We start from the raw sequence: 72089 nt of genomic DNA, 5'->3' as shown, positions 1-72089 counted from the left end.
AGATGGGCTTGGGACATTTTTGAGGTTGTTAAGCAGTAGTGCATGGAATGAAATCTAAATGTATTTGCTTTTTCATTTGGTTCACAGTCTAACTTTTTCGAGTGTACTTATCAAGATGAGTCGTTAATGTTTGAAAAGACTTTTCATAAAAATGTGTTTTATTCTCTCTAGTGTTCTCTGCATGTTCGTGTAGTCTATGTGCTTGTTCATTTAGTCACGTGTATATGCTTGCTGGTGGGCACATTTGTGAGGAGGCCAGAAGGATATCTTCCTGTATTGCTGTCCATCTTATTATTTGGGGGAGGGAGTATATTTTTTACTCTTCTAGAGTTTACAACTGGTCTAGACTGGCTGGCCAATAATGAGCTTTAGAGATCTGCCTATCTCTGCCTCATCTTGAATTCAAAAAGAACATGTACAAATGGATAAGAAAAATGGCCAACTGTGTATATTTGGAAAGCAGTTTGGCAATGTACACTAAGATGAACACACACATTTTGATGCTGAAATTGTTTTTCTCATTATTTATTATATAAACTTGAAAGCACTGGGGTGCTGGAGAGATGGATCAGTGGTAAAGAGAACTGGCTGCTCTTCCAGAGGACCTGGGTTCATTTTCCAGCACTCCCTTGGCAGCACATAAACTGTCTGTGACTCTAGTTCCAGAGGCTCCGACACCCTTACACAGCTATACATGCAGGGAAAACTCCAATGCATATGAAATTAAAATAAAATGAAGATACTGATACACAAAGAAGGTGATGCTTGTACAGGGATGTTTGTTGCAGTCAAGTAAGAGTGGTAAACAAATGGTGACAACTGGCATGTCCATCATAGACAGTACAGCATAAATAGTTCTTCATTCTACCCTTCGACTTTACACTATGGACTGTTATATAATATTAAGTGAGGGATACAAGGTGCTGTTGGAGACAGAGACATTTCAAATATGTAGAATTTCAGAAAACAATACTAAATTCGATGTATGTACCTGTAAATCTGTGAAAGTGTTGAATAACATGAGAGCAGTTTAGAAAGAAGTCTGCCATTTTGTTACAACATAAATGGTGGAGACAGGTAAACTGGAAATGGATTATTTAAATTATGTAAGGACATTTCTACACATTTACTTATTCTAAGTATATGGTCCTTTGCAATGATTAAAAACCAAGAGAATTCAAAGAAAATATTTTACTTTATAGCAGAAAATATTAACTTACCTTTTGTCTTGTTAGGGTTTTACTGCTGTAAACAGATACCACGACCAAAGCAACTCTTAAAAAGAACATTTAATTGGGGCTGGCTTACAGGTTCAGAGGTTCATCTTGGTCATGATGTTTGTGCAGGAATAGAAACCCTGACTAAGACAAATTGGTACCAGCGTAGTGGGGTATTCCTGTGACAACCTGACCATGTTTTCAGGAGGACTGTGGAAGGACTTTGGAACTTTGAGCTAGAAAAGCCATTAGAATACTAAGAGCTTGGTGGAAAGTTCTGTAGGAGCTTGGAAGACAATGTTAAGAACAGTGAAAAGATGGAGGCCTGGCTTGTGAAATTTCAGAGGGAAGATTAAAGACTCTTACAGTGGCCATGTTTTGATTGTGAAGATTCTGTGGTTTTGGTCAGCTGGGGCTGAAGAATCAGCTGTGAGTAACGAGATACCAGAACCACTAAAGCAAACCTTGGTGTTACTGGGACTATTGATGCTGGTTAGCTGGAGCTAAGAAATTAGTGATGATTAAGAAGAGACCAACATCTCTGAGATGAAATCTTCTTGGAAGTGTTTTCTGAGAGCACAGAGAGTGTATTCCAGAGATAGCCACAGTTGTATTTTGTGCTGTGGCTAGACTTGGTACTGTGTAAGAGTCACCCAGATGGTACTGGTTTTGAAGGCATGAAGGGGTCATGAAGAGTAGCTGAGGCTCTTGGCACAGTGAGAGGCCATGGAAGGCCATTGGTGAAGGTACAGCCTCAGTTGCAATTGATGGCTCAGGACTTGAAGGGGCCATGCATAGGAGCAGAGGCTTGTCACCATGAAGAGAGCCTATGAGAGGCTATTGGTGAAGCCTAATTACAGTAGAAGTCAGCAGTGTTTTGGAGATGCCAGTGCCATGAGATGATCACCAAGAACAGCAGCAGCAGTAGAGTACAGGCAGCTGGAGCCTAGAAGACAAGGTGTGTGCTACAAAGGGCAGAGCTGGAGAAGTGACCCAAGCCCTTGGAGGAAGCTGGAAGATCATGAGTTGGATCCCAGACATTGAACCATAGGAGTTTGAGTTTTGCTTTTGGTTGTGACTGTGCCCTGATATGTTTCCCTCTTGAAGGAAGAAAGTATTTTAGTGGAGCCCACAGTTGAAAGACTTTGAATTTTTAAAAGACTTTGAATTTTAAAGATATTGGACATTTTGAAGTGCTTGAACTTTTAATGTGTAAAGACTGTGGGACTTTTAAAGTAATTTAGATCTTGGGGATGAATAAGAAAGTAAGGGTTGAGGCTTAATAGTGATGTGTTTGTGCGTCAAGTTGACAAGGGGTCAATTGTACTGTCTGGATTTGTGTGTCAACTTGACACAGGCTGGAGTTATCACAGAGAAGGGAGCTTCAGTTGGGGAAGTGCCTCCATGAGATCCAGCTGTGGGGCATTTTCTCAATTGGTGATCAAGTGGGGAGGGCCCCTAGTGGGTGGTACCACCTTTGGGCTGGTGTTCTTGGGTTCTATAAGAGAGCAGGCTGAGCAAGCCAGGGGAAGCAAGCCAGTAAGAAACATCCCTCCATGGCCTCTGCATCAGCTCCTGCTTCCTGACCTGCATCCAGTCCTGACTTCCTTTAGTGCTGAACTGCAACGTGGAAGTGTAAGCTCAATAAACCCTTTCCTCCCCAACTTGCTTTTTGGTCATGATGTTTGTGCAGGAATAGAACCCTGACTAAGACATCCAATGAGATGGCCTAGTGAATAAAAGCACTTGCAACAGAAGATTGATGTCTGAAAGTGGTCCTCTTATAATCACGCACATGCTGTAAGCATACAGCAGACACATATCCCATAGTAATGATGATAATAATAAAAAAGAAACAAATTAAAGTCATATATGAAATTGTTGAAGGGTTAATTTAAATGAAGTTGTAAAAACAAAGCAAAAAGTAGGAATTATCTTCTTGATGGAGGTCTTATACAGAAGAAATGAAATCTGACGCCAATTTTAAAGTTCTTCCAGCATCCCCCAACATCTGTATTTATGTTTCTGCTTATATTGATTTAAGATACTCATTATAGTTCTCCCATTTCTCATTCCTGCTTCACTTATTGAAGTTGGATAAGCAGCTGGGCAGAAGATACAGTTGAATTTAGAGACTCCTGAATTTTTTTTGAGACAGGGCTTCTTTGGGTATCCCTGGCTGTCCTAGAACCCTCTCTGTAAACCAAGGTTAGCCCCAAACTCAGAGATCTGCCTGCCTCTACCTCCCAAGTGCAGGGATTAAAGGTTTGGACTAACACTGCCCAGCTGAATTCCATTTTTGATTCATTTTGCCCATTACCTCCAGAGCAGTGCACAGGGAAACACCCTAGTGTTCAGCCTCAACAGCCTTGCAAGTTGTCTTATTTCTCCCATTTTTGGTCAACTTTGACTTAGGTATTACTGTCACCTTAAATTTTCTTAAGGATCCTCATTTCCTAACTCATGTTTTTTTCTTAAGAGTTACAATCTTGCATAAAAACCTTTAAAAAATTCCTAAAATTTACTATGTATCTTGGGTTACATATAAATAAGTATTCTGGACTTGATCAGGAATAGGAATGAATCTATAACAGAGCTTAGGAAACCTCATGTATCCATCCAACTACCAATCTGTCCATCCATCTAGTCAGCTGGCTCATCTATCAATTTATACACCCATCCATTTAGTCCTTTTATCTCTCTGTTCACCCACCCACCTAATACTTACTGGGCATGTATCATTTCATGTTAGGCTCTAGAATGGATGATGAGACTTACAAGGTGGATAAATATGGCCTTTTTGTCTTATGGATTTTCTAGTGAAGAAGAGAGACAAGAACTGGTTGGCATTAAACACATAATTTATCTTTAATGGTAAATACTAAAAAGAAAAATCAGAAAGAATCTGAAAACCAAGAAAGTTGTCTTGAAGCCAAGAAGCAAGAATTTTTGAACATGGTGGTTAAATTAGAGGTCTAGAAAACAGGAAACCAGGCAGATTAGAAGGGGTTATTGGATCTCAGGTGACTGCAGGTAATACAGAAACTGGACAGATGGGGAGGAAGATTACCTTCAATCCCTCTTTCAGGCTCTATCAAGGAAGGAATTTCTTTCAGGTTTCTGGCCAACGGGTCAGTGAGGCTTTATTGGACTGTGCAAAGACAATAGAGCAGCAGGAGGAAGGGTTTTCATTCTAAACAGCACGGAGTTTGCTACACATTGGCAGCTTCTTGTGATTTCCTTAATTTCAAAGAAAGTTATGGATCAAAGAGGAGGTTGGCTTGTTGCACAAAACGAAAACTAATTCTTCCTCAGGGAGTGTCACAGTGATGCCCCTTAAAAACTCCACTGGAGTTACAGGCCTCAGCACAATGCTCAGGCATATGGCTGAACGACAGCAACAAATTAGAGGCAATTAAATGTTTTCTCCTCTTCTGCACAGCCGAAACCAAAGCTGTGAAAAAAGGGCGTAGCTCAAGCAATTAATTGCCAAGAAATATTTAATAACCTTGCCTCTGCTACATTAAACACGAGGCATGAGATCTTCGTTCCAACTTAATCATGAAGTTCCCTGAAGCCACGGGCAAGTCCCAGCAGCACACTAAAGGAAAAACTCCAAACGCAGAGCTTATTTAATTTGCAACTCTTGCCACTTCGCCTCACACCTGAATTCTCTATCCTTTGGGCACACACAATGTAACCACGATGAACTGTAGTAACATCTTTATAGACAGAACTTTCATCTACCCACAGTTTCCTCTCCTTTGTAAAAACCATTTGGCTGACTGTCTCAGAATGACAGTAACCGTCTTCTCTCTTTGTAGCCTTTGTAGTCAAGGACCATGCCGAATTCAGGAAAGAGGTTATTTTATGCCATCATTTTGCTTTAATAACAGAGCAGAAACACCTTTAATGTTAATATTCTCTAGCAAAGGACACTGTTTTAAAAGTATAGATGATAGTTAACTGAGTATGGATTTATGTCCTAATGAACTCATCCTAAGTTGGAAATAGATGTATGCATTTCATACATTGGGAATTGCTTAGCTTAGCTTTTTTTTTTTTTTTTTTTAAATTTCCTTTGCCAATGCTGAGGTTGAACTTAGGGCTTCACAAATGCTATACCTAGTCTCTGTCCCTAAGCTGGATTGCGTCCCCAGCCCAAGACTAGTTTACTTTCAGTGTTCTTGAACAGTTACACTAGCTTACAGATGGGCACAGTCATTCAACACAAAGTCAACCTTACAATAAAAATTTGAATATTTCCTACAACTTCTGGGTCCATTTCATCTATAGAACATTTTTACAACAGATGGCATTAAGTCAGAATTCTAAAAAAAAAAAAATAAAATTTAAAATGTAACAGATAGGATGGAGGATACATATCTAATAATGTGTCAGGACAAAGGATACATGTCATTTACTGTTGTCAAAATTTGCAAATGTTGATCTCATTGACTTGGAATTGTACATTCTGGATGATAAAGGCAATGAGTCTGATATTTGCATTTAAAGAAGTGTTTATCAGAACATTGGGTTGGGCTATTGGTTCTGCTGGTCTAACTCTTGACCCAAAGGAGGCTGATGTAGACTTCTAAGGTTGGAGAAAATGTTGAAGACTCAGTATGGTCATTCTGCTTATAGCAGAGTATTTCGCACTGGGGAGTTAGCATGTGGCATCCAGAGCAAAAGACAGTCAGCATTTAAGTTACTGCAGTATCTAGGAAAGATGCAGGGAGAGGCAATTTGAACTAGTTTTGAACTCATGCTTTTCCAGAGAACCCGCATGTGCACAGGGGTAGAAGGATGAACTCCCTGGAGACTTGAATGGTTCTCAGCATGTACAGTGTGGAATTCGAAGTCGATGTTGTAAAGATCAGCTAGCATCGTGCTGGGTTAAATTCTTGCTTGAGCTCACCCCTTTGAGGTTGCTAACTCCAAAATCCTGAATGGTTTATTAATTGCCTGGGAATTTCTTTAATATCAAAAGTTCCTTACTCTGCTTTCAGAAATATTGATGGATGTAGGTGGTTTGGAATAAGGTACGACAATATTGTACAAACAAAAATGAAACCAAAGCCAAAGAGTATGTCCCCTACCCCCAGGTGACTGTAACACTTTTGTACTGTCAGGTTGCTGAGCTTGTCACAGTTGTCCCAGTAACCAGCTTATTTTGGTGCTGATCCCTGACCTTGGCCTCATTAAGTGCCACACACTGGATACTGCGGCTAACTGGTACCGTTTGGGAATATATAACCTTGTCTCTGATCTAGCTAGAGGGCACTCATGTGAGAAAATAACCCCTAACACTATTTGGAATCATAGCTTGATGTGTGATTTTAATATAGTCCTTTAGTTCCCCCTATACAATTTCAAAAAGTGCTATAATCTTCAAGAGAATATCTACATTTGAGTAAAGAATAAAGCAAAACCATGTGGTGTGTGTGTGTGTGTGTGTGTGTGTATTCAGTCCTCTAATCATCTCCCTAAATCTTTCTCCCAGTAAGAATAGTTTCACACCTTTTAATAACCTTTTTAAAAATATGAATTTAAATAAATTTTTTTCTAAACAGGTATTATACACCTTTTCATGGACTAGCATAACTGCTAGAAAGAAATATAATTTTTAGTTTTAATTGTTTCCAAGCTTTATGTGAGGGCTAATAGGTCCTAAACAAAGGCTCTGTATGTGTATGTGTGTGAAAATGAGGTTACTGAACACTCTTCCCCTCCTCTCCTCTCCCCTCCCCCCTTTCCCCACTACCTCTCCCTTCCCCTCCCCTCCCCTTCCTACAAGGCCGATCTCACCAAGTGGGAGATACCTCATTGGTGCATCATTTTGTGCATCAGGATTCCTGTAGTGTCTCTCATGAATATTTTAAGTGGAGAAAAAAATGAATAGCAAAAATAAGTTTGTATCAACATAATGCTGGAGAAAAAGCATGGTGGGGGGGGGGGGCTGGTCAAGAATAAAGAATAAAACAAGCATGAAAAACAAAGCCTAAAAGTCTGTTTCTTAAAGAGGACAGAAGATATTAAAGGGCCAGATGACTTGTCTAGGTCTGCTGGGAACCCATTAACCAAATGCCATATTGAGTAATGTCTCCAGGAGGACTGCAGGAAGATACTGAAAAGAATGCGCATTTCAGGAAAGCCTTCTGCTTTGTGACCTCAGAACAGCCCCAAGCTGTAGATGGAAGCAATGCATGCTGATTAACTTTGGCTCCGGAGAGATAAGCAAACGTTCTTAGGTTTGTGCTGCTCGAGGCGCCACTGGTTCATGGGTACAGTATGCTCAGAACCCCCATAACAATGTTAAAATGCAGGTTCCTGGATGTCATCTATAGGATCCCAGTTCACTGGACCTAAAAAAGCAAAGCAAACAAGGAGTTTTATTGTCCAATCTTGTGCTTTTGATTCCATCTGAGCTATTCTAGATGATAGACTTGATAAAAATGAACTCAGATTTCAAGAGCAAATTCCTCCCTCATTTATGCAAGGAGTGATGTAGGACATATGGAAACTCCAGAAAATTAGAAAGGAAAACAAATTCTGTTCAGGTGTCATTAATTCAAGCAATCTTTGGCATCTACTAGAATCTCTCTTCTTATATTCCAGTGGATTTCCTTCTGTGAGTCTCCGATGGCCAAAAGAGAATGTTGCATCCCTTGGGACTAGAGGTACAGATGGTTGTGAGCTATTTTGTGGGTGCAGAGAACCAAACTCAGATCTTTTTTTTTTCTGTCCTTACATTTCCATTTGTAACCAGGTGCTTTGAATTTTCAAATTCCTAAGGGATCCTTTGCAGCTGTCTCTGACAGGAGATACTTTTGTGGGCTGCACCAACTTTGAAATGTTCAGTCCCATTTGACTCTACTCTGAATTCTCTTACTATATACTCACCACCACCTTGGTCTACTCTCCTGGGACTTCCATAACAACGCAAGTCAGGAGTTTGCAGTGGTCTCTGGTTTAAGAGCTTACAGTAAATCCCTTGCATAGTTAGTTCTTCCTCTGAATGGGCAGACTCCATGCTGCCCTCCTGCCTATGACATCACAAATATGACTCACGTTTCTCAAGTCTAGCCTAAACTGGAATAATCACTCATCAGTGGCACATCTGCCTTCCTGGGATTTTTTTTTTTATCATATCCCTTGCTTCCAAACATTATTAATGTACTAGAGAAATGTTGAATTGAGCTAGGTAAATCCAGTTCAATACACTATCAAGAGTCTACTCTGATAAATGCCAACCACTTAGAGCACTAAAAAATTACAAAGTAAACAAGATAGAAAATGGGAAGACTGACACGAACATCAACCAGCATCAGAACAGATACAATGAAACCTGAAAAACAAAAGGCACAGATTAATATTATATACTTTGATATGTATTATATTTGATATTAATATATGTAGGACATATGGAAACTCCTATTGTGAGTTAGCATGGAGGAGAAGGACATTTTAGTGTGACAATTTCTTCCAACCTTCTTTTCTGTGTCCCTAGATCTTATATGTGACTAATCAGATTTAAAGGTTAGCTCCATAATTTGATCCATATCTTCTCTATGGAAATTAATATGGTTGTGAGTAGCATGGAGGAGAAGGACATTTTAGTGTGACAATTTCTTGTGAGTAGCATGGAGGAGAAGGACATTTTAGTGTGACAATTTCTTCCAACCTTCTTTTCTGTGTCCCTAGATCTTATATGTGACTAATCAGATTTAAAGGTTAGCTCCATAATTTGATCCATATCTTCTCTATGGAAATTAATATGGTTTCAATAAGCAATTAAATTTCTTAGATGAAAGGGAAATTAATTTTTTTCTTGATTTATAAACCTTGTTGGTTGTAGCAGAGACATTGTTGTAGAACTGTATTATTAAAGCAAACTATAGGGCATTCTGCATTGAAAAAGATGAGTCATTTTGCATTTTGTTATATAATTTTTTAAAAAAATCCCCAATCGAGAAGAGGCCCTTGGTCCAGGGAATGTGAGGGCAAGGAGGTGGGAGTGGGTGGGTGGGTGGGTGGAGGAACACCATCATAGAAGCAGGGGGAGGGGGGATGGAATAGGAGATTTCTAGGGTAGGGGAGGAACCAGGAAAGGGGATACCATTTGAAATGTAAATAAAGAAAATATCCAATAAAAAAATTCCCAATCACCTCACAAAAAGAAAACACCATTTATGTTTAAATGTATTTTTGTTTCATTTTTATGAATACTTTTATAAGAATGAAATTATGAAAACATGACTTTATAGCTTATTAAACATAGTATGATAAAAACACTCCTGCCACTCAAATTAATTTGTGTAGACCTTATTGCCATTCTAACAGCCTTTCAACTACGTCAAATTCCTGCGTCACTCATCATTTTTGAACACTTATATTTTAGAATTTTTAACATTATCATAAAGAGTGCTGTATTATCTATTCTAAATATTACACAAAATGTATTTCTTACATTATTAGTATAATTCCCAGCCCAGGAAAAAAGTTTATGAGGATTTTAAATGCTTTCTTTCTTAATATAATCAACTTTCTTTCCAAAAAAGTATTTTAAGTCAATTTTTATTTTGATCAATAAAATAAGAAAACAACCATTTTAGCACATTTTCTTCACATCCATGCTGCTTTTTATTTTATTATAATTTTAGTATACAAGAATTATATCCTAATTTTCCTTTGTTTAGTATTTGAACTGCATATAGCCTTTTCTTTTTAGGGGCTCTTTTGGAGTTATTGTGTGGGCAATGAAGTCCTAGTGCTTCTATCTTGAATCAAGTCAAGATTGAAAATGAGTGCCAGTGAAAGCTTGGGTACCTCAGACTTCTGAGAACTAAGCTGTTTGCTTTTATTCAGTGCTAGTTGTTTGCTGTTGCTCAAACTGCAATGGCTTAATGTGGCTTCCCCTTAGGAAAAAATTAATATGTTATTGATATGTATGTCACGAAGGCAAGATGAGGTAATTAATTCAGACATGCTTTTGAGAACAGAAATGACATAAAAATACAGGCTTTGCCTCACTATAACCAGCCTTACTATAAGAATTACCATAAGCTAATTTTGCATATCATTTGACTACCATTTTAATTCTGCTTTTAACTGCATTTATTGATACTAACTATGGGTTAGTGACACAGAAAGTCTACACTTTCTGTGAAAGTGTAGAGGTGAAGAAGGCATAGATATCATTACAAAAGTCTTTGTACACCCTTTGATGAAATTGTACCTAATCAAAATCTGCAGTAATGATTAATACTTCAAATATTCTTTACTTACAGGCAGATGTTGATCAAGACATAGGCACCCCTTTTACAATGTAATTAGTTTTATTTTATTTTATTTTTTTTCTTTTCAAGTCAGAGAATCAAGAAGAGAACACTTTTAGTCATGGTTTCTGCTGAAGGTCAGGAAGCAATTACTGATGATCATTGGTTCAACTGTCTTTTGAACATGCATACATCAGGTGTCAGGTCAGTGCAAGGACCTGAATCAGGCATTGCAGACAGAGTGAAACGCCCACATCTTCTTAGAGATTACATCCCAGAGGAAGAGATAATGGTTAGAGAAGGAAACAAGCCAGTATGAAAGGGCCTGGAAAGTAATAGTAAGCTTCATGGAAAAAATAGAAATAAATGGAATCTCTAGTCTTCCATATAAATTTCTACTGCCTGTGTAGAATTCTTAGTTCTGGCAATTTAGTTCTACACTAAACAGTTAAGGTCTGTGTGCTCACAGAGCTTGAATTCTCTGCAGAGAATGAAAATCAAGAGAGCTAAAGAGGAAATGAATTTAGATTGGCTCAAATTCTGATAATATTTAGATCTGAAGACTTAGTAAGATGATGATGTCATGATATTTTGCCTTCTTTAATGCCATTAGTAGTTTTAAAAAGAGACCTTGGAGAAATTCCAGGGTCCATTTGCCCTGGGAGGACATATTGAGGAGACATCGTCATTAAAACAAGAACTGAGTCTTTACCAGATCCCAAACTTGCTGGTGCCTTGATTTTGAACATCTTACTCTTCAAAACTGTGAGCAAATATTCCTTGTTGTTTATAAGCTTCCTGGCTTATGGTAATTTTGTGATATCATCCAAGGATGCCTAAGGAGTGTGATGAAGAAAGGCAATTCTAAAAGAATTAAGATTGCTTAAAACCAAGAGTTAAAAAAAAATGCAAAGAACCCGGGAAAGAGCATTCTGAGAGGGCGTGAGGGTGTGACTTTGCCTATTACAGGAGCAGAAAGGAAATAAGGATGGGTGTCTTGTGTAGAGGAACGGGCAAGGGAAGTTTTATGGAGACGATGCAAAAGGATGCTAGAAAGTCCCTTCAACTGTGCAAAAACTGGACTAGGAGAGAAGTAGAACCAAGGAGAAAACAGAGTGGACCACTGCTGCCATCTGAGAGAAGTTAGATTGGTGTAGATCCAGTGATGGTACTATAGAAGGATGGATGGAAGAATTGGATTTGAGAGGTTCTTTGGTGTTATAATTGTTTGGTTTATTGGAGAAACCAAACAAACCAGCCAGTGTATTTCAGCTTACAAGTCCAGATCAAGTCTATTATCGAGGGAAGTCAACATAGAAACCTAAAGGCCCACCTGCTCGCTATTCCATATCTCATTTACTTCTGACCAAGGGATTCACTTCACAGCCAAGGAAGTGTGGCAGCAACCATGGAGCAGGATGCTTCTTTAACTCTCCCCAATCCCAGGTAATTTTTGTATACATTTCAGGTCCACCTGCCTAGGGGATAGTACTGGCTACAGTAGGCTGAATTGTATTTCCAGTATCAATTAACAACCTACACAACCCCCAACCCCCATAGTCATACCCAGAGGCCAATCTGATCTAGGCAGTTCCTCAATTGAGACTCTCCTCTCTTTCAGATGACTCTAGGCTGTGTCAAGTTAACAGTTAAAGCTAACCAGGACAAAAGAAGACAAGTGTGTTTCCTATCTCATGCATCTAACTAGATACCAAAGGGAAACTACGTTTGGTCAGGGAAAACAGAAGCACCTTTTTTTGTTTTTTTTTTTTTTGATTTGGGATGCAGTAGGCAGTCATGTGGAGAATTGCAAATAATGAGAAGGCTATAATTGTCACTCACCAGAGAGTTTGCATCTGGAGCAGTGAGCTGGGGGAGTCCTTAGCTGCTATATTTAACCTTGGAAAGTTGCTTGTCCAGAATAGTTTCTGTCAACACCAGAGAAGAGATGGTGAATAGAGGAACAGAGGGCACAGACCAGTCCCAGAGTTATTCAGGCACATAATTTAAACTGAAGTCAACTAAAAGAAGCACATAGAGGTATCAGATGGAAGCAGTGGTGGCAGAGACACTATGATGTATGTGCTCTTTTCTTAGAGGCTCAGTATATTCCCTTACATGTTTATCTATGCCTCTTATCACACTGCATCCAACCACACAGACCTGACTGGTACACTACCCGTTTACAGGTTGGCATTTGACAAACCAGCCAACCTACATCTTAGGCTTAAAAGCCATCTCATAATAAAGGCAAACTAGACTAATTTCTGTATTTTTATCAAATCTCTTTTTCAAGGATTGGGCTATGCCCCACCTGCACCCTTAACTACAAATGATTCAATACTCCCTGTTCCTGGAAACAGTAACCTTGTCTTTGGTTCAAAAATGTTAATAACCATCTTGCAGCCCTATCTTTGTTTCAAAATGTTGTTATGATTTCCTTATGACCACGTTGCAGTCATGTCTTTGTTTCAGAAGGTTGTAATGAATAATGATTGTGTTCTGCTCCTGTAATCCTCTCCTTTTTTGCCCATCAAATCCTCCGTTTGGAAACCCCTCACCTTTGAACTATAAAAACCATGTCTTCCTCACATCTAAGGCTGACATCTTGAACCTCACCTTAAAGAAAGGCAGCCCATGTATACGAATAAAAAAAGCACACTTTAATTAATTGTTTTAATTAATTTGCCATGATGATTTGAGTTAGTAGTCTTTCTCTTTTTATCTTTGGGATTAATGCATTCCAGACTTAGTCCTATAGGCTTGCTAAAAAAAGAGGTATGGTTTTCTTACTAAAACCACTTAGCCAGGACGGTTGATATTAATCTAGATCTTCCAATACTTTTCTTAGTATAAGAAATGCACCTTTCTAACTGACCAACATACTCCTTATAGGATTGCCTCAACCTCTAAAGCATGTGGTACCTTAAGCGATGATCATTCCTTGAACTTCCTAGATAAGAGCTAAAAAATTCTTCCCATGTTTGAATAACTTAATTGAGTTGTGTTCTTATGGCTTGTGACCAGAGAGACGTCACAGCCATACATGCCTAGAGAGTTCAAGAAGGGTGGAGTGGTCAGTTATTGCAAAAAAGCTTTTGAAGAATTGAGAAAGAGGAGATATTCACAGACAGTTGTCCTTGATGCTCCGAGAGAGGAGTTAGCACAGTGGTGAGACAGAAACTGAGTTGAGGGGGTTGGGCAGGGACAGTGAAGGTAACAAGTGAGGAAGAGTTTCTTGTTTAAAAATACAGAAAGGGAAAAAATTGAAAGACCAAGAAAGGATCAGGGGAATGTTTGATATTCACTCCCAGCTGATCTTTCAGATGTTTATTAAAGGATAAGTATTTAGGCTAAGCTATCTTAGCCCCTAAAAGAGTTGAAAATAAATCTACTGTCCTAATTCTTGCTTCTTACCCAAGAATTTTAATGATAAACTTCTAAATGAGAGAAAAAATGGTGTATAAAAAGTTCTTGCAGATGGGAAAATGTAATCAAAATAACATCATTACTCTGACTCATTCCATTTTAGACTGCTGCAAATATTTTCAGAAAATTGCTCAAAACCTGTTTGGCGCACACTGAGATAGACCTTCCTTCCAGAGAAGGAACAATTCCATGAAGAACAATTTCAAGCCGCAAAACAAATGGTGACAAACAGTTACAATGTATCAATAATGGAGCAACACCAGAAAACAAATGGTGACAAACAGTTACAATGTATCAATAACGGAGCAACACTAGAAAACCTGATGCTTGTTATGTACCAGGTACTCAGCCAGTGGAAACTGTGAAGCAAAATATAGAGAAATCCAACTTTCCTTTCTAAGAAACCACATCTAGTTTGGGGATAGATCTAAACACAACATGGAGGACAGCCATGGGTTGACACACACATATATATGCACACATGCCTGACCCCCCAAATATAAAATACCCATATACATACACCAAACACACCACACACACACACACACACACACACTTGCAGACACATGACACATAATACACTCCCACACCAAACACATACACACACACACCACATACACAAACTAACACATCATCACCCCCAAGTCACATACACATACACACAAAATCATATACTGCATACATATTTCCATATACATATACACAAAATACATTTCAAACACTTACCACATATATACCACATACATATATGCACAAACATCACAAACACACACATGCACACATACCACATTTGACACAAACCACATACATACAACCAACACAAACATACATAAACACATCACACAGACCACATAATGCACACATACATATATCAGACAGATACCATATAAATACATCATACAACACACACACACACACACACACACACGTATACACATACATACAATGTACACACACACTTCTTTAAGGAAAGAGACAACTATTATTACAAGAACAATTAATTATACAACTTGTTACATGCTACTTTTTTTTCCATTTGACAAAGCTTCATTTTTTTCTTAATTTTTAAAACATTTACTCTTCTCTCAGAAATACATCCAGACTCTAGTGTCTGCTTCCTCCACACCCCCCTTCACTACCTCCAGTCTCTGTTCCCACCTTCTGTCTCCCCAAGATCCTCTGCTTCTCCATGTTCCTTCAGGAAAGAGCAGGAAAAGCCTCCCTTTCATAAAAATGCTAGCTTACTTGAATAAATCATGCTGTTTTTGGCTCTGTAGCCTGCTGATTTATTCCTTTGGTGGTTCACTGCTACTTAAAGCTATGTAAACAACTGTGGCTTCCATAAAATGAGAAATTTCAAGTCAATTTACAAATCAATTGTGTTTGAAAACAATGACACATTTATAGGAACCTTCAAATATAGGCACAGATGTATCAGGGGAAACATTCTGCCAATGTCTGAATAAAAGCAAATTGGACTGGCAGCTAATGAACGTGGTTCATATTGTCTTGGATATATATATATATATATATATATATATATATATATATATATATATATATATATATATATATATGTGTGTGTGTGTGTGTGTGTGTGTGTGTGTATTTAGGAATATATGTATGTGTATATATATGTCACATGTGTGTGTTCTATTTGTAAAGCAGTTTAAAAGAATAGGTTAGACAGCAAGGGAGAGTTTCAGAGCTTGATGTAATTACATATGCTTTAATTATATAGTAGATAGTCTCTGTTTTGTTTATATGCTTTCCATGGAAACCTCTCGTTCATTTGTTCATTCACATATAAGGAAACTTTTTTTTTTTTTTTGCATTGATAGAGTGTCTGTGTGCATGTCAATAATCTTCTATCACTTGAGTTCTGGCATTGACCTCAGATGGTCATATTTGGTGGGAAGCATCCTTACATGCTGAGGCTTCTCACTGGCCCCTGATTGTTTTTTAATTTTACATATGAAACATTTGACAAATATTGATCATGCATTATATTTGATATTGGAGAAACAATGCTGAATTCTCATTCTCTGCCAGGAAAGCTTGACAAACTGGTAGTAAGAGATATAGAGGTGTGAAAAAGTAATTATAATATGCAAGGCAATCACAAAAGGTGAGAATGACAGGTCAGTGTGCTGGAAGAGAAAATGCCCTTCAGAGCCACAGGGATCAGGCTCCATTCTTAATCATTCCGAGGTGTGTAAATCACACTCTTCACAAAGGCCCTTTGGAACCCAGGTGGCTTGTCAGGAAAGACGAGATTATTATACTTGTGTTATTGCAGTGTCTACCTAGATAGGGATTAGAAATAGCATACCCAAAGCTCTAGTCACAGTTCCAGAGAATAATAAAGGCTCAGCAGAGGAGGTGTGGTTTATTACATTATGATCGTGATTAGGAGAATTTTGGCAACGCAAACATACTTCAGTATGGCGTGCTGTCATCCACCTTGGAGACTCGTTTCCCAAGAAGTCATAATTGAAAGGGAAACTGTGAAAGCAAAGGGCGAGATGAAACAGAGTTGCTGGACATGCAGTGTGCTGTGGTGGGAGAACATGGCTGTGTGTGTATGTAAACGTGGCCAGGGCAGATATGACACTGTGCAAGGATACTTCTGAGTGTTCAAACTCTTTGTGTAAATACTTCATCTGTCTGTCCTCTATACCCTTCTCCCACTCTTCCACCTGTCATCGCCTCTGAGCACTCTCTCTTACACTGTTCCACAGGAAAGTGGTTGCTATTGCTTTTCCTGGCCCCACCCAGAATCCCTGCTCATCCCTACCTCCTGCGACTTTCCTTACATCCATTCTCATTGCTTCATTAGCTGCCCATTTGAGACGTGTGTCTCCATTTTCTCTCTTTGTCCTGAGGTTCCTATTTCTTGAAGCTCTTCGAGGGCTTATCATTAAGCAATTATTTTTTTGTTTTGGACATATAGTTCTCCCTCGAAGGTGCTTTATAAAATATTTTCCTGTCTTTTCTTTTTAAACTCTTCAGTGTTCCTTCTGTAGGCGGTCATTCTTTCAGTATATCCAGTTTGGGAATTCTTAACTTTGCTTCTGCAAACCTTTCCACTCTTTGAGTCTTTATTTAGCATGGGCTGGCAGGATTTGAACTTGTTCTTTATAAGACTGTTTCTTGCCTTGAATTCTGAACACTAACAAAAATCCATCCAATTGTAAAACACTGAAGTAGCCTTCTTCATTGGCCCTTCTTCTAACCCTAGCAGCTGACAGAAGGGACTCTCGGGCTTTTCCTGTTTCACAAACCACAAGAACTCTTCAAGTCAGGGTATCTGTCTTGTCTCTGTGATTTCTCTATAGTCAGCCACAGCATCACAAGAACCAAGTCTGTCACAATGGTTTTCTCTATTTTTGCTGTTTTAATTTTTTCCTACCTATTATAACCATAGTTGCGAAAGTAGTTCTAACAATTATTGTTGATTACTGGTATTGGGGATCAAACCCAAAGTCTCACTCCTGCTTGGTAGGCACTGTCTCACTGAACTACTCCTCAGCATTCTCTCATTCTTTCATTTGTTCTGCATTCTAAAACGACTGCACCCAATGTTTACTTCCTATTTTGCATTTGTTTTAAAGCCTATCTGATTTTTTTGCATGTGTCCATTTAAGCGTATTCTGTATGGTTCCTCTAAATGTTTTAGGGACTTTTTCACTTTATTTTTATTAATTTTGTGATGGTAATTTTCACTGACAACTTGACAGTGTCTAGAATAGCCAAGAAGATGGACCTCCAAGGTCATCCGGGACATACAAGAAAAACCCATCTCAATTTTTAGAGCACCTTACAAAGGCCCCCTTACAATACACTAAACCAGAGCTTGAAAACCCAGAAGGTAAACAGCCTCTTTTTGATAACCTGTTTCTTTTCTCAATGCTACCCTGACATTAGGGCCAAGCTTAAACACTTGGACAGAGGACCTCTAACTCCACAGTCAGAAGTCTTTTAATTCCCCTACACTGCTGTTAAAAAAAAGCCCATGGGACCTATGACCTGGTTCAAGATCTCAGACTTCTCAGTTCTGCAGTGGTTTCTTTCCACCCTGTTGTGGCTAACCCCAATCTGCTTCTTTCCACTATCATCCCAGGGATCTCTCTTCTCTCCATCCTAGATCTCAAGGATGAATTCTTCTCTATCCCTTCTAGTCTCCCAGGCACAAAACATCTGTGCCTTTTACCTGGACTGATATTGACACCCACTTTTCTAACCAACTCACCTGGACTCTCCTGTTTCAGGGCTTCTGAAACAGCCCGCACCTGTTAGGCCAGGTCCTAGCTCCTGTCCTCCTCTCTTTGTCCTTCCATGAATCTAAGATTATTCATTATGTTGAAGACATTCTCTTCTGCAATCCCTCTCTAAAAATTAGCCAAACTAACTCCTCTGCTCTTTTAAATTTCCTGTCAAGCTGAGGCTATAGAGTCTCACCTTCTAAAGTTTAATTGTCTGCCCCTCAGTAATTGTTGGAGTAAGAATTACTCCAACCCACAAAGCCATTACCCTTGATAGAAATCACCTAATCCAGTTTCTAACAGTTCCCTAAAGGGAAGATGCTATCATTCCTAGGGATAGGTGGCTTTTTAGGTTCCTGGGTTCCTTCCTTTTCTCTCCTTTGCCACCACTTATGTGAAGCAACCTTTGATCCCACCCAGGAGCCTCTTCTCAAAGCTGTTACTAAGCCCTTATAAAGGCTCCAAGAGGCGCTTCTTTGGGCCCAGGGTTAGCATTAGAAGTAGCTTTATAGTCAGCCTCTGAATGTAGCAATGATGTCATGCCTGGGTGATAGGACCCTCTTGCATCTGTTGCTATGGCAACTGCCACACACTCCCTGCATATGCCACACCTGTGCCCATCATTCATTACCTGGCATCTGCATCATGGCCCAAATAAAAGACTGAGACCCCAACCCATCACCCCCCTTTTCCTCTTTCTCCTCTTCCTCACTTACCCCAAAGAGCCTGACATGATCTGTCTGGAAATGAGCCACCTTCTAATGAAGACCCAGCCTTTCACTTCCTGAACCTAACCTGTCCCTTCTCTCTCTATGTAACAGAAAAAGAGGTGTATTCCCTCAAAAGACTAGGTCACCAACCAGGACCCTCCTTTTCATGTATGCATAGCATACTTTAAAAAAAATTCGACCTTACTGTCCAGGGATGGGGACCTTACATACATGCTTTAGCAATTGCTGGGCTCCTTATTTGAGAATCCAAAAAAACTACTCTTTTGGTCACCTCTCTCTATCGTCTCCTCTTATAACCTGTCCCAGCTCTTAACTTACAAAGGCTCACAGACACCAACTCCATCCAGGGTTCTTCTTTCCCTTCACTAATAGAAGACTCTACACTTACTTTCCCATCATGCCTACCTTTTAATATTTCAAATACTCTTCTTCAGCCAAATACTGACAACTCCGTATATCATTCCTGCACTGAAACTTTAGAGGAACAATTAGGGTACCTTGCCTTGGGCTGTCTGTACTTGGTACACAAATGAAAGCTCCTTTATACATGAAGGAGACTGAAGAGCTGACTGTGCTATAGTGTCAGACACAGAGGTGGTTGAGGCGCAGGCTCTTCCTACCCACACCACTAGCCCAAAGGCTAAACTAAGCTCTTACCCGTGCCTTTCATTGGTCACAGGGACAATCCCTAAATAGCTATAAAGACTCTAAACATACCTTTCAAATCCTTCTGTCCCATGCTACTATCTGGAAAGAGCACAGGCTTGCAGCTAAAAGGATCAATAACCACAGCAGACCAAATTATGACTATGCTGAAAGCCTCCCATCTCCCCACACCTATTGGAATTGTCCACTGCCAGTCCCACCAGACAGATAATTCTACCGTCTCTAAGAGAAACAATTGGGATGATGAGACAGCTAGAGCTTCGGCCCTTGGGCCCTAGACTCTTTTACCCACCACAGGATTTTCTCATAGTACAATTCACTTCCACAGTCACTCTGCCCTATTTACACCATCTCTTTCATTTTTAATAGCCAAGCCTTATCTTATTTTTGTTAAAACCTACCTACAACCTATTCCCGAGAACTTTCATTTTTTAAAATCTACCATTGCCTCATTGCCTTTTGCAAAATCTGTCAGATGTCAGACTCTGACTCCAGGTATCATTGTCTCCCTTTTCCTACCCACCAGGCTAGAGGTTCCTCCCTTGAACTAACGGGCAACTTGCCTTGACTCAAATGCCCATCATCAAACACGCTTTGGGTGGACACCAACTTGGGGTAGGTTAAGGCATTTCCCCACCTCCAACAAAAGTGCTCAGAGAGTCTCTGATCTTTTACACAATGAGATCATCCCTCAATTTGGAATCCCAGCCTCCCCCCAGTCAGACAATGGTCTTGAATTCACCTTCCAAGTTTGTCAAACCCTATCTAAGGCCTTTAATATCCTTTAGCATTATCATATTCCGTATCATCCTGTAGACCTCAGGAAAGGTAGAATGAATGGACTAACCATTCCTTGAAAATTACACTTGTCAAACCATCACAGGAACTTTACCTTGATTGGGTAAAACTCTTACCGATGTGTGTTTTTAGGCTACAGGCTCTCCCCAAACAACCTCTTCACCTCATACTTTGTGCTCATGTATAGATGACCAGTTCTAACTCCTGGTCTTTCACCCAAATTCTCTCCCCTACCTGATCACCTAGTCACTTCCTTCTGTCATCTCTGCTCCCTCCTGTTGAATGTTACTGACCATTGTCTGTCCTGGCTACACAGTAGTATCGCTTGTCTGCAACCTATCAACTTTGGAGATCAGGTCACTCTCCACCCTCAGGACCATTGCCCTTCCCCTTTTCCTCTAAATGGCAGAGTCCCTTCAAGGTAATTCTCATGACCCATCCTTCTTATTGAGGGACTCTCTTATTGGGTTTACCTATCTTATCTCAAGCACCTTACCCCTCCACCACAAAATAACTCTTCTTCTGACACATTGAATTCACAGGACCCTTCTGTCTTAAGCTTCAGAGGATGTCAGGACAAACCACCCTGTCCTCAATTCCAGAAGAGTGAGACTCCACTTTCGCAGCTGCACATGAATATCCAATTATCCAGCCCCTGGAGATACGAGAAATAGGAAAAGTAGTTGAACACTCCTTCAAGGTCATTACTTCTTTGACATCCCCTCTCCTAAATAATACTAACCTGCCATTTGATCTTCTGCTCCAGAGTCTGACCTTGGCTTATCAGGTCCTTAACAACACTCAACCTGGCTGTTTTGGAGATTGCTTGCTAAGTGTGTCCCCTGGAACTGATTAACAATCGACATTTACAACTTCTCCAGTGAGTCTGTCAAATAGACTTGCTTTGTCTTTTGACAACTGCCCTAACCCTGGTGCTACCATAACCCCCTACCTTTTCTATATCACTCTCTTTGGCATGGCAGATTGCTTTAAGCCATCTGGGTCACATTCCATAGGACCACTAAGTTCCCTAGACTGTAACAAAACCACAACTCTCAAAACCTCATCTTTACCACAGTGCCCTATGGTCCAGACGCATTGACTCTTTATAGTACTCAGTTATATCAATCTACCTGCCCTCTGGTCATGAGTTTGTACACTGGTGTTTCTTTTCTCTAAATTAGGGGTGATATATGGAGAGAAGCCCTCAGCAATCCCAGTTGTGGACTTGTGAGCTGCCTGGCATAACAAAAGGGCAATCCAGATCTTGCCCCTCTTGGCCATTGCAGGGATAACTATGGGCGCTGTCACTGGAATACAGAACTGGCCCCCTCCCTAACCTTGTATCGTCAGTTCTCTGTAAACCCCTTCAGCTCCTCTGGACCACCCCCCCCAGCTCCTCTGTTAGGGACCTCAAGCCCAGTCTAATAGTTGGTTGCTAGTTTCTGCCTCTGTATTTGTAGGGCTCTGGCAGAGCCCCTCTGGGGACAGCCATGGCATGCTCTTTTTGGTACACGCTTCTTGTTGTAGTGTCAGGGTTTGGTGACTGTTTATAGGATGAATCCCCAGGTAGGGCAGTCTCTGGGTGGCCTTACTTCAGTCTCTGCTCCACACATTGCTTCCCTTATTGCTCCTGTGAGTATTATATTCGCTTTCTCAGAGGAACCATTTTTAAACTTTTTTTTTGTATTTGTATTTTTTTGTTTGTTTGTTTATGTACCTGTGTGTGTACCCATGAAAGCCAAAAGAAGACACTGGATCCCTGGAATTGGATGTATAGATGGTTGTGAGGCACTTGATGTGAGTGCTGGGAATCAAACTTGCATTCTCTGGAAGACAAGCAAGTGCTCTTAACCACCGAGCCACCTGTACAGCCCACCCCCACCCCTAAGTTTTCAAGCTAGTAGTTCTTCATATTCTTAAAGATGTCTTGCTGTGCTACTCCTTGCTGTGGGAAGTCCCCAGAAAGTTTGTTGATAGGCCATTGGGAATGCATGAACCAATAATGAATTGTTGGTGTTGTCACCTTCTGTGGCTGTAATCATTCGAGTCCTGTACTTGCTGGTTTTGTGTGTCAACTTGACACAGGCTGGAGTTATCACAGAGAAGGGAGCTTCAGTTGAAGAAATGTCTCCATGAGATGCAGCTGTAAGATATTTTCTCAATTAGTGATCAAGGGGAAAGGGCCCATCATGGGTGGTACCATCCTGGGCTGGTAGTCTTGGGTTCTATAAGAAAGCAAGCTGAGCAAGTCAGGGGAAGCAAGCCAGTAAGGAACATCCCTCCATAGCCTCTGCATCAGCTCCTGCTTCCTGATCTGCTTGAATTCCAGTCCTGATTTCCTTTGATGATGAACAGCAGTGTGGAAGTGTAAGCTGTATAAACCCTTTCCTCCCCAACTTGCTTTTCGTCATGATGTTCGTGCAGGAATAGAACCCTGACTAAGACAAATTGGTACCAGCATAGTGGGGTATTCCTCTGACAACATGACCAGGTTTTGGGGAGGACTGTAGAAGAACTTTGGAACTTTGGGCTAGAAGATCTATTTGGTGCTAAGAGCTCTGTGGGATGTTGTTAGGAGCTTGGAATACAATGTTGAGTACAGTGCAGATGATGGAGGCCTGGCTTGTGAAATTTCAGAGGGAATATTAAAAACTCTTATGAGGGCCATTGCTATTTTGATTGTGAAAATTCTGTGGTTTTGGTTAGCTGGGCTGAAGAATCAGCTGTGATTAACAAGATACCAGAACCACTAAAGCAAACCTTTGTATTACTGGGACTATTGATGCTGGTTATCTGGAGCTACGAAATTAGTGGTGATTAAGAAGAGACCAGCATCAGTGAGGTGAAATCTTCTGAGGGGTGTTTTATAAGAGCACAGGGGCTGTGTTACAGAGATAGCTAATGTTGTACCTTGTGCTGTGGCTAGACTTGGTAATGTGTAAAAGTCACCCAGGTGGTACTAGTTTTTAAAGCATGAAAGAAGGAGTCATAAAGAGAAGCTGAGGCCCAGCATTGTGAAAGGCCTTGGAAGGCCATTGGTGAAGGTACAACCTCAGTACAGTTGATGGCCCAGAACTGAAGGGGTCATGTAAAGGAGTTGAGGCTTGGCACCATGAAGAGAGCCTATGAAAGACTATTGGTGAAGCCTAGTTACAGTGAAAGACAGAAATGTTTTGTTAATGCCAGTGCCATGAGATGACCACCAAGAACAGAAGCAGCAGTGGAGTACAGGCAGTTGGAACCTAGAAGACAAGGCATCTGCTATAGAGGGCAGAGCTGGAGAAGTGACCCAAACCTTTGAAGGAGCCTAGAAGATCGATCGTGAGTGGATCCCAGACTTGAATAGTTGAAGTTTGATTTTGCTTTTGATTGTGACTGTGCCCTCTTGAAGGAAGGAAGTATTTTAGTGGAGCCCACACTTAAGAGACTTTTAATTGTAAAAAGACTTTAGATTTTAAAAGAGATTGGATATTTTTAAGGGATTAAAATTTTAACATGTAAGAATTTGTAAAGACTGTGGGACTTTTAAAGTTATTTAGATCTTAGGGATGAATAAGAAAGTAAGGGTTGAGACTTAACAGTGAAGTGTTTGTGTGTCAAGTTGACAAGGGGTCAAGGGGTTTTGTATGTCAACTTGACACAGGCTGGAGTTATCACAGAGAAGGGAGCTTCAGTTGAGGAAATGCCTCCATGAGATCCAGCTGTGGGGCATTGTCTCAATTAGTGATCAAGGCGGGAGGGACTAAGACAAGTCCTTTGGTTGTGAATTTATTGATTTAGAAAAGAAGTAACTAGACAATTTACAAAGCTCCCTTTGGCATTCCAGTTTTTATTTGTCTTGAAATGACATCTTAGCTGCTCTAGCATGTTGATGTGCTTATAGGTTTTCACTTGGCTTCATCTTCTAGCCAACTGTCCATTATAGTGCATTTTTAATAGGCTGAATAATCTTTAATAGTTAGCTTTAGCTTCACAACAAAGCTGAGCATGAAACTTTTCACATGCCCCCTTCCCACTATCAGTTTTCTCTCCTTGGGGAGTGTATTTGTTTTTTGTTTGTTTATTATTATTATTATATTTTGAATAGGAGTTTATTTCATGTTATATCTTACAATACATTATGAACAATAGTCAGGACATGAAATCAAACATGAACTTGGAGGAAGGCACTGAAGAAGAGGTCATGAAGGAATAGAATTACTATCTTGTGCAGACTGATTCCAGCTTTTCAGAGATGGCACTTGCAATAGTAAAACATCAGTCAAGAAAATACTCAATAATTGTTTGCCTACTAGACAATCTGATGGAAACATTTTCTTAACTGGCTGTTTTCTTTTTCAGTTTGACTACTGTTGGACTATATTTGATTTTAAAAAAACACAGAGAACAAAAGAAAGAAAAAAGGAACGAAAGAAGGAAGGAAAGAGAGGGGGAAGGAAGGAAGGAAGGAAGAAAGAAAGAAAGAAAGAAAGAAAGATTTTCCCAAAGAACCAGCACTCAGTTTTGATGATTCTTTGTATAGTTATTTTTGTTTCTACATGGTTTATTTTAGCCCTATTTCATGCCATCTACTCCTCTTGGGTGTATTTACTTCTTTTTGTGCTGTTAATCTGCTAGTGTATATTTTCTACAGTTTCTTTTTAGAGGCACTCAGAGCTATGAGTTTTTCTCTTAGCACTGCATTCATTGTGTCCCATAAGTTTGGGTATGTTATGCCTTCATTTTCGTTAAATTCTATAAAGTCTTTATAATTTCTTTCTTTATTTCTTCCTTGACCAAATTATCATTGAGTAGGGCATTGTTCAGCTTCCATGTGTATGTGGACTTTCTGTTGTTTTTCTTACTATCGAAGACCAGCCTTCGATCTGATAGGATGCATAAGATTATTTCAATCTTCTTGTATCTGTTGAGGCTGTTTTGTGACCTGGTCATTTTTGGAGAAGGAACCATGAGGTCCCAAGAAGAATGTACATTCCTTTGTTTTATGATGAAATGTTGTATAGATATATGTTAAATCCATTTGGTCCACCACTTCTGTTAGTTTTACTGTGTCTATTTAGTTTGTGTTTCCCTGATTACTGAGAGTGGAGTGTTGAAGTCTCCCACAATTATTCTGTGGGATACAATGTGTGCTTTGAGGTTTAGTAAAGTTTCTTTATGAATTTGGGTGCCCTTGCATTTGAAGCATAGATGTTCAGAATTGAGAGTTCTTCTTGGTAGATTTTTCCTTTGCGTATAAACTGTCCTTATCTTTTTTTGGTAACTTTTGGTTGAAAGTTGATGTTATTCAATATTAGTGTGGCAACTCCAGTTTGTTTCTTCGGGGACCATTTGTTTGGAAAATTGTTTTCCAGACCTTTACTCTGAGGTAGTGTTTGTCTTTGACATTGAGGTGTGTTTCCTGTATGCAGCAAAATGCTGGGCTCTGTTTATGTATCCAGTCTGTTAGTTTATGTCTTTTTATTGGAGAATTGAGTTCATTGTTGTTAAGGAACAGTGATTGTTGCTTCCTGTTATTTTTGTTGTTAGAAGTGGAATTATATTTTTGTAGCTATCTTCTTTTGGGGCTGTTGGAAGAAGATTACTTTCTTGCTTTTTCTAGGGTGTAGTTGCCCTCCTTGTGTTTGAATTTTCCATCTATTATCCCTTGTAGGGCTGGATTTGTGGAAAGATGTAAAATTGGTTTTATCATTGAATATCTTGGTTTTTCCATCTATGGTAATTGAGAGTTTTGCTGGATGTAGTAGCCTGGGCTGGCATTTGTCTTCTCTTAAGTTCTGTAGGACATCTGCCCAGGATCTTCTAGCTTTCATAGTCTCTGGTGATAAGTCTGGTGTAATTCTGATAGGTCTGCCTTTTTATGTTACTTGACCTTTCCCACTTACTTAAAATGTATTTTTATAAATGCATCTTTTTATGATAATAGACTCCTTTTCTCAGTTTCACTGTATATTGATCAATCTTTATTTTATAAATCACCTACTTAAGTGTAATATAAGGCCTGTGGAGATAAAAATGCCCACTTCTGACTCATATTCTATGGTGCAGGTACCACATGTTTCTTTGTGGTCTCAATAAATGGATATATTACTGAAAGTTAACTAGTTCAATTTCAAGAATCACAAAAATGACTTTATTTTTATATATTTCCCACTTCTTTTAAAAAGATTCTTTTGTTTTATTATTTTCTTACCTTAAGTTTTTTAAATTAAATTTTTAAAATTGAAAATAGATTTTTTTCTTACAACATATTCTGATGGCTTCCCTTCCCACAACTCTTCCCAGATCCTCCAAACTTCTCTACACAACAAACCCATACCTGTTCTTTCTCTTTCTCAGTAGAAAACAAATAGGCATCTATAAAATATTAAATAAAATAAGACAAAACAGACAAACCAAAATAGGACAAAACAAACAGAAGCAAGGAGCCTAAGAACTACACCTAGATAAGGAGACACTCATTCGTACATATGGAGTAAGAATTTTCTATTTTATAGTTTATATAATTTCAGGCAAGAAGTCTCACTTATTTCTTTTTACGTCTTATTTCTTCTTATGTCTTTTCCTCTGAACATTATTTTGATTTCTCATTCTAGTTATTTTATCCTACTTTCTTTATTACTCATTTTCATATATATGCTTGTAATATATCCTAGCCTGCTTTTTTTCAGTATTTCTTTTTCTTAGACTTGTTGAGATTCTTCAATTTGCAGATTTATAATTTTTGACATATTTGAAAAATATGTGCTCATAATTTTTACTAAAAATTTTGGTAAGCCTTCTTTCCCCCCCCCCCCCCCCCAGAACTCTAAATACATCTGTGTGTTATGCTACAATTGTATTGCCGTCTGCTGTGGCTCTGGGATTCACGTTTATTCTGACCTTTTTTTCTGCTCTATTTTCCATGGTTCCCATTGCAACATCTTTGCATTTACTAGCTTTTTTTTTTTTTTTTTACCTTCAATATATAATAGATCTAGAGTTTCTAAGGAGAATCAAAGATTTTTTTCATATTTAGATATTCATTTAGCTTATTTATTCCTCATATGTGTGCTTCCCCCCATCTCAATGTAAAAATTTGAATTTTTAGATTAAATGTAAAAGGGCTGCCCTTATTTGCTGCTTATGCAATCCCTGTCATTTATAGTATTTTAAAATTAGTTTTCTGATTATTTCAGACTTGTTTTTCCGTATATATAAATTCAGAATACATGTATAACCACACACATATATGTATATATATTTATGAACACACACTCATGCACATACACATACATGCACATGAATGAACACACACATGCACATGCATGCACATATTCATGCATACATGTTAAATTTCAACTGTTCATAGATATTACAAGTATTCTATTGTCAGGTTCTAGCTTCTTTGCCTTATAGTTATGTTGGGATTTACTCTAGCACAGTTATCAGAAATCTTTGTACTCCATTTTAGTGTTACTTTTAAAGTTTCCTTGGATTGGATCCAAATTACCAGTTTATTTAACACTAACACAGCCTCATTTCCAAGACAGGTCCCTTCTGATGATTCCACCCTGTGGCTTGTGTATTTCAAGATCATGCTCCTTCTGTTGGGAACTTTGTAGAACCCTCCCTCATCTTAGTAAAGTCTACAAATGGCTTGGCTGACTGTGTCGTTAGATGTGCTTCCTCCTAGGCCCATGCAACTTCACTCCTCACACTCACATATCAACCGTTCATTCAGTAATTCACTGAGTTCTCTCTTTAAATATTTTGACTGACCATTTCCCCTCACTTGCTTCTCCTCTTCTTTTTTAAAAACCATCTTTTTTTTTTCAAAAAAAAAAATAAACCTCTTTACTTAGGTATTCTACTATATGAATTCTAAATATGGTAGTTTTCTCACATTGATATCACTATGAGGATGCTGGGCTCTGTTTATTTATCTGTCTGGAACCCTGGAAGCTCCTGGGCCATCATGATGTGTTTACAGGACTCATGTTATCCCATCGCTCAGAGTACAGTCCTATCAACATGCTGTTCAATGCTTAAAACAAAGCCTAAGAAATGAATTTGATCTGAGTTTCTGGTTGATTTTGGTAGGAAAGAAATCACTATAACAAGTAAAGCAGTCCTGGCTGGTTTTATCTAAACTTGATGTAAGGTAGAGTTATCTCAAAGGAGGGAACCTCATTTGAGATAATGCCTAGGACTAGTCTGTAATGAATTTCCTTAATTAGTGTTGATGGGGGAAGGCCCAGCCCATTTTGGACCCCAAGAGATGATAGTCTGTATCCAAGAATGCAAGTCAGGGGATCCCTCTCTGTAACAGAATCTACTGTCATCATTCAGTGGGCCAAGAACTGCTTTATAGTTTGAGAATTTTGGGGAAGTTGATGTTTTTAATTATTCTCCAAGTATTCTACGTGTATTTTTTTCTCTGTAAAAACATTCAGAGGAGATTCATCAACTTTAGGGTAGTGTGTCATTGACAGTAAAGCCCTTTGCAAATGGCATCAGGTGACTTTGTGTTAGGCCCAGTATCCATCTGATGTCTTCTGAATTCTATAAGAAATCAAGCTGAGCAAGCCACGAGGAGCAAGCTACTAGGCAGCACTCCACCATGGCTTCTGTATCACCCACTCCTGCCTCCAAGTTCCTGCCCTACATGAATTTCTGTTTCAATTTCCTTAAATGATGAACACGGAAAATTAAAGTCGAAATCAAATAAACCCTTCTCGCACCAACTTGCTTTTGATTATGGTGCTTTGTAGCAACAGTCCTAGCCCTAATGAGGACAAAAACCATCTGAATTAGACCTCTTTTACTTGATGGTACTGGAGAGAGTGTCCTTTTGGGGTTAGCTAATTCATAGATATGGCAGACATGACTCTAAGAATGCCTTTCTTACATGGAAATCAACCAGCTCTTGGTTCATATCTTAACTCCTCCTTCATGGAGTTTCTTCTATTCTGTCCATATATGTTTCAAAGCACAAAGTGTGCTACACACTAGAGACAGTCTTTACGTGCGTCATAAATTTAATGTATTTATTTTTACATAAAGTAAAGTCTTTAAATGCTGGGCAAATAATGCTCATTGAACAGATAGCTACTCATGTCTTAACTTGATCTCTGACTTGAAGAATTGATGCCATTTCTATTGTTCTATTTAATGCTCCAATTTTCTCCCTACCTGCCATCTCCACTGTGACTCCCATACTCCACTAGAATTCTTTATCTTGCCATTCAATTTTTGAGCTAGATTTTTTTCACTAGCATTTAGATCAGAAATATCCATTAAAGACTGGTGTTAATTGGGCACATGATTTTTATACAATTGAAAGGTGGCAGCACTTTTAAGAGATGAGACCTAGAAAAGAAATTAGGTTATTGGACGTGTGCCCTGGAAAATGTATGGACACTGGCCTATTTGTGTCTCTTTTAATGCTATATATTCCCACCATGATATTCTATCTGATCTCAGGTCCACAAACAATGGAGTCCATAGACAATGGATTGAAAACCCTGAAACTAAACATTTTTTTCTCATAACTTGGTCATTACTAAGGTCTTGGATACACTCTTTTCAAAATTTCTTCTTTCCTTTCCTCCATCCTTCCCCCCTCCCCTCCTTCCTCCCCTTCTTTTCCGTACCTTTTCTCTTTCTTCCATCCTTCTTTCCTTCATTTAATTTTGTAGTTGTCCTAGTTACTGTTCTATTCCTGCGAAGTGACACCACGTCCAAGGTAACTTATAAAAGAAAGCATTTAATTGGGCTTATAAAAGGAGTATTTAATTGGGGACTTGTTTACAGTTTCAGAGGGTGAATTTATAGCCATCAGGGTAAGAAGTGTGATAGAAGACAAGCAAGCCTGGCCCTAGGGAAGTAGCCAAGAAGTTATATCTGATCCATACCTAGGAGGCAGAGAAGTGTCTTTAAAACAATAAAGCCCATTGCCAGTGGCACACCTCCTAATCCTTTCCAAACCATTCCACCAACTGTGGACAAGACATTTAAATATATGAGCCTATGAGGGCCATTCTCATTTAAACCATCACAGTAGTACTGTGTTTTAAACCAGCATCTTGCACATATTGGCCAAGTCTTATATGTTCCCAGTACTGTTTCTCCTTCTCTTCTCCTCCTCCTCCTTCGTCTTCTTCTCCTCCTTTCTCCTGTTCCTCCTCCTTTTAAATTTTGCAATAAGATATTACTAAATCTTCAAGGCTGGTTTGAAATTCATTCTGTAGCACAGATATGCGTAAAACTTGTTTATGATCCTTCTGCCTTAGCTTCTCAGATATTTACGATCATATGTCTGTGAAATGTGGCCTGGCTTGACTACAATATATTGAACTGAGAACAGTCTTAGTTGGTGAGCATTTAACTATTTTTAGTTTTATTAGGAATTTAAAATACTCAGTATGTGCTTTTGTCAAATCTCTTGGTGCTGTCTTTGTCATATTTGTTCTGAGTACACTTTTCCACAGTGCCCACAGGAATACCCCATGCTCCAGCTTTTGGTGCTGATGCAATATCAAACTTCTTTTATATTCTTTGGTGACAAAACACACTCACAGATGTAATAATTCCCTTTTCTGGATTTCTTTCAGACTGACTTCCAATGCATTTTATTATTTTCCAGAAAAGTGATTACAAATGAAGAATGTAGAAAAATATATTAATCAAGAATTTTTATCTTTCTTTCATTTATTTTTCACTATAAGGAGATATCCCTTTTATCATATTACTCTCATTATCTAATAACCTAACGATGGAAGTGTTTTTCTTTATGGCTTAAGTAGGTTGTGATCAAACCTAGAACTTACTGTAATTTCTAAGATATTAATTAAGTTAAAATAATCAAAACAATCCATGCTCCGAGAGTGAAGATAACTGCTGACAAACACCCACACTTTGATGAAGACTGTCTAGACTTTTCTAGATTGCATGCTTTACTATCAAAGCATGAAGTATATACATTCTTTTTTTTCTGCTTCTTTTTTTTTATTTGATATAATTTATTTACATTTCAAATGATTTCCCCTTTTCTAGCCCCCCCCCCCACTCCCCGAAAGTCCCGTAAGCCCCCTTCTCTTCCCCTGTCCTCCCTCCCACCCCTTCCCAGTTCCCCGTTCTGGTTTTGCCAAATACTGTTTCACTGAGTCTTTCCAGAACCAGGGACCACTCCTGCTTTCTTCTTGTATCTCATTTGATGTGTGGATTATGTTTTGGGTATTCCAGTTTTCTAGGTTAATAACCACTTATTAGTGAGTGCATACCATGATTCACCTTTTGAGTCTGGGTTACCTCACTTAGTATGATGTTCTCTAGCTCCATCCATTTGCCTAAGAATTTCATGAATTCATTGTTTCTAATGGCTGAATAGTACTCCATTGTGTAGATATACCACATTTTTTGTATCCATTCTTCTGTTGAGGGATACCTGGGTTCTTTCCAGCATCTGGCAATTATAAATAGGGCTGCTATGAACATAGTAGAGCATGTATCCTTATTACATGGTGGGGAATCCTCTGGGTATATGCCCAGGAGTGGTATAGCAGGATCTTCTGGAAGTGAGGTGCCCAGTTTTCGGAGGAACCGCCAGACTGCTTTCCAGAGTGGTTGTACCAATTTGCAACCCCACCAGCAGTGGAGGAGTGTTCCTCTTTCTCCGCACCCTCTCCAACACCTGCTGTCTCCTGAATTTTTAATCTTAGCCATTCTGACTGGTGTAAGATGAAATCTTAGGGTTGTTTTGATTTGCATTTCCCTAATGACTAATGAAGTTGAGCATTTTTTAAGATGCTTCTCCGCCATCCGAAGTTCTTCAGGTGAGAATTCTTTGTTTAATTCTGTACCCCATTTTTTAATAGGGTTGTTCGGTTTTCTGGAGTCTAACTTCTTGAGTTCTTTATATATATTGGATATTAGCCCTCTAGCTGATGTAGGATTGGTGAAGATCTTTTCCCAATTTGTTGGTTGCCGATCTGTCCTCTTGATGGTGTCCTTTGCCTTACAGAAACTCTGTAACCTTATGAGGTCCCATTTGTCAATTCTTGCTCTTAGAGCATACGCTATTGGTGTTCTGTTCAGAAACTTTCTCCCTGTACCGATGTCCTCAAGGGTCTTCCCCAGTTTCTTTTCTATTAGCTTCAGAGTGTCTGGCTTTATGTGGAGGTCCTTGATCCATTTGGATTTGAGCTTAGTACAAGGAGACAAGGATGGATCAATTCGCATTCTTCTGCATGCTGACCTCCAGTTGAACCAGCACCTTTTGTTGAAAAGGCTATCTTTTTTCCATTGGATGTTTTCAGCCTCTTTGTTGAGGATCAAGTGGCCATAGGTGTGTGGGTTCATTTCTGGATCTTCAATCCTGTTCCATTGATCCTCCTGCCTGTCACTGTACCAATACCATGCAGTTTTTAACACTATTGCTCTGTAGTATTGCTTGAGGTCAGGGATACTGATTCCCCCAGATTTTCTTTTGTTGCTGAGAATAGTTTTAGCTATCCTGGGTTTTTTGTTGTTCCAGATGAATTTGATAATTGCTCTTTCTAACTCTGTGAAGAATTGAGTTGGGATTTTGATGGGTATTGCATTGAATCTATATAGTGCTTTAGGCAAAATGGCCATTTTAACTATATTGATTCTACCGATCCATGAGCATGGGAGGTTTTCCCATTTTTTGAGGTCTTCTTCCATTTCCTTCTTCAGAGTCTTGAAGTTCTTGTCATACAGATCTTTCGCATGTTTGGTAAGAGTCACCCCAAGATACTTTATACTGTTTGTGGCTATTGTGAAGGGCGTCATTTCCCTAATTTCATTCTCAGCCTGCTTATCCTTTGAGTATAGGAAGGCCACTGATTTGCTTGAGTTGATTTTGTAACCTGCCACTTTGCTGAAGTTGTTTATCAGCTGTAGGAGCTCTCTAGTGGAGTTCTTTGGGTCACTTAGGTAGACGATCATGTCGTCTGCAAATAATGATAGTTTGACTTCCTCCTTTCCAATTTGTATCCCTTTGACCTCCTTATGTTGTCGAATTGCCCGAGCTAGTACCTCAAGTACAATATTGAAAAGATAAGGAGAAAGGGGGCAGCCTTGTCTGGTCCCTGATTTCAGTGGGATTGCTTCAAGTTTCTCTCCGTTTAGTTTGATGCTGGCTACCGGTTTGCTGTATATTGCTTTTACTATGTTTAGGTATGGTCCTTGAATTCCTGTTCTCTCCAAGACTTTAAGCATGAAAGGATGCTGAATTTTGTCAAATGCTTTTTCAGCATCCAATGAAATGACCATGTGGTTTTGTTCTTTGAGTTTGTTTATGTAGTGGATTGTATTGATGGATTTCCGTATATTGAACCAACCCTGCATTCCCGGGATAAAGCCTACTTGATCATGGTGGATGATCGTTTTGATGTGTTCTTGGATTCGGTTGGCAAGAATTTTATTGAGTATTTTTGCATCGATGTTCATAAGGGAAATTGGTCTGAAGTTCTCTTTCTTTGTTGGATCTTTGTGTGGCTTTGGTATCAGCGTAATTGTGGCTTCGTAGAAGGAATTGGGTAGTGTTCCTTCTGTTTCTATTTTGTGGAATAGTTTGAAGAGTATTGGTGTTAACTCTTCTTTGAAGGTCTGGTAGAATTCTGCACTGAAACCATCTGGTCCTGTGCTTTTTTTGGTTCGAAGACTTTCTATGACTCCTTCTATTTCTTTAGGCTTTATGGGACTGTTCAGATGGTCTAGTTGGTCCTGATTTAATTTTGGTATTTGGAATCTGTCAAGGAAATTGTCCATTTCCTCCAGATTCTCCAGTTGTGTTGAGTACAGGCTCTTGTAGTAGGATCTGATGATTTTTTTGGATTTCCTCAGTTTCCGTTGTTATGTCTCCCTTTTCATTTCTAAGTTTGTTAATTTGGATACTTTCTCTGTGCCCTTTGGTCAGTCTGGCTAAGGGTTTATCTATCTTGTTGATTTTCTCAAAGAACCAGCTCCTGGTTTTGTTGATTTTTTGTATGGTTCTCTTTGTTTCTACTTGATTGATTTCGGCCCTGAGTTTGATGATTTCCTGCCTTCTACTCCTCCTGGGTGAAATAGCTTCTTTTTGTTCTAGGGCTTTCAGGTGTGTCATTAAGTTGGTAATGTATGCTCTCTCCATTTTCCTTTTGGAGGCACTCAGGGCTATGAGTTTTCCTCTTAGCACTGCTTTCATTGTGTCCCATAGATTTGGGTATGTTGTGTTTTCATTTTCATTGTGTTCTAAAAAGTCTTTAATTTCTTTCTTTATTTCTTCCTTGACCAAGGTATCATTGAGTAGAGTATTGTTCAATTTCCACATGTATGTGGGTTTTCTGTTGTTTCTGTTGCTATTGAAGACCACTTATATTCCATAGTGATCAGATAGGAGGCATGGGATTAGTTCTATCTTCTTATATTTGTTGAGGTCTGTCTTGTGACCAATTATATGGTCGATTTTGGAGAAGGTACCATGAGGTGCTGAAAAAAAGGTATATTCTTTTGTTTTAGGGTAGAATGTTCTATATATATCAGTTAAATCTAATTGGTCCAAAGCTTCAATTAGTTTCATTGTGTCCTTGTTTAGTTTCTGTTTTCCTGATCGGTCCATTGCGGAAAGTGCAGTGTTGAAGTCACCCACAATTATTGTGTTAGGTGCAATGTGTGCTTTGAGTTTTAATAAAGTTTCTTTTATGAAAGAGGGTGCCCTTGCATTTGGAGCATAGATGTTCAGGATTGAGAGTTCTTCTTGTTGTATTTTTCCTTTGACCAGCAAGAAGTGTCCCTCAGAGTCTCTTTTGATGACTTTGGGTTGAAAGTCAATTTTATCTGATATTAAAATGGCTACTTCAGCTTGTTTCCTGAGACCATTTGCTTGTAAAATTGTCTTCCAGCCTTTTATTCTAAGGTAGTGTTTGTCTTTGACCCTGAGGTGTGTTTCCTGTAAGCAGCAAAATGTAGGGTCCTGTTTACGTATCCAGTCAGTTAGTCTGTGTCTTTTTATTGGGGCATTGAGTCCATTGATGTTAAGAGATATTAAGGAATAGTGATTGTTACTTCCTATCATTTTTGACGTTATTTTTTAAATTTGATTGCTTAACTTCTTTTGGGTTTGATGAAAGGTTACTATCTTGCTTTTTTCAGGGTGAAGTTTCCCTCCTTGTATTGGTGTTGTCCTCCTATTATCCTTTTTAGGGCTGGGTTTGTGGATAGATATTGGGTGAACTTGGTTTTTCGTGAAATATCTTAGTTTCTCCATCTATGGTGATTGAGAGTTTTGCTGGATATAGTAGTTTTGGTTGGCATTTGTGTTCTCTTAGAGTCTGCATGAGATCTGCCCAGGACCTTCTAGCCTTCATAGTCTCAGGTGAAAAGTCTGCTGTGATTCTGATAGGTCTTCCTTTATATGTTACTTGGCCTTTTTCTCTTACTGCCTTTAATATTCTTTCTTTGTTTAGAACATTTGGTGTTTTGATTATTATGTGACGGGAAGTATTTCTGTTCTGGTCCAGTCTGTTTGGAGTTCTGTAGGCTTCTTGTATATTCATGGGCATCTCTCTCTTTAGGTTAGGGAAGTTTTCTTCCATAATTTTATTGAAGATGTTTGCTGGCCCTTTAAGTTGTAAATCTTCACTCTCATCTATGCCTATAATCCTTAGGTTTGGTCTTCTCATTGTGTCCTGGATTTCCTGGATATTTTGGGTTACAAGCTTTTTGCATTTTGCATTTTCTTTAACTGTTGAGTCCATGGTTTCTATGGAATCTTCAGCATCTGAGATTCTTTCTTCTATTTCTTGTATTCTGTTGTTGATATTTGCATCTCTGTCCCCTGATTTCTTCCCAAGGCTTTCTATCTCCAAAGTTGTCTCCTTTTGAGTTTTCTTAGTTGTTTCTACTTCTGTTTTTAGATCCTGGGTGGTTTTGCTTAGCTCCTTCACTTGCTTGTTTGTGCTTTCCTGTAATTCTTTAAGAGATTTTTGTGTTTTTTCTTTCATGACCTCAGCCTGTTGACCAAAGTTCTCCTGTATTTCTTTAAGAGATTTTTGTGTTTCGTCTTTCATGACCTCAGCTTGTTGACCAAAGTTCTCCTGTATTTCTTTAAGTGTTTTTTGCATTTCCTCCTTGTTGGCTTTTGTATTCTCCTGGATTTCTTTCAATGATTTTTGTGTTTCCCTTGCAAGGGCTTCTAACTTTTGATCCATTTTCTCCTGAATGTCCTTCATGTGTTCCTGTACCAGCGTCATGACCAGTGATTTTAAATCCAAATCTTGTTTTACTGGTGTGATGGGGTATCCAGGACTTGCTAGTAGAGGAGAATTTGGTTCAGATGTTGCCATATTGCCTTGATTTCTGTTAGTGACGTTCCTGCGTTTGCCTTTTGCCATCTAGCTCTCACTGGTGTTACTTGGTCTTGTCAGTGCTGGACTCACCAGTGCAAGCTGCCCCTCCCCCGTTGGCCTCTGGTGCACAGCTTACACTCTGCACTGCCTGTAGACAGGGTGCTGTTGTCCAGGCTGTTCAGATCCCGAAGCAGGCACCTGAAGGCTCCCGCTGGGGCCCGTTATTGGAGCACACCGACTTCTCCCAGCTGGCCGCCTGGAAGCCCCCACTAGCCTCTTGAGGGACCTGGAGATGTGGCGGCCACCCAGGCTGATCTGAAGCGGAGAGAGTTGACCTGAGGGCTTCTGCCTGAGGCCTTGCCCCAGATTGTGTCTGTGGGCCAGATGGAACCCGTGTGCACCCCCAGGGAGCTCAGAAGGTGTATGTTGCTGTGACCTCCCCTGTGTTCCGCTCACTCCGCTGGGCAGCCGATTTCCCCAACCAGGCTGGCGCACACTAGGTTAGCCTTGTCGCCCGGGCCCTGAGTCCAGGCAAACGCCTGGGAGGCCAAGGTCCGAGCAAAGTTCCCCTAGGGCTATGACTGTTATTTGGGTCTGCCAGGTGACCAGGATGGCGGGCGTGCGCGTCCGCGCTCCCCGAAAGCACCGGGAGAGTCTGTTGTGCTAATAACCTCCTGGGCGGGTTGACACACAGATGGCCCACCAAGCCGCCCAGTTCTTGGGGTCAGTCCTGTGCCTTTTGGGGCCTAGACCCCCATTTTGTTAGCCTCAGGCTACGCTTGTTAGCAGCCTCTGCCCTCCAGAGCACTCTGGCTCCTGTAGGCAAAATGGCGGCGCGTGCGCCGGCCGGGGCAAAAAAAACTCCTGGCTGGGTTGGCACCCCGATGGCCACTCGAACAGCCCAGGGCCTGGGTGCAGGCCAACGCCCGTCTGGCTCAGACCCCTGCGGTGTTGGGCCTAGGATTATGTTTGTGTACCTCAGTCTGACCGATCTCTGGAGCCCGGGATCAAGATGGAGGTGAGTCTCTCCTGACTGGCGGGAAGCCGAGTTCTGAAGTGGCTTCCGTGCAGCGAAAGGCTCTGCAGAACCGCAGCTGCTTGCCGCCCGGCTGGTCAGCGAAGGTCAGTGGTCGTGGGCGCAGGGCCTAACTGGACCCTGTGTCGCCTTGGTTCCACCGCTGATGGCCCTTCAGCTGGAGCAGCCACTGCTACCGCCGCCGCCGCCGCCGCCGCCGCCCCGGCTTTCAAGTATATACATTCTTGAGCAGTAGTTCTCAACTTTCCTCATGCTGTGACTCTTTAATACAGTTCTGCATGTTGTGGTGATCCACCAACATTAAGTTTTTCATTGCTACTTCATAACTGTAATTTTCCTACTGTTATGAATTGTAATATAAATATCTAATATGTTGGATAACTGGTATAAAACCCTATGGGGATTGTGACCCATAGGTTGAGAACCACTGCACTAGAGACACTTCTGTATTTAAACCTAACATATGGTTTTATTTATTTATTTTAATAGAGTTTTATCTGAAGGACTCAACTCATTTTTTAGACTCCAATTAACTTATCTGTGGAACCCAGGATAGATCTTATTTACAGGTGTGACGTTATGTAAAGTGAAAACTAGGTCTCAGAATTTCTCTTAGCTTTACTTTGGTGCAGAGATGCTGGTAGCCTGAGAGTGACAGATATTTGGGTCTTTAGAGAATAATAGAAAAACTGAAAGATATTATTATCACAGAATAGATTTTGTGCCATCTTCAGTTCTCACTACAAAGAAAGACGTGAAAATGTGCTTTGCTAACTTTAGTTCTTCCTAGCCTGGAACAGGGCATGCTTTAATCCCCTGAGAGGTATTTTTCCTACTGTACAAGGTTTGGAGTCTAAATGATTGTCAGATGAAAAGCATATTTTTATTTTATTGCTTTGTTACATCCAGATTCTGAGGGAAAAAGTCGACCAGCATACACACATGGTAAGTCACTGAAACCAAAATACACTTTAAATTTTTGCTGAGTAACTTCATTTTTATAAATCAATTTTATGCTTTGACTGACAGTATATTTTAGCAGTATTTGATTGATGGATTTTTTGGAAAAAAAAAACTCTGCCTAAAAATTAACCTATGTTAAAACTAATAGCTCTATCTCAATCTTTGTGAGGTGGTTTGAGTATGTTTTCAAAGGATGTTACATATGTCTTAGCATGGTGACAGGAACATAATATATGCCCTTTCATCCAAATTATGTGCACTACTGTGCACACTTGATGCAGCCTTTGACTGGGTGTGTTGTCTTCAGTTGGGAAGATCCTAGGGTAATAATAAAGTTTATGATTTGTTTTCTGTCTACAGTCTTGATTAGTGGGCAAACAACCCAGGCTCTCCTGGGCAAAATTTGATTGCATCCTTTTATGTCATGCAAAGCATTTAAGAATAGCAAAATGGAAATCCCCAGATTTTTATAACTGGAGTTAGACTATCATATGAGCAACTTTGTCCCATGCCAACTGCTAAAGTTCAGGACCATTAAGCATGGATGCCTAGCTGCATGACGGATGCAGAGCTCATTAATGCTGTCCTTGTTAGAACTGCCTTGCCCAGTTTGGGTGTAGCAAAAATGGAGCCCTTCAAAAAGACAAAGATGGGCAAGGGCAGTTGATCACATTTTGTATGTTTTCACTGCCAAAGCCTTTCCCATGCCTGGCACATTAACGTTTGATGCAGGGAATGGAAGGAACTAATTCTAGCCCATATCTGCCATCAATTGCTTTATCTAAAGTCACCCTGGAACAGCTACTTAAGTTTAGTAGAAGCTGTTTTTAATCACATGTAAAATAGAAATACCAATTCCTACCTTCACAGTTATGCTGAAGCATTAATAATATAATTAACTTACCTGAATATACCTTTCCAACAGGACTCAAATAGGTACGTTCATTTTTGTTAAAAAGATATGTATAAATTACCTAGTTTTGAAGTTTGAGCAATAATCAAACATGTAAACGTGGACAATTGAATTTTCGAAGAGTGTCACCTCTAACAATGTTTCCTTGAAGTTTGTAGCATTTTTTGATGTAATTGTGTTTACATACATGTACTTTATGTGCCTCACAGAAGACCAATAAAAGAAAACTAAGATGTCTTTAGTCCTAAAGATATAGCACTATAAGAGACTGAGCAAGTGGTGACCAGTGCTACTGATGCTCTGATAAAGAAGTGGTCATAGTCCATGACCAGACTGTCCCCTGCTACACTGTACTGGTTATTTTTGTGTGTCAACTTGACACAGACTGGAGTCATCACAGAAAAAGGAGCCTCTCTTGAGGAAATGCCTCCATGAAATCCAGCTGTAAGGCATTTTCTCAATTAGAAATCAATGGTAGGAGAGCTCACTGTGGGTGTTGCCAACCTTGGGCTGGTAATCTTGGATTCTATAAGAAAGCAAGCTGAGCAAGCCAGGTGAAGCAAGCCAGTAAATAACATCCCTCTATGGCCTCTGGATCAGCTCCTGATTCCTTATCTGTTTGTGCCAGTCCAGAGCTCCCTTGGTGATGAATAGCAATATGGAAGTATAATAAATCCTTTCCTCCCCAGCTTGCTTCTCGGTCATGATGTTTTTGTACAGGAATAGAAACCCTGACTAAGACATACAGCTTTACATTGATATCTATAAGGCAGACTTACTTGGGTGAGTAGGAAAGAATGATCCTCCTTAGAGTTGTGTATCTTGGGAAATATATGTAACTTGCAGGCATGGCATACATGTTTTGGACACCCAGGAGTAACACTGGAATTAAGTTTTTGAACAGTGAGTACCCATCAGCTCTGAGATATATTCCTGGATTCTTCTGTAATGACTCCTGTCATATCACTGTGAATAAAACATGTGCCAGAAACATCTTAGAGAGGACTGGTTTATTCTGGTTCATGGTTTCAGAACATCTTAGTGTGTTCTAGCTGAGAAGTTATGGCAGAGTTTCTGGCAACCATGGTGTGGGGCAGAGGCTAATGACATCATGGTGGACCAGGAAACCTTTCTCTAGCTGGAGAATGTTTCTGTAAGTCATACTTAACAGTGCTACCTTCTTCTTTGCCTGCTTTCCCTTTCTATGAGGTTAAAACCTTTCATATTTCTGTTGGCTCAACATTACTTGGCACAGAATAAAAAGAGAAAAATTACTCAATGTCTTCCTCATTTAGCCTTGCTGTTTGAAGCCTCCAGTGGGACTACAACATGTACACTACTCTATACTCCCAAGGAAGACTTCTTTCTAGATGCCATTCACACTTGTCCAAGCTATTCGTCCTGGCAGCACTAATTCTTCCAGGAGTGCACTTGTGTGTTGTTTTCCTCCTGACCTGTTAGAGCTGAGTTGGATTCTCCTCCATGTATCTTTTTAGCTTAAGTGAAATCTAACATCATATATTGTGACAATGTTTCCTAATACATGGAATGTATCCTCTCACTTGCTTTCTTCCTTCACTAAGTCTCCTTGAAGGCTATGCTCCATTTGCTCTGGTGACCTAGAAACCCTTAGTACTAGCCCTGGTGAGTGGCCCGTATTTGAGCAAGGGCTGGATGGCTAAATGCATCATTAGTTTCAAGTGTGCATTTAAAATGGTAGCTCTGTGTTTATACATCAGGAAAACAAGAGGTCAAGTTTGATAACTTCCTGACACATTATAGATTATATAGGAACTATAAATATGCTCTATTTTAAAATGATTTACAGTTTAGGCAATACAAACAATTGCAGATCTTTGTACCTAAGCATTCTACGGACACATTCCAACTCCATAAATGTCAAAACAGTAATGATCACACCCCATTGAAATGCATAAAAGTTGCCTGGCCAAGCATTTTAAGAGTCAAGAATGCTGAACATTTTGCTGAACCAGGAATAAGCATTGAAGAGTTGCAAAATGGAAGTAAATATAAATGTGTTTAATCGGAGCTTTTCCCTTCTCTCAATTCTTTTTTATAGTTAAAAGGTTTTATTGTGAATATTAACTATTGGGTTTTCCCAATGATTTATGAAACTCTAATAAATATTGTTACTCAGAAAAAATACTTCAATATGTTTGAAATGAGACAAACGTTTAAGAAAGTGCAACATTGTGTATGCTTGAGTAAACATTAGTGGGGACTGAAGAGTACACAGTATGCTTAGTAAAAAGTGTTCAATTTGATTTTGATAATGTAAGACATCTATAACTCCTCAAGAAATGATAGATTCAATTGTAGTATACATTGTAAGCCAAAAAGGCTGTGCCCAGACAATTCTATATTAATTGGACAACTCAATATTAATTGGGAACACCATTCAGAGGCCAAGAATATGGTGAATTTATTTAGTGATGAAATCAGATTTTGGTCTTGATTAGAGAGGAAAATAATTAATGGAAGTTTGGCTTATTCTTCTAGTTGTTGTTTGAGTGCACTGGCATTAGAGCATAGCTTCATGTTGTTATGCCAATGGTAACATTCGGATGCTGTTCCTTTCCAGTTCATCCCAGTAAGTGCTGTAAATTAGAGACATCAGCCTTTCTTAAGAGGAGGAGGCACAGTACTTCAATTGATGGGCAAGTTCTCTCCTATGTGAATTGTGTGCGATTACCTTCATTATAATACTTCTTTTTAGTTTCTAATTTATGAAATAATTGCTTTGGAGAGCAACCAAAGACTCTGACATTTCCTTGAATACTGTGCTTTGAACAGGTCTATCAACTCAAGATGAGCTTGAGCTTATTCTTCAAAAGATGGTGCGGCAAGACGGTGAAGATTGGATCAAAGTCACCCTGTAATTGCTACCATTTGGTCTATTCAGGCACATCGAGGTTGACTTGTACAGAATTTTCATAGAATCAAGAATGCAATAGTGAGCTCAGAAGATGGTTCAGCAAGTGGGTAAGGGCGCTTGCTCCCAAGCCTGATGCTCTCAGTTTGATCCCAAGAACTCACATGGAAGGAAGCAGGAGAGAATGGACCTCTGACTCTAACACTCATGCTTTGACATGCAGTCACGCATGTGCGGGCACGCGCGCGCGCGCACACACACACACACACACACACACACACACACACACACACACACCAACCTCTAAAAACCAAGTAAATAAATGCAAAAGTTACTTTTTTAAAAACTGAATTCAAGAGAGAAGTTTGGGTTATATCACAGTATTCAGTACATATCTAGCATTCATGAGAACCTGAGTTTCAACCCTCAACATTGCAGGTCTCTCTCTCTCTCTCTCTCTCTCTCTCTCTCTCTCTCTCTCTCTCTCTCTCTCTCTCTGTGTGTGTGTGTGTGTGTGTGTGTGTGTGTGTGTAATTTAAGAGTTACAAGCTGAAAATTCAACATAATTACAGAAGGCAATGTTATGAATCAGACAAATAACTTACTTTTTCAGTTCCTATGCTTTATTTCGTGGTCACTTAGAGTTCATAGTCAATTTAAAAAAAACTTAATATCTTGCTTATGAGTTGCTTATGACCCACAACTGGTAGCAGTTTTTCCTTTGTGTGTGTGTGTGTGTGTGTGTGTGTGTACGTACAGCTAGTTTATTAGGTTTGTTTAGTTTTCATCAACCCACTCTTTAGAGAAGACTCTCTAAAGAGAGTTTAGGTTTAGGAAGAAAGGACTGGCTGTTCCTGGAAGGTATGCATGTCCTTTGTGTAATCCTGAGGATGATAATCCAAGGTCAGTCTTTAACAGTGGGCAAATTAGGTAAGGTTATAGTCTTTTTAGTCCAATAAGTGAGTATGGATAAAGGACTCATGTGATGTACAAACAAACAGAAATCTAAGGGGGGAAATGCCTGAATCTTGAAGGTACCACTGATGTCTTCATGTAATGCTGAGGGTAGGTCACATTATTAAAGCCCATTGGCAAGTTCATAGTTGTTCTGTGTCTGTTAGATAAAAACCTGAACATGCTAACAATCCTTTCTTTTTATTTTTTTTTTAAGGACACATGGTCCACTATGTTCATAGCAGCCCTATTTGTAGTAGCCAGAAGCAGGAAAGAACCCAGGTGTCCCTCAATGGAGGAATGGATAAAAAAAAAATGTGGTATATAGACACAATGGAGTACTATTCAGCCATTAGAAACAATGAATTCATGAAATTCTTAGACAAATGGATGGAGTTGGAGAACATCATAGTAAATGAGGTAATCCAATCTCAAAAGATCAATCATGGTAACTCACTGATAAGCAGATATTAGCCTAGAAACTTGGAATACCCAAGACATAATCCTCATATCAAATGATGTCCAAGAAGAACGAAGGAGTGGCCCCTGATTCTGGAAAGGCTCAGTGCAGCAGTATAGGGCAATACCAGAACAGGGAAGTGGGAAGGGGTGGATGAGGGAGCAGGGGGAGCGAAGAGAGCTTATGCGACTTTTGGGGAGTGGGGAGCCAGGAAAGGGGAAATAATTTGAAAGGTAGCAGTTTTTCTAATGGATTATCTTATCACTACTTTTGTAAAATTTTTTTTCTAGTTTCATGGCAGCTGGTAAAGGTCCCCTTTTGCTGATGGGTAAATTCAGGCGATTTAGACTAGTCTGGAATTGAACTCAGCTTCCAATGTTAACACTGATGGGTGAGTTAGGCAAAGCATCCCCCGTCCCTTTCTGTATCCTCATCTATCAGGAGTGAGTTAGCCCATCTCATGCCAAAGCTCACTCTGGCAGTAGCTTTTGGTTTATGCCAAAGTGTTCAAACCATTATGCCAATGTCTCTTTTGGTTCCTAGAGATGACATGTTTGATGCCATAGATCAGATAGATATGGTGTTGGGAGACACAGCTAGAACACGACATCACAAGATAGGACGGACTTGTTCTGCCAAGTACTTGTTCTGTTCATAAGACAGTGTTAGGGCAAAACAGAAAGGAACACTGAGAGACCAAGGGAAGCCAAAAAGTTAGACAAAACAAGATTCTGTTTTGGCCTTTGCTCTGAGCCCAAGAACAGAAACTAGGATTGAGAATGGACTTGATTATTCATAAGAAGCTGACAATATTGGCCCTACCCATCATTCGCTGACAATATTGGCCCTACCCATCATTTGAGCTTTGCTTTGCTAACTTCTAAGTGAGCCAAACATGGTCTCATATAATTCTCCCAATGGCTTGATGAAATGCTCAAATAAAAAAAAATGAAATGGGTTTAGAGAAGTTTAGAAAGGTATCCAGATGACAGAGCTCCCAGGTTGACAGAGTCTGCCAGTAATATCATACACATTGTGCTGTTCACATGTAGCGTGTTGTGATCTTATGTGAAAGAGACACCTTGGAAGAAAAAGGAGTAAATGCAGCTCTGGGACCTGCTGGTCTTACTGACTGTGTATTAGGAATACTGTAGGGCTGTGGCAGCTTTCATTGAAAGGATACCTAACTCACCGAGTTTTAGTTGAAATGAAACATTCTCTTCAAATAATAAATAATAAAGTTTTAAGATAAGCACAGAATTATTTCTCTAAGGTTATTCTACCTTTTCCTACTTACAAATTACATTTGAGGGATGGACATGTGGCTTATTTATTTTTTATTTCCTTCCTCTTCCTCCATCTTTCCCTCCCTTCCACCTCCGCTTCTTACTTTTGTCTGTCCGTCTGCAGATAGTGTTAGACTTCTCATGGTCGGTGCCCATCCTCTCCTAGCCTCCAAACATAAGGTGATGATTGCTTATTATGATGCTTTCTTTGTAGACTGTTAACAATAGACAGAAACAAAGAAAAGTAAATGCCACAGCTTATATAACTTAGGAAGCATTTATAAAGGTCAAGGTTCATTGATCATGACATCAGAATGCCAAGCTCTATTTGGTCCTGTTGTTTTGTTTTGTTTTTGTTTTGTTTTGTTTTTGGTCACTCAGCCCTAACCTTGTTCTTATCTTGGATACAACTAGACGGTTTTAGTCAAAGGCTCCTGCATATACAGATGCTTCTCACATCTTCTTGGTACCTCTCAGGAAACTGCTTCTCAATGATGTCAGGTTTCCTTCCTGCCCTTAGGAATGACTTTTAAAAGAACCATTTCCAGGGACTGAAAGACGCAGCTCAAGTCTCCTGGGGCTGAAAGGCCTGGGCTCAAGTCATGGTACCAAAATAGTTCATTAACCTGTGCTTTCCCTCAGTTACATCAGAGTGACTCAGTCTCTTTTTTTCTGATTGTGAAGATAACTCTCCCTGCCTCCTCCCCTACAACTTTTGTCAATTTCAGTACCTTCCAAAGGCATTAGGAGGGGTCTAAGGAAATCCTATAGGAGAACAATCACAGGAAATTGACCTAGTTGTTAAGAAGTCTGGAAAAATTACATTAGAAGAAAGCAGAGCTCCTCCTATTGCCAATTTTGGAATAAGGAATGAACAGTAGGCTTTGGAGAAATAATTATAAAACTTAAAAGGGGGTACATATAAAAAAGTTCACTGAAATAAAGTTAAATAAATTGAGAAATGGGGATAATTGCAGGAATGATGTTCTTGTGTAGAAGATTTACATTTTGTAAGGACCAGTGTAAAGCCAAGCCTTTTTTTTTTTTTCTTTTCTTAAGACAAAGCTTTCCCTGGACTTGAGATCAGTGATACTCAAGTTTCTCAGCTCACAGCTGATTCACTGACCTGGAAGTCAGGGAAGGAAAGGCTTGTTTGTCTCAACATCTGTAAGGAAATACATTGTAAAATATTTAGAGGTTTCCAGAGAAGTTTACAATCACAAATCCTAGAGAAATAAATAAAATATGTAACTTGGAAAACATGACCTCATGTAGGGTGTGGAGGGGCAGGAAATGATCTTTTTTTAAAAATTTTTTTCATTTATTTTAAAAGAAATTCATCAATGGTTAGTTTGACCATCAGAGGCCCCTAATTGAAAGTCCCTTAAGGAAATGCACAGCAATGAAGGAAGGCTTCATGAGTGACCAGATGGTATAGGTATTTTCTTTCAGCATAAAAACATACTATATGAAGGAAAGCTTTCTTTCATCAAAGAGTCACTTGGCACACTAAGTAATAAAGGTTGTGTGTGTGTGTGTGTGTGTGTTTTAGAGTTGGAAGAAGCCTTAGGGCAATTCAATGATTCTTTTATCACAGATTAGGAAGGTGGGCACTGAACATGGATCTGACTTCTCCCTATCACACATTTCTAGGATAAACAGGTATATGTACACATGTGTGTGTGTATGTGTGTGTGTGGTTTCATATCATCAATCCAGTGCTACCACAGAAGGTTTAGTAAGTTTACATTTACAGATTATGCTTGCAAACTATACAGATATCAGCCAAATGGTCTATCAGATCATTTATGAATCTCAAAATTATAGCAAGGCTGCATGCTTCATAATAAGTAGATAAGGACTAACTAGCCTTTTACAAAAAAATAAAAAATTTTCTGTGAGAGTTCCCTTTGGGGTGTGGAATGGGCAGTTGGTCAACTGGATGAATTAGGACAACAGTATCTATCACTTGGAACCAAAGGGCCTTGGGCCTTCAGATGTCTTTACCTGGTCAGTCGGACTTTATCATGATTTTAATACAAATGATTCAGATAAATGGGAAAGCTAAAATTGAGGCTAAAGAAAGAAAGCTGTGATGTGTTAAATGATTGCAAAAGAAGACAGCAAAGAACAAAGAGAGGGGCAGGGGACAAGGCAAAAATGAGCAGGCAGCAAACTCTCCAGTCAAACTCCACAGTAGGAGGATGATAATGTGCAGCCTAGGCCATATATATGGCAGGTAGCCCTGGGGGAGAGACTGAGAATCAAAACCACTGCTGGGAAAGCCTGCACTTGTTGAAAACATTAAATTTAGTTGTGAGCTCTGTGTGATGCATTCCTTCAGTGAGATGGGCCAGCACTGCCAAGGACATGAATTTAATTACCCTCTATATCTTAGGTGGCTGTAGCCAAGGGGTCATGTTAAGAGGGAGCCTAGTGTTTAAAGCTGTGAACCTTGACCTTTACAAATGCTTCCTAAGCTATATAGGCTGTGGCATTTACTTTTCTTTGTTTCTGTCTATTGTGTTAACAGTCTACAAAGAAAGCATCGCAATAAGCAATCATCGCCTTATGTTTGGAGGCTAGGAGGGTGATGGGCACCTACCATGAGAAGTCTAACACTATCTGCAGACGGACAGACAAAAGTAAGAAGCAGGAGTAGAAGGGAGGGAAAGAGGGAGGAAGAACTCTGAGAACCTGGGAATAAGAAACCGACTGGGGTCAACCTGCCACAACCAAGCTGTTTTGGATAGAAGACACTTGTAAGAGATAGAAGGGGACAGGAGGGAAGATTCAAATGGCACGCAGCAGGAGTCTCAGCTTGTGCAATAGTCTCACTCTCAATAGCTAGAAGCTGAACTCATTTCCCAAGGGCAACTGCAGAGTCTAACAGAGGTCAGCAGGTGGTCCAGCATTTGGAGCCATTTATTAGCTATGATGTACTGCTGGCTGGGCTAAAAACTGATAAGCCTGAAGCTCTAGTATTTGGTTTCCAGATCCTTGTTCTTCCAATAGGATGTTTCATGTCTGGCAGCACTTGAAGACACAGAGATGTCACTACTTGTACAGATCTCAGTACAATGTTTACTTTCCTAGTTTGAAATGCTAATGAGAGGCACACCCCAGGACACTAAGTGCTCCAGTGTACATGCTCACTGGGAAGTCTCAGGATTGAGAGAGAACCTGCCTTCTCTAAAGATTACAAAGTATGGCCAGAGAGGTTCCCAGTATACAAAGAAGGGAAGATCCTAATGGGAAGACAGCTTGGGTTGACATCTGACACTTGACTGTTTAAGTTCAGCACCAGACTAAATGTAGGAAAATAAGAATCTTCAACTTCATCTCCATTGAGGAAGAGTCCAATTTTAAAGGATCTAGAAAGATGCTGGATTGTTTTTGTTTTTCTTTGTATTTTGTTTTTTCTGGATCTGCGAAGCAAACCCAGGGCTTGCTAGGCAAGAGCTCTACCACTGAGCTATATCCCCAACCCCAAAAGATGCTGTTTTAATCCTTCACCTAGCCTACTTTTTTCTTTTGACTATATTTTAGATAGCAGGGACAAGATCAAGAGACCATACCTTAGAATACATGAGATAGAAAAAGGAGCTGAGATGAAGAAAGAAAATTAAAAATCATAAAATCTTATTAGATAAAATTATAGTAGGGAACTTCTCAAATCTAGTGAAAGAAATAAGACAAGCGACATTTAGAATCCTAAGTAGACATGAATGGGGAAGACACTCCAAAATTCCATAGTCAAAGATTAAGACTATACAAATATATTAAAAACTTCAATAGAAAAATACCAAGTCACCACAAAAAATGAAATAAGAAAAGAAAAAGAAAAAAGAAATGCCAACTGACTTTCAAAGAGAAATCCATCAGAATAACATCAGACCTCTCAGCAGAAACCCTAGCAAAGCACAGATTTTGAAATAACTAACTGCCAACAAGGTAACTGTACCCAGAAAAGTTATATACTTCAACTTTGGTTGAAAAATGAAGCTATTTCAAGACAATGAAGATATCCACCAACTAATACAATTCATGACCAACTGGCCAGAATTGATAAAGATAATTAAAGAAATTCTATGTGATGAAGAGAGAGAGAGAGAGAGAGAGAGAGAGAGAGAGAGAGAGAGAGAGAGAGAGAGAGACAGAGACAGAGAGAGACAGAGAGAGAGAGAGAGATGGAGAGGCACAGGGAGATGCAGAGAAGACAAGACAGAGAAACAAAATCATGAAAGCATAAGAATCAACAGTTTCAATAAAGTGTTAGGACCCAAAAAGAGTAACAACAACAAAAATCAACAAACAAAAATATGTCATTCTTCTACATATCAATAATGAGCTTTCTGAGGGAAAAGTCCAAGGAAGGATGCTATTCACAATGTCATTAAAAACAAACAAGTAAGCACATATACAAGAATCAAATTAACACAGGAGGTGGTGGACCTCTACAGTGAAAACTTTAAAACCCTGACAAAAGGCATTGAAAACACTAGACGAGAAAGACTTATCATGCTCATGGAGAGGCAGAATTAGTATTAGGAAGATGGCCTATTACCAAAAGCAACCTACAGATTTAATTCAATATCCATCATATTCTAACAGTAGCACAGATGGGAAAACATACACCATTAGTCCCAGAACTCAGGAGATAGAGGCAGGCATATTTCTTTGAGCTCAACCAGCCTACTCAACACAGTAATACCCTGCCTCCCACCAAAAACTTCAATGGCTGTATCCAGAGAACTAGAAATGGGTTTCTGTGGTTCCAGGAAAGAGGTAAATGGAGAGAAGGAACAAAAGGATAAGCACTGCATAGTTTCTCTCATTCAAATAATATGGGTTCAAGTATGTATTCAAGAATACATAGGTATGACATGAAAGAGAAAGAGGAGTATTTTGGGGGGAAGGGAGACCAGCAGAAGTCAGAACAAGGAGCTATTATGGAAGGTCAGATGTGAATAAAGTACAATGGTTCTCAATCATGAAAATGTCATTATTTTGCCAGCTTAATAAAAAATAAAATTATAATGGAGCTAGGAAAAAAATCAAAAAGATTTTGAGCTTCTTTAACAAAGATAATTACTACACTAGACCTCCCGATAGCTAAAAGTAAATGGGTATATATTTTTTATGAACCTAAAATATATGTTTGTATTAATCATCTACTTCCAAAAATAGATTTGAAGCATTTTATGATAATAATTAAAAAATGTACTATGGCATAACTAAAGTATAGATTAAGAAGGAAAGCCATTGGCTTGCGAAAGCTGCTTTAAGTCAGAGTTTTTGTTAGGGATGTCCCCAGAGTGATACACAAACATAATTACAGTCGCTCCTGACTGTGACAATTCTCTTTGAAAAGAAATAAAGGAAGCATAAGAATTTATATTACAAACATCTTCCTTGTCTCCTACTCTGAGATGAAATTTATCAAGTGGAGACTATCATCAATAGTAGATTTAAAAAAAAACAGATGAAATCATTTCTGCTACAATTTTAGGGCATAATGGTTGAAATTTACACTGGGCCAAAACATTTCTATTGGGATCTAAAGAAATTAAAACAGCTTCAGTACAGAATGTGGCTTTCTTATAATTCAAGAGAGTCTTAGGATGATTCATGAGACTATTACTTATACAGAATAGTTCTTGATATATGTTTATTGACTAACATGGATTCTGATCAAACCTGAACGGCAGAAAAACTTAAGATTAAATTCTTTATATGTCCCTAAAATAAGTATTCTTCTTAAAATAAGTGAATCTGCTTTCAATAAGTCCAAGGCATGCATTTTATAAAGTTATGTACCTTGTTATGAATATTAAAGATAGTTGTAATTTTATGCAAATTACAAGGTGACTTTCATAGACAGACTAGAGGCAGGCCATGTGGAATAAGAGAAGCTTCATGAATTTCAAATAACCGTTCATTTAAAATGCCAGAGGTTCTGGGCACTGAGCAACAGTTTCAAATGAAGTTTCTGCAGAAATGCCATTTGAAGTCTTATTTACTTTTTGAAAAAAGTATTTTCTTCACATGTCTATAAAATTTGAGTCTCTAAGAATAAGGTATGGGATTGCTTCAAGTTTCTCTCCATTTAGTTTGATGCTGGCTACTGGTTTGCTGTATATTGCTTTTACTATGTTTAGGTATGGGCCTTGAATTCCTGTTCTTTCCAAGACTTTAAGCATAAAAGGATGCTGAATTTTGTCAAATGCTTTTTCAGCATCCAATGAAATGACCATGTGGTTTTTTTTCTTTGAGTTTGTTTATGTAGTGGATTGCATTGATAGATTTCCGTATATTGAACCAACCCTGCATCCCTGGAATAAAGCCGACTTGATCATGGTGGATGATCATTTTTTATGTGTTCTTGGATTCAGTTGACAAGAATTTTATTGAGTATTTTTGCATCGATGTTCATAAGGGAGAGAAACTTGAAGCAATCCCACTAAAATCAGGGACTAGACAGGGCTGCCCCCTTTCTCCTTATCTTTTCAATATTGTACTGGAGGTACTAGCTCGGGCAATTAGACAACATAAGGAGGTCAAAGGGATACAAATTGGAAAGGAAGAAGTCAGAATATAATTATTTGCAGATGATATGATAGTCTACTTAAGTGACCCAAAAATCTCCACTAGAGAACTCCTACAGCTGATAAACAACTTCAGCAAAGTGGCTGGTTATAAAATCAACTCAAGCAAATCAGTAGCCTTCCTATACTCAAAAGATGAGCAGGCTGAGAAAGAAATTAGGGAAATGACCAAGAATTGACAAATGGGACCTCATAAAATTACGAAGTTTCTGTATAGCAAATGACCCCATAAAGTACCTTGGGGTGACTCTTACCAAACATGTGAAAGATCTGTATGACAAGAACTTCAAGACTCTGAAGAAGGAAATGGAAGAAGACCTCAAAAAAATGGGAAAACCTCCCATGCTCATGGATCGGCAGGACCAATATAGTTAAAATGGCCATTTTGCCAAAAGCAATATACAGATTCAATCCAATACCCACCAAAATCCGAACTCAGTTCTTCACAGAGTTAGAAAGAGCAATTCTCAAATTCATCTGGAATAACAAAAAACCCAGGATAGCTAAAACTATTCTCAACAACAAAAGAAATTCTGGGGCAATCAGTATACCTGACCTCAAGCAATACTACAGAGCAACAGTGTTAAAAACTGCATGGTATTGGTACAGTGACAGGCAGGCAGATCAATGGAACAGGATTGAAGATCCAGAAATGAACCCACACACCTATGGCCACTTGATCCTCGACACAGGGGCTGAAAACATCCAATGGAAAAAAGATAGCCTTTTCAACAAATGGTGCTGGTTCAACTGGAGGTCAGCATGCAGAAGAATGCGAATTGATCCATCCTTGTCTCCTTGTACTAAGCTCAACTCCAAATGGATCAAGGACTTCCACATAAAGCCAGACACTTTAAAGCTAATAGAAAAGAAACTGGGGAAGACCCTTAAGGATATTGGTACAGAGGGGAAGTTCCTGAACAGAACACCAATAGCATATGCTCTAAGACCAAGAATTGACAAATGGGACCTCATAAAATTACAAAGTTTCTGTATAGCAAAGGACACCATCAAAAGGACAAATCGGCAACCAACAAATTGGGAAAAGATCTTCACCAACCCTACATCAGATAGAGGGCTAATATCCAATATATACAAAGAACTCAAGAAGTTAAACCCCAGAAAACCAAATAACCCTATTAAAAATGAGGTACAGAGTTAAAGAACTTTGGATGGAGGAGAAACACCTTAAAAAATGCTCAACTTCATTAGTCATCAGGGAAATGCAAATCAAAACAATCCTGAGATGTCACCTTACACCAGTCAGAATGGCTAAGATTAAAAACCCAGGAGACAGCAGGTGTTGGCAAGGATGTGGAGAAAGAGGAACACTCCTCCACTGCTGGTGGGTTGCAAATTGGTACAACCACTCTGGAAATCAGTCTGGCGATTCCTCAGAAAACTGGGCACGTCACTTCTGAAAGATCCTGCTATATCACTCCTGGGCATATACCCAGAGGATTCCCCAGCATGTAATAAGGATATATGCTCTACTATGTTCATAGCAGCCCTATTTATAATTGCCAGAAGCTGGAAAGAACCCAGGTATCCCTCAACAGAAGAATGGATGCAAAAAATGTGGTATGTCTACACAATGGAGTACTATTCAGCCATTAGAAACAACGAATTCATGAAATTCTTAGACAAATGGGTGGAGCTGGAGAACATCATAATAAGTGAGGTAACGCAGTCTCAAAAGATCAATCATGGTATGCACTCACTAATAAGTGGATATTAGCCTGGAAAACTGGAATACCCAAAACATAATCCACACATCAAATGAGGTAAAAGAAGAATGGAGGAGTGGCCCCTGGTTCTGGAAAGACTTGGTGTAGCAGTATAAGGCAAATCCAGAACAGGGAAGTAGGAAGGGGTTGGTGGGAGAAGAGGGGGAGGAAAGGGGGCTTATGTGACTTTCGGGGATTGGGGACCAGAAAAGGGGAAATCATTTGAAATGTAAATAAAAAATATATCGAATAAAATAAAAATGCATAAAAAAATAAGGTGTGGGAATGAATGTTTAAAATGCAGTGTTCCTAGTAGATTATGATACAAATCTTCCATGAGAACTCTGGCCTCAAAGGGTCTTTGCTGCATTACCTAGAGGACACGAGGGAAGGGATTATGCTATGTATAGTTTGTCTAAAATATTTCATTTGGAGAAGAATAACATTTATATAGTTCTAAACTTGAAGTAGTTACAAAATGTTTCATAAGAAATTTTCCATGGAATAGATTTTTAAAGAAGGTTATTATTATTATTATTATTATTATTACTATTATTTTTATCATCATCATCATCATCATCATCATCATCATCATCATCATCATCATCCTTCCATAAGTAAAAACATGTCATACTGGCAAGTATATCAATGGAATAGAATTGAAGACCTGGAAATGAACCCACAGAATTATGGTCACTTGATCTTTGACAAAGGAGCTACAACCATCCAGTGGAAAAAAGATAGCCTTTTCAACAAATGGTGCTGGTTCAACTGGAGGTCAGCATGCAGAAGAATGCTGCTGATTGATCCATTCTTATCTCCTTGTACTAAGCTCAAGTCCAAGTGGATCAAGGACCTCCACATAAAACCAGACACACTGAAACTAATAGAAAGGAAACTGGGAAGACCCTTGAGGTCATGGGCACAGTGGAAATTTTCCTCAACAGAACACCAATAGCTTTTGCTCTAAGATCAAGAATTGACAAATGGGACCTCATAAAACTACAAAGTTTCTGTAAGGCAAAGGACATTGTCAAAAGGACAAAACAGCAACCAACAAATTGGGAAAAGATTTTTACCTACACTACATCTGACAGAGGGCTAATATCCAAGATATACAAAGAACTCAAGAAGGTAGACTTCAGAGAGCCAAATATTCCCCTTAAAAAATGGGGTACAACTCCTGGGCATATATCCAGAGGATTCTTCAGCATGCAATAAGGACACATGCTCCACTATGTTCATAGCAGCCCTATTTGTAGTAGCCAGAAGCTGGAAAGAACCTAGGTGTCCTTCAACGGAGGAATGGATACAAAAAATATGGTATGTTTACACAATGGAGTACTATTCAGCCATTAGAAACAATGAATTCATGAAATTCTTAGACAAATGGATGGAGCTAGAGAACATCATACTAAGTGAGATAACCCAGTCTCAAAAGATCAATCATGGTATGCACTCACTGATAAGTGGATATTATCCTAGAAACTTTGAATACCCAGGACATAATCCACAAATTAAATGATTTCCAAAAAGAATGGAGGAGTGGCCCCTGGTTCTGGAAAGACTCAGTGCAAGAGTATAGGGGGATTCCAGAACAGGGAAGTGGGAAGGGGTGGATGGAAGAATAGGGGGACGGAAGAGGGCTTATGGGACTTGTGTGGAGTGGGGACCCAGAAAAGGGGAAATCATTTGAAATGTAAATAAAAAATATATCAATAATTAAAAAAAAGAGTCATGATACAAAATACCACGTTAGTTATTACTAAGGTGCAAACTTAATATGTGACATCTTTTACATAAATATGTCTATGAAATTTATAAATTTAGTCTACTCATTGACTCTCCTCTATAAAAAAAATGGGGTACAGAGCTAAACAAAGAATTTTCACCTGAGGAATATCAAATACCTGAGAAGCACCTATAGAAATGTTCAGCATCCTTAGTCATCAGGGAAATGCAAATCAAAACAACTCTGAAATTTCACCTCACACCAGTCAGAATGATGAAGATCAAAAACTCAGGAGAAAGCAGGTGCTGGCGAGGATGTGGAGAAAGAGGAACACTCCTCTACTGCAGGTGGGGTTGCAAGCTGGCACTACCACTCTGGAAATCAGTCTTGCGGTTCCTCAGAAAACTGGGAATTATACTTCTGGAGGACCTGCTATAACACTCCTGGGCATATACACAGAGGATTCCCCAGCATGTAATAAGGATACATGCTCCACTATGTCCATAGCAGCCTTATTTATAGCATCCAGAAGCTGGAAAGAACCCAGATGTCCCACAGTGGAGGAATGGATACAGAAAATGTGATATATATACACAATGCAGTACTATTCAGCCATTAGAAACAATGAATTCATGAAATTCTTAGACAAATGGATGGAACTGGAAAACATCATACTAAGTGAGGTAACCCAGTCTAAAAAGAACACTAATGGTATGCACTCACTGATAACCAGATATTAGCCTAGATGCTTGGAATACCCAAGACACAATCCACATATCAAATGATGCCCAAGAAGAAGGAAGGGGTGGCCCCTGGTCCTGGAAAGGCTCAGTGCAGCAGTGTAGGGGAATGTCAGGACAGGGAAGTGGGAGGGGGTGGATTGGGGAACAGGGGGAGGGAAGAAGGCTTATGGGACTTTCGGGGAGGGGGATTCAAGAAAGGGAAAATCACTTGAAATGTAAATAAAGAATATATTGGTCCGGATCCAGATCAGCCTGGGCGGCAACACCACATCTCCAGGTCCTGCAAGAGGCAAGAGGGGCTTCCGCGCGGCCAGCGGGGAGAAGTCGGTGTGCTCCGGTGAATCCAGCGGGCCCCAGCAGGAGCCTTCAGGTTCCTGCTTTGGGATCTGAACAGCCTGAGCCACAGCACTCAGTCTCCAGGAAATGCAGGAGACCTGGTGTGCACCCAAAGGCAGTCTGGGAGCTCACAGCACAGCTCACTCCTGTGGCACAGAGCTTAGGTTCTAGTCCTGAGGCCTCTGGCGGGAGCACTCAGATCTCTCTGCTTCCGGATCCAGATCAGCCTGGGCGGCAACACCACATCTCCAGGTCCTGCAAGAGGCAAGAGGGGCTTCCGGACGGCCAGCTGGGAGAAGTCGGTGTGCTCCAGTGAATCCAGCGGGCCCCAGCGGGAGCCTTCAGGTGTCTGCTTCGGGATCTGAACAGCCTGGCCAATAGCACCCTGACTCCAGGCAGTGCAGGAGGTAAGCTGTTCACCAGAGGCCACCTGGAAAGGGGCAGCTTGCACTGGTGAGTCCAGCACTGACAAGACCAACTAACACCAGTGAGAACTAGATGGCAAAAGGCAAACGCAGGAACGTCACTAACAGAAATCAAGGCAATATGGCAACATCTGAACCCAATTCTCCTCTACCAGCATGTCCTGGATACCCCATCACACCCAAAACATAATCCTCACATCAACTGAGGTACAAGAAGAAAGGAGGAGTGGCCCCTTGATCTCGAAAGACTCAGTGAAGCAGTATTCAGCAAAACCAGAATGGGGAAGTGGGAAGGGGTGTGTGGGAGGACAGGGGGAGAGAAGGGGGCTTACGGGACTTTCGGGGAGTGGGGGGCTAGAAAAGGGGAAATCATTTGAAATGTAAATAAAAATATATCGAATAAAAAAAAAGAATATATTGAATAAAAAAAGGTTATCATCGTCGTCGTCATCATCATCATAATCCTTCCATAAGAAAAAAACATGTCATACTAGTTTGGGTGGCTGCATATTCTGGTTACTTTTTTGTTAACTTGTCAAAAGTTAGGATCATTTCAGAAGAGGAAACCTCAGTTGGGAATGTACCGTCATTATACTGACCTATAGGCAATCCTATGTGGGGCATTTCCATGATTCATAGCTACTATGGAAGGGCCCAGGCCATAGTGGGCAGTGCCACCACTGGGCAGGCCATCCTCAATTGTATAAGAAAAGAGACCGAGAAAGCCATGAGGAACAAGCCAGTGAGTAGCACCCCTCAGTTGTCTCTGCTTTAGTGCATGCTCCAGGTTCCTGCCTTGAGTTTCTGCCCGGATTTATTAGACTAGTAGAGTCTAAGAAAAAAAAATGTTACAGACTAGGAACCACTCACTTCTCCCCCATAGCATTCATCCAGCACACGTAAGCGAAACAACATAGATAAAGCCATCCACATATTACAGTCACATCATAATTTGTCCTTCTGTGTCAAGTAAATTGGTAGGTGTGCCTTTGCCTGAAATTCTGGTGTTTAAGTATTGCTCATGTAAGCATATTTTTTATGTCATAAAAGCTGCTTTATACCAAAGTGCTAATTGAAAAAACAGTCATTAAAACACATTGAGCAACAAGGAAGGATCATAAATAAGGAAAAGGCATAATTAGGTGTGGGCTGTTTTAAGTAGAATTGTTTGTAGACAAGTGTTTGTGTTGCTGAAAGAACTGTTATCGTGAGTTAACGGACTGTAGACAGAGTTAGCAGAGAAATAAGGCAAGGCTCGTTGGCTCTGTGAAAGTGGGAAATGTTAGAAAAGAATTTTTAGCTCCATCAACTTTATGGGTGATAACATTTGCACTTCCTGGGAGGAGCAATGCAGGAGCACGGTAGCATTAGGAGAGGGAGTGGGGTAACAGAGGATTAATATTTGTTGATGCCTAGCTTTGCATCATAGGCTTTTAAGCCTAGCTTCTCAGGAAGGCTAAGGCAGGAGAATAACAACTCCAGGAAGATAGTGAGCAATTTGGTGAGACCCTTCCTCCTCACAACAAAACCTGAAAAGGGGACAGGAAAGATGGCTGAGTGGTGTGGAGTCCTTGCCCAGCATGAGTGAAATACCAGGCTTAATATTAAATAATGGAGGGGGGTGTACCAAACTAGATGGCAGGGTACAGATTCCTGGTTTGTTATTCAATACCCGAGTCTCCACTCACACACATATATACATGCACACACACATAAACACACACACACACACACACGAACATGCTCTGTGTGTAACACCTCTACCTAGATTTTTAACCATGGCTTATGCTCACTCTTATTATTGGACAGATGAAGAAAATCTTGCACAGTACAGTTACTCAGTAAAACCAAGGGAAGAGGCAGGAGCAGGGAGAGGCATTTGTAATGGAGAAGGAAGTCTTCTTCCAGAAAAGCCTTCCAAATGGAGAAGAGTCTTCCAAAAATTTCTTAAATGAACTTTTAATTTTGGAATAATTTTAATTTTTCTGATGTGCGACAAAGATAATTCTCACCTAATTTCTGCTCACACTTTAATAATTTCTGCTCATACTTTCATAATTTCTTACAGCACAACTCACGTCAAAATTGAAACTAACATTAGTATATTACTTTGTTTTTAGTTTTTTATTGTTCCTTTTTTCTTTCTTCCCTCTTTCCTTCCTTCTTTCCTCCCTCTCTCCCTCCCTCCCTCCCTTTTTCCCTTCCTTGCTTCCTTTCCTTTTTATGAATGTTCTTTTTCTACTCCAGGTTCCAGTCTAAGACCCCACATCATATTTCCCTGAAAGAGACTCTTAAGATGGCTAATAATGAGATGTGCAAAGAAGAGAGGGAGAAGTTCTCAGTAGTGAGATAGCAACAAGGCAGTACTGAATAGATCTGGAAATGAGAGAACAGGTACAAGAGGACAGGTGTGAAAGTGGGGAGAGTGGAGCAGAACAGGTCATGTGACAGTCCTTGAGGAATGGAAAGGCCTCTCAGCTTTACCTTCGTCAAGGCCAGCTATGGTGAAGTAGACAAGTTGTGTTGTATAAGTGCATGGGAAGAGAGAGGACCACACAGGGTGTTTAAAGAAGTTGGGGGAAGAACATGAATTTCCAGCCCTTCCCGCTAAGCTTGGGACCTGGAATGAGATGATATTTCTTATAAGAGATTGATGGGCAGAAAATGACCAGGCAAAAGCTACATTGTTCTTCCTGGACTGAGTCCTCTTAAGCTTTTGGAATGATACTGTTATTTACTCATATAATATGATCCAATTTATATAACAAGTGTAGGTCTTGCTGTGTCTATATTATTCCCTGAGCAGCATGAGTGAAACACACACACACACATTCTTCCATACCCACCCTGGCCTCTATGTTGTCTAACTAATCAATCTTTTAGGTGGATGTCACTTAATATCCATTCCAGAAGAGGAACCTGAGGTTTAAAAAGATCGTGCAGTTTTCAAAATGTCAGACTCCACTACGAGTAACAAAGCACACAATCTGACTTTAGACATCAAGCCCCACACGATCGTTTCCACCAAGCTCAAGGACTTTTTTTTTTTGTTAATAAAAACGTTTATTATATTTCACTTGATATAGAACAACCTGAAGCCTGCATCATGACTAACCGTTACCCAGGGGTTTACAGTGTGTCTATCTCAACAGTGTGGTCCTGGAGCTGGGTTCCATAGAAACACAGGCAGGAGCTTTGGGGATAAGGACAGGGGACAACAGGAGTGTACCTCAACCCTTTCTCAAAGAAAAGGGGTAGAGCATTCTGGGTCACTGAACTTCTGGGCAATAGGGCTGCTAAAATAAGTGCCTTGCTATGCGCTCTTACTTATGGGATAATTACACTGATAATTAAAGGACCATTTCCTTGACAGGGAATGAGAAGGCTTACTGTTTTGAATGCCCCCAGCCCTAGGTCCATCTAATATTAAATGGGAACTATGTGTAATTGCTCTTCAAAAAAAAAAAAAGCTAGAATCCCTGGGAACAGACCCCAAAGAGGAGGCTGGCCAATCCCGAGCCATATGTTCTGTGCTAGAACATATTAACAGGAGGAGAAGCCAAGGGCAGAAGATAGTGGCTTATGTTCCATGGAAGTAGAAGACCTACTTCACATTAAGTATTGATAAAGCCAAATGACAAGGAAGACCACAGATTGGATAGACTGGATCCAAACAGAGGCCAGGACAGGGAGACCCAGGGCATCCTCAGCTTGAGGCCCAGCAGGTAGAGAAATCCTGGAAGGAAACAGAACACCTCCCAGACCTTAACTTTAATGATATAATTTAAAAGGAGAAATAGATTCAAATGTTGGGTGCCGGTCACAATAAATGCCATGCCATTTATGGTCACCTGATAGCATAAAAAAGTGTCTTCAGCTAACCAATAGATTTTGCTAGGTAGGAGGCTCTTGTGTACATGGGAAAAGGCCCTAGAGTTTGACACAGCTGACATCCAACATGGTCTCTATGGACATAAAGGGGACTTGTCCCTGGCCTAAATGATTTTAGGGCTGGCAGAGCAGAAACAAATGTTTCATTTAGTGACTGTAGCTTTTCCATAACCTTTGACCTAAAGAAGAGAGGAGCCAGACTCTTTCTCTAGAGATGGTGGGTAGCCAGAGCTAGCCCTGACCACATGCATTAATACCGGTCATCTTACAGCTGGCCGGCAACTCACACCAGGAGGGGGAGGTGAGCTGGTGAGGGGAGAAGGAGTCACGTTTTGTTGTCTTTCAAGTCTTAATTTATACTTTAACTTCAAATGTATTTTCAGTGCCTATGATATAGTTTAATCTTAAGTCTTAAAGGCCCCTGAAACAAAACAAAACAAAATTAGAGTTTATTTTTAAGCTTCCTCATTTCATTTTTTTAGTTTCCCTCCAATCTCCCATTTTATCCTGACTTAGAGTTCACAAACTTTATCAGATCATCCGTGCTCATGGACTTGGGCCTTTCTATAGGGAAGCCTAGGGCTCTGCTCCAGATGAGCTGGGCCAGCACACCCAGTGCCCTCGACACTCCAAACAGGACTGTGTAGTAATTCATCTCCGTCATGCCGTAGTACTGGAGCAACACCCCACTGTGAGCGTCTACGTTGGGCCAAGGGTTTTTAGCCTTCCCTTGCTCTAAGAGGATTTTGGGCACAATCTTGTACAGCTGACCAACCAGCTTAAACATGGGATCCTGAGGCAGATATTTCATAGCAAACTCTCGCTGACAGGAATACCGAGGGTCAGTCTTCCTTAGTATTGCATGGCCATATCCTGGGACAACCCGCCCTGTGTTGAGTGTATTCCAGATGTAGTCTCGTAACTTCTCATCGGACACATCTTTGCCAACTTCCTTCTGTAGCCGTGTCAGCCAGACAAGCACCTCCTGATTTGCTAGTCCATGCAGAGGCCCCGCCAGCCCATTCATGGCTGCTGCAAGGGACAGGTAAGGGTCTGAAAGGGCACTGCCCACCAAATGGCTTGTGTGGGCACTTACATTACCACCCTCATGGTCACTGTGGATGGTGAGGTACAAACGCATGAGCTCGGTGAACTGAGGGTCCGTGTAGCCTAACATGTTGGTAAAATTGTGGGACCAGTCCAGCTTAGTGTCAACGGCCTCAATGCTCTTGTCCTCCCGGTACAGATTCCGGTAGATCTTTGCAGCAACACACGGTAGCTTAGCAATGAGGTCCATACAGTCTTCATAGATGAGCTCCCAGTACTTAGCTCGGTTCATTCCCTCTGCATATGCCCGGGCGAAGTTGCTCTCACTGTTAAGGACTGTGATGGCTGCGCTGAGCTGAGACATGGGGTGCAGTTTGGCTGGAAAATTGTCCAGCATGGTGACCACGTAAGAAGGTAGGGCTGCCCTTTTCACCCACTCTTGTGAGAGCCAAGACACCTGTTCCTCTGTGGGCATCTGTCCAGTTACCAGCAGCCAAAATAAGCCCTCGGGCAGGGGTTCTTCCCCACCCTTAGCCTTCGGCAGCAGTTTCTGGCATTCGGGGATACTGTAGCCTCGGAAACGGATGCCCTCTTCAGGATCAAGAACCGATGTCTCATACACAAGTCCTTTCATGCCTCTCATGCCGCCGTACATCATATCCACGGTGATTTGGCCCACAACTGTCTTCCCATGCTTCTGTCTGAAGGCCTTGATTCTGGCCTGCTCCTTAGGTATCAGATTGCTCAGTATATCTTTCAAATTTGTGGAAGAAGCTCTGGCTGGCCAGGCAGCACGGACGAGGCAGGATGAGTTCTTGGCTCCCAAGAACCGGGCTGCTGCAGTAAGTAGAGCCATGGTGGGCAAACTGCCGGACCTGGAGGGAAGGGATCTAAGGGAGAGAGCTGAAGATGCAACAGCAACCGCCGCCTCTGTGAGGAAGACCGAGCCTACCGGCGACAATGTTCAAAGGACAAACTCAAGGACTTTAACTTGCACTTATCAGAGATCGCAGTGTGACTCTCTTCCTCCTTCAAGCAGATTGATAAGTGCTACAGTGTCGTCGTATTTTATCAGCAATTTTCCAAAGGAACGAAGCCACTTGCGGCTCTGAGGTCCCGAACTGCCCCTCGAGGCTCTGATCGGTCTCCGTCCTTCCGTGGGTAGTGATTCCGCAATAAACGTTCCTCGAGGAGGCTCAGTCAGTTGAGTAACGTGGTCAGCTTAACCTTGGTGAGTAATTACACATTTTCAAAGTTCAGCTTACTTAGGAGGTGTGACTGTTTAGAACGTCTCCCACGTCGTAGACTGAAACCGGAACTAGGGGGCCACAGGCACATGCGCATGCGCACGCACACGCATGCGTAGTTAGAGTTGGGGGAGGGGGAGGAGGAGGGCCTGACAATGACATCAGGGATTTTCAACAAGTTTCTCTAAGTAAAAGGAAGCCCTAGCAATTGTTTCCTGGCTTCAATCCCCATGGAATATTGGCGCCCCAAGGGGGAAACATTTGAACTTATCTCACAGTATCTCCCCTCCAACTTTCTCCTCTTTTACTTGTCCATTTTCCTCTTTACCAGTACTGTTGAGAACTCCGGACTTCTCGCATTGCTTTTTGAATAAAACTATTACCCAGCAGGGACATTTTGCCTCAACTTGGCCAAATTATTAAAAATTCAGCATTGGCTCTATCACAATATTGATCTTCAAAAAGGAACAGCTGGAATTGCCTTGGCTCTCTGTTGGCTGGTATTCATATTTTTCATCAGTTGATGTAATTTTGAAGTTAAACTGTCATTTTAGACTGTTTATTTTCTTTGTATCTCAATAGGCCAGTATACGCTCATTTAACTCAATAGTTGACACCCCTGCTTGTCATGTTAAAGGTCCCCAGTTTCTTCATGCTTTCTGACTATATTTTTGCTTCAGGTAGATACATCAGACCTGTGGTACTAAAATCTACATAATATGCAATCAACCAAGCAAGACAGCAAGCTGTCTTCATCCTAGACTGTTCGCCCCAGACTTTAACCGTGCATCTACTTGACAACATCCTTCCTTGAATATCTAATAGTCAAAACCTCTCTACCAAGTCTGGAACAAAATTCTTGAGTGATCCAAACTTTTCCCTTCTCATATTCTCCCACACACTATGGTGCAGTATCAGGAGTTGTAATTGGTTTCTGGAGTTCTCTCATTCTCCATTTCTTTTATTCACAATTAAGTTCTATTTCTTCTACCTAAGCCTGACTACTTCTCTGCCTCAATATAAATCCCAACCCTGTTCATTCTTGACAATCTCAATTCTTTTTAACTAGGCTCCTGGCCTCCTTGCCACTGGTGACATAGTCAGTAGGTACCTTTGACTTTGTTTTAAAGCCTCTCTCTTCCTCTCCCCTCATCTGTATTGCCTCCACCTCTGCAGGTATGCATGGTCATGTGTGTAAGCATGTGTATTCATGTACCACTGTATCTGTAGTCTGAGAGCATTACCTTTTATTATTCTGTCCATCCTTTTTGAGACAAATGTTTTGTAGTTCAGTGCTATGTGTGCCAAGTTAGCTGGTCCACAAGCCTCCAAGGAATCACCTGTATCCATTTCCTATCTCCTGAATATATTTTACATGAGAAAAGACAATCAACCATTCTTACGTTCAAAATTCTCCATAGGATTTCAATCACACATACATACAATACTGTACTGACCCTACTTACCTTCATGAAATCTTTTTTTAATTAGATATATTCTTTATTTACATTTCAAATGTTGTCCCCTTTCCTGATTCCCCCCTCCTGAAAATCCCCTAACCCACCCCCTTGCCCTGTTCACCAATCAACCTACTGCTGCTTCCCTGTCCTGGTATTCTCCTAAACTGCAGCATCGAGCCTTCTCAGGACCAAGGGCCTCTCCTCCCTTTGATGGGCAACAAGGCCATCCTCTGCTGTTTATGCCATGGGTAAATCCATGTGTACTCTTTGGTTGATGATTTTGTCCCTGGGAGATCTGGGAGTATTGGGTGGCTCATATTGTTGTTCCTTCTATGGCACTGAAAACCTCTTCAGCTCCTTGGGTCCTTTCTCTAGCTCCCCCTTTGGGGACCCTGTGCTCAGTTCAATGGCTAGCTGAGAGTGTCCTCCTCTGTATTTGTCATGAACTGGCAGAGCCTCCCAGGTGACAGCTATATCTGGCTCCGGTCAGCAAGCACTGCGGGCATCCTTAATAGTGTCTGGGTTTTGTAACTGTATATGGGACTGACCATTAGGTGGGGTAGTCTTTGGATGGTCTTTCCCACAGACTCTGCTCCATACTTTGTCTCTGTATCTCCTTCTCTGGGTATTTGGTTCCCCCTTCTAAGAAGGACCAGAGTATCCATACTTTGTTATTCCTTTTCTTGAGCTTCATTTGGTCTGTTAATTGTGTCTTGGGTATTCCAAGCTTCTGGACTAATATCCACTTATCAGTGAGTGCATACCATTTGTGGTTTTTTGTGATTGGGTTACCTCACTCAGAATGATATTTTCCAGTTCCACCCATTTGCCTGAGAATGTCATGAATTCATTGTGTTTAATAGCTGAGTAGTATTCCATTGTGTAAATGTACCACATTTTCTGTATCCATTCCTCTGTTAAGGAACATCTGGGTTCTTTCCAGCTTCAGGCTATTATAAATAAGACTGCTATGAACATAGTGGAGCATGTGTCCTTATTACTTGCTGGAGAATCCTCTGGGTATATGCCCAGGAGTGGTATAGCAGGGTTCCCCCATAGTATCATGCCCAATATCCTGAGGAACCATCAGACTGATTTCCAGAGTGGTAGTATCAGCTTGCAACCCCACCAGCAATAGAAGAGTGTTCCTCTTTCTCCACATCCTCAGCAGCACCTGTTTTCTCCTGAGTTTTTTTATCTTAGCCATTCTGACTGGTGTAAGGTGAAATCTCAGGGTTGTTTTGATTTGCATTTCCCTGATAACTAAGGATGTTGAACATTTCTTTAGGTGCTTCTCAGCAATTTGATATTCCTTGTTGAATTCTTTGTTTAGCTCTGTATCCCATTTTTTTTAATACTTTTATTTGGTTCTCTGGAGTCTAACTTCTTGAGTTCTTTGTATTTATTGGATATTAGTCTTATGTCATATATAGGGTTGGTAAAGATCTTTTCCCAATTTGTTGGTTGCTGTTTTGTCCTATTGACAGTGTCCTTTGCCTTAGAAACTCAGTAATTTTATGAGGTCCCATTTGTCAATTCTTTTTTTTTTTTAAAGATTTATTTATTTATTTATTTATTTATTTATTCATTTATTTATTTAATGTAAGTACACTGTAGCAATCTTCAGACACCCCAGAAAAGGGCATCAGATCTCATTGCAGATGGTTGCGAGCCACCATGTGGTTGCTGGGATTTGAACTCAGGACCTTTGGAAGAGCAGTCAATGCTCTTAACCGCTGAACCATCTCTCCAGCCCCCATTTGTCAATTCTTGATCTTAGAGCATAAGCTATTGGTGTTATGTTCAGGAAATTTTCCCCATGCCCATGTGTTCAAAGCTCCCCCCTCCACCCCCCAACCCCCCACCCCCTCACCCCCCATCCCCGTTCTTTTCTATTAGTTTCAGTGTGCTTGGTTTTACGCGGAGGTCCTTGATCCACTTGGACTTGAGCTTTGTACAAGGAAATAAGAATGGATCAATTTGCATTCTTCTGCATGCTGACTTCCAATTGAACCAGCACCATTTCCTGATAAGGCTATCTTTTTTCTACTGGATGGTTTTAGCTCCTTTGTCAAAGATCAAGTGACCATAGATGTGTGCCTTCATTTTGGGTCTTCAATTTTACTCCACTGATCTACCTGCCTGTCACTGTACCAATACCATGCAGATTTTAGCACTATTGGTCTGTAGTACTACTTGAGGTCTGGGATACCCCAGAAGTTCCTTTACTGTTGAGAATAGTTTTAGCTATCATGGGTTTTTTCTTAATTTCTGATGAATTTGAGAATTGCTCTTTCTAACTTTATGAAGAAATGATTTATAATTTTGATGGGGATTGCATTGAATCTGTAGATTGCTTTTGGCAAGACGGCCATTTTTACTATATTACATTTTACTATATTACATTTACTATATTAGTCCTGTCAGTCCACAAGCATGGGAGATCTTTCCATCTTCTGAGGACTTCTTTGATTTCTTTCCTCAGAGACTTGAAGTTCTTGTCACACAAATCTTTCACTTGTTTGGTTAGAGTCACACCAAGATACTTTATATTGTTTGTGATTATTGTGTAGGGTGTCATTTCTCCAATTTCTTTCTCAGCCTGTTTATCCTTTGAGTATAGGAGGGCTACTGATTTGTTTGAGTTAATTTTATATCAGGCCACGTTTCTAAAGTTGTTTATCAGCTATAGGAGTTCTCTGGTGGAGTTTTTTGAGTCACTTAATATATTATCATATCATCTCCAAATAGTGATAGTTCGACTTCTTCCTTTCCAATTTGTATCCCTTTACCTCCTTTTGGTGTCTAATTGCTCTAGCTAGAACTTCAAGTACTATATTGAAAAGATATGGAGAGAGGGGCAGCCTTGTCTAGTCCCTGATTTTAGTGGGATTGCTTCAAGTTTCTCTCCATTTAGTTTGATGTTGGCTACTGGTTTGCAGTATATTGCTTTTACTATGTTTAGGTATGGGCCTTGGATTCCTGATCTTTCCAAGACTTTTAACATGAAAGGATGCTGAAATTTGTCAAATACTTTTTCAGCATCTAAGGAAATGACCATGTGGTTTTTTTCTTTGAGTTTATGTAGTGGATTACATTGGTGAATTTCTGTATATTGAACCATGCCTGCATCTGTGGGATGAAGCCTATTTGAACGTTGTGAATGATCATTTTGATGTGTTCTTGGATTTGGTTTGTGAGAATTTTATTGAGAATTTTTGCCTCAATATTCATGAGGGAAATTGGTCTGAAGTCCTCTTTCTTTGTTGGATATTTGGGTGTTTTTGGTATCAGCCTAATTGTGGCTTCATAGAATGAGTTGGGTAGTGTTCCTTCCATTTCTTTTTTTTTTTTCTTTTTTTTTTATTATTTGATATAATTTATTTACATTTCAAATGATTTCCCCTTTTCTAGCCCCCCCACTCCCCGAAAGTCCCGCAAGCCCCCTTCTCTTCCCCTGTTCTCCCATCCACCCCTTCCCACCTCCCCGTTCTGGTTTTGCTGAATACTGTTTCACTGAGTCTTTCCAGAACCAGGGGCCACTCCTCCTTTCTTCTTGTACCTCATTTGATGTGTGGATTATGTTTTGAGTATTCCAGTTTTCTAGGTTAATATCCACTTATTAGTGAGTGCATACCATGATTCACCTTTTGAGTCTGGGTTACCTCACTTAGTATGATATTCTCTAGCTCCATCCATTTGCCTAAGAATTTCATGAATTCATTGTTTCTAATGGCTGAATAGTACTCCATTGTGTAGATATACCACATTTTTTGCATCCACTCTTCTGTTGAGGGATACCTGGGTTCTTTCCAGCATCTGGCAATTACAAATAGGGCTGCTATGAACATAGTAGAACATGTATCCTTATTACATGGTGGGGAGTCTTCTGGGTATATGCCCAGGAGTGGTATAGCAGGATCTTCTGGAAGTAAGGTGCCCAGTTTTCGGAGGAACCGCCAGACTGATTTCCAGAGTGGTTGTACCAATTTGCAACCCCACCAGCAGTGGAGGAGTGTTCCTCTTTCTCCACACCCTCTCCAACACCTGCTGTCTCCTGAATTTTTAATCTTAGCCATTCTGACTGGTGTAAGATGAAATCTTAGGGTTGTTTTGATTTGCATTTCCCTAATGACTAATGAAGTTGAGCATTTTTTAAGATGCTTCTCCGCCATCCGAAGTTCTTCAGGTGAGAATTCTTTGTTTAACTCTGTACCCCATTTTTTAATAGGGTTGTTTGGTTTTCTGGAGTCTAACTTCTTGAGTTCTTTATATATATTGGATATTAGCCCTCTATCTGATGTAGGATTGGTGAAGATCTTTTCCCAATTTGTTGGTTGCCGATTTGTCCTCTTGATGGTGTCCTTTGCCTTACAGAAACTTTGTAATTTTATGAGGTCCCATTTGTCAATTCTTGCTCTTAGAGCATACGCTATTGGTGTTCTGTTCAGAAACTTTCTCCCTGTACCGATGTCCTCAAGGGTCTTCCCCAGTTTTTTTTCTATTAGCTTCAGAGTGTCTGGCTTTATGTGGAGGTCCTTGATCCATTTGGATTTGAGCTTAGTACAAGGAGACAAGGATGGATCAATTCGCATTCTTCTGCATGCTGACCTCCAGTTGAACCAGCACCATTTGTTGAAAAGGCTATCTTTTTTCCATTGGATGTTTTCAGCCTCTTTGTCGAGGATCAAGTGGCCATAGGTGTGTGGGTTCATTTCTGGATCTTCAATCCTGTTCCATTGATCCTCCTGCCTGTCACTGTACCAATACCATGCAGTTTTTAACACTATTGCTCTGTAGTATTGCTTGAGGTCAGGGATACTGATTCCCCCAGATTTCCTTTTGTTGCTGAGAATAGTTTTAGCTATCCTGGGTTTTTTGTTGTTCCAGATGAATTTGATGGAATAGTTTGAAGAGTATTGGTGTTAGGTCTTCTTTAAAGGTTTGATAGAACTCTGCACTAAAACCATCTGGTTCTGTGTTTTTTGTTTGTTTGTTTGTTTTTTCTTTATTTTTAGTTGGGAGACTTTCAATGACCACTTCTATTTCTTTAGGGGTTATGGGACTGTTTAGATGGTCTATTTGATCCTGATTTAACTTTGGTTAAATTTGGCATCTGTCTAGAAAATTGTTCATTTCATCCAGATTTTCCAGTGGTGTTGAGTTTAGGCTTTTGTAGTAGGATCTGATGATTTTTTGAATTTCCTCAGTTTCTGTTGCTATATGTCCTTTTCCATTTCTGATTTTGTTAATTTGGATACTATCTCTGTGCCCTCTGGTTAGTCTGGCTAAGGGTTTATCTATCTTGTTGATTTTCTCAAAGATTCAGCTCCTGGTTTTGTTGCTTCTTTGTACAGTTATTTTGTTTCTTCTTGGTTGATTTCAGCTATGAGTTTGATGATTTCCTGCCTTCTGCTCCTCTTGGGTGTATTAGCTTCTTTTTTTCTAGAGCTTTCAGGTGTGCTGTTAAGCTGCTCATATATGCTCTCTCCAGTTTCATTTTGGAGCCACTAAGAGCTATGAGTTTTCCACTTAGCACTGCTTTCATTGTGTCTCATAAATTTGGGTATGTTGTACCTTCATTTTCATTAAATTCTAAAAAGTCTTTGATTTCTTTCAGTATTTCTTCCTTGACCAAGCTATCATTGAGTAGAATATTGTTCAGTTTCCATCTGTATGTGAACCTTCTCTTGTTTTTGTTGCTATTGAAGACCAGTCTTAATCCATAGTTATCTTATAGGAGGCATGAGATTATTTCAATCATCTTTTATCTGTTGAGGACTGTTTTGTGACCAATTATATGGTCAATTTTGGAGAAGGTCCCATGAGGTGCTGAGTAGATGGTATACTCTTGATTTAGGATGAAATGTTCTATAGATATCTGTTAAATCTCTTTGGTCCATAACTTCTGTTAAGTTCATTGTGTCTCTGTTTAGTTTGCGTTTCCCTGATCTGTCCATTGATGAGAGTGGGTTGTTGAAATTACCCACAATTATTTTGTGAGGTGCAATGTGTGCTTTGAGCTTTAATAAAGTTTCTTTTATGAATGCGGGTGCCCTTGCATTTGGAGCATAGATGTTCAGAATTGAGAGTTCTTGGTAGATTTTTCCTTTGATGTGTATGAAATGTCCTTCCATGTCTTTTTGATGACTTTTTGTTGAAAGTCAATTTTATCCTGTATTAGAATGGCTACTCCAACTTGTTTCCTGGGACCATGTGCTTGGAAAATTATTTTCCAGTTCTTTCCTCTGAGGTAGTGTTTGTCTTTGACACTGAGGTGCATTTCCTGAATGCAGCAAAATACTGGGTCCTATTTACCTATCCAGTCAATTAGTTTATGTCTTTTTATTAGGGAATTGAGTCCATTGATATTAAGAGATATTAAGAAATAGTGATTATTGCTTCCTGTTATTTTTGATGTTATTTTTATGCTTGTGTGGTTATGTTCTTTTAGGTTTGTTGAAAGAAGATTACTTTTTTGCTTTTTCTAGGGTGTAGCTGCCCTCCTTGTATTGGAGTTTTCCATCTATTACCCTTTGTAGGGCTAGATTTGTAGAAAGATTTTGTGTAAATTTGGTTTCATCATGGAATATCTTGGTTTCTCTATCTGTGGTGTTTTGAGTTTTCATGACATCTTATCTCACCACTGCCTCCTTTGTGCCTCCTCCAAAAGGTTAAGATTGTCATCCTCAGTAATATCCGAGTAATTGCTGTTTCCTGCCTGATTCATTGTCTCCTTCTTTATATAGCACATGCCTTCTTGTGGCTGTTAATTGAAATCTTGAATAAGTTTTTATTCATTGCACTGCTCAGTCTGTATCAACCTTTTCCTCATAAACAAAGGTCAAGTAAGGCTGAATGTTTTGTCCTCCCCAGGAGGATAAAAAACTTTACAAGGACAAGCTTCTGTCTCAGCATGTAGCAAGTGCTCACAACCTCTCCATTGTCTGAACAGGCACTCACCACTTTCCTTTTGAATGTCTTGTCTAGTTCTCAGTTTCTGTAAACCTCTAAGTGAGCAAATGTTCATCTGGATCTTCTATATGAGTCTCAATACTATTAATGAACACAGATAGTAAAGTTTAGCTCTTTCAAGACATCATTTACTGTTAGTACAGTTTGGAAATCTGCTTTTGGAATCTTTCATCTCACATAAAAGATATTATGTGATGATGTATGATCCTAAGCATGAAATTCTGCTTTTTTGTTCTGACAGTTGATATAGCGATGCAAGAAGCAGGTGTTAAAGAATGACCAGCATAAAGGAGAAGGGGATCTATAAATCATTGAATGCTTATAATGTGAAAGGCCACCTTTTTGGATTTCTTTCAAATGACTTTCATATCTCCTAAAGACATGTAAAGTGTGTTTGTTATTGTTGTTGGTTTCATCTTCCAATAAAGACTACAAAATTGGATATTTAACAATTTGTCTGGGTTAAAGTCAAATATATGGTTGTAGTGGAACACGAATGTCACTCTTGTTCATTTCAAATACTATGCTTTTTACTCTATCACCATATGTATTATTAGAATTATGATGAATTTTGAAATGCATTATCCCTCTGGAATGACATGATTTTATTGTGCTATAAAGTTTTAGGAGTGATTCCATTAGCAGTTGCTTCCTGTCTTATTTATGAACTTA

General features: G+C 39.9%; 1 protein-coding gene across 1 annotated transcript; it reads right to left on the bottom strand.

Annotated features, from left to right (window-relative positions):
• Nucleotides 1-61190: 61190 nt before the first annotated feature.
• Nucleotides 61191-62591, bottom strand: LOC127670805 (citrate synthase, mitochondrial-like). The gene has a single exon (XM_052165336.1). It carries the CDS (start codon nt 62589-62591, stop codon nt 61191-61193), a length of 1401 nt encoding a protein of 466 aa, XP_052021296.1.
• Between the last annotated feature and the right edge of the window lie 9498 nt (nt 62592-72089).

This window comes from Apodemus sylvaticus, chromosome 20, assembly GCF_947179515.1.
Source record: "Apodemus sylvaticus chromosome 20, mApoSyl1.1, whole genome shotgun sequence".
In the NCBI taxonomy this organism is placed as follows: Eukaryota; Metazoa; Chordata; class Mammalia; order Rodentia; family Muridae; genus Apodemus; species Apodemus sylvaticus.
This window is presented reverse-complemented; position numbering and strand designations above follow the sequence as displayed.

Excerpts from the sequence above, each read along its gene's own strand:
- LOC127670805 (XM_052165336.1), bottom strand. The coding sequence starts at position 62,591 with ATGGCTCTACTTACTGCAGCAGCCCGGTTCTTGGGAGCCAAGAACTCA.